General features: G+C 32.9%; 6 protein-coding genes and 2 non-coding genes across 14 annotated transcripts; 4 read left to right on the plus strand and 4 right to left on the minus strand.

Annotated features, from left to right (window-relative positions):
• The first annotated feature begins 14123 nt into the window (after positions 1–14123).
• LOC112789200 (uncharacterized) lies at positions 14124–17260 on the plus strand. 5 transcript variants are annotated; one of them, XM_025830991.3, is made up of 5 exons: positions 14124–14253; positions 14860–14951; positions 15385–15479; positions 15806–16080; positions 16303–17260. In XM_025830991.3, exons 2-5 carry the CDS (start codon positions 14922–14924, stop codon positions 17031–17033), a joined length of 1131 nt encoding a protein of 376 aa, XP_025686776.1. In that variant the 5' UTR covers positions 14124–14253; positions 14860–14921; the 3' UTR covers positions 17034–17260. The 5 variants fall into 5 exon arrangements, with proteins under 5 accessions (XP_025686776.1, XP_025686778.1, XP_025686779.1 ...); XM_025830993.3 differs by having other exon boundaries at positions 14191–14253; positions 15792–16080; XM_025830994.3 differs by having other exon boundaries at positions 14209–14253; positions 15736–16080.
• A 114-nt stretch (positions 17261–17374) lies between these two features.
• Positions 17375–19694, minus strand: LOC112789202 (uncharacterized). The gene is made up of 5 exons (XM_025830995.3): positions 19285–19694; positions 19040–19162; positions 18683–18782; positions 18154–18260; positions 17375–18002 (listed from the first exon to the last, which is right to left on the minus strand). Exons 1-5 carry the CDS (start codon positions 19606–19608, stop codon positions 17787–17789), a joined length of 870 nt encoding a protein of 289 aa, XP_025686780.1. The 5' UTR covers positions 19609–19694; the 3' UTR covers positions 17375–17786.
• Positions 19695–32890: 13196 nt separating this feature from the next.
• Positions 32891–46601, plus strand: LOC112789203 (serine carboxypeptidase-like 34). The gene is made up of 10 exons (XM_025830997.3): positions 32891–33423; positions 42684–42794; positions 43487–43582; positions 43677–43769; positions 43896–43984; positions 44825–45136; positions 45231–45370; positions 45451–45543; positions 45647–45752; positions 46168–46601. Exons 1-10 carry the CDS (start codon positions 33150–33152, stop codon positions 46330–46332), a joined length of 1479 nt encoding a protein of 492 aa, XP_025686782.1. The 5' UTR covers positions 32891–33149; the 3' UTR covers positions 46333–46601.
• A 448-nt stretch (positions 46602–47049) lies between these two features.
• TRNAG-GCC (transfer RNA glycine (anticodon GCC)) lies at positions 47050–47120 on the minus strand. Its single transcript has one exon. It is a non-coding gene; the product is annotated as a tRNA-Gly (tRNA).
• A 2590-nt stretch (positions 47121–49710) lies between these two features.
• Positions 49711–49783, minus strand: TRNAG-GCC (transfer RNA glycine (anticodon GCC)). Its single transcript has one exon. It is a non-coding gene; the product is annotated as a tRNA-Gly (tRNA).
• Positions 49784–50296: 513 nt separating this feature from the next.
• On the plus strand, positions 50297–52103 carry LOC112789204 (NADH dehydrogenase [ubiquinone] 1 beta subcomplex subunit 2). Of its 2 annotated transcripts, none has more exons than XM_025830998.3 (4): positions 50297–50581; positions 50669–50714; positions 50814–50870; positions 51823–52103. In XM_025830998.3, the coding sequence occupies exons 1-3, from the start codon at positions 50478–50480 to the stop codon at positions 50868–50870; spliced, it is 207 nt and encodes a 68-aa protein (XP_025686783.1). In that variant the 5' UTR covers positions 50297–50477; the 3' UTR covers positions 51823–52103. The 2 variants fall into 2 exon arrangements, with proteins under 2 accessions (XP_025686783.1, XP_025686784.1); XM_025830999.2 differs by having other exon boundaries at positions 50418–50581; positions 51826–52103.
• An 875-nt stretch (positions 52104–52978) lies between these two features.
• Positions 52979–53974, plus strand: LOC112789205 (thioredoxin-like protein YLS8). Of its 2 annotated transcripts, XM_025831001.2 has the most exons (3): positions 53082–53262; positions 53386–53415; positions 53483–53974. In XM_025831001.2, exon 3 carries the CDS (start codon positions 53483–53485, stop codon positions 53789–53791), a length of 309 nt encoding a protein of 102 aa, XP_025686786.1. In that variant the 5' UTR covers positions 53082–53262; positions 53386–53415; the 3' UTR covers positions 53792–53974. The 2 variants fall into 2 exon arrangements, with proteins under 2 accessions (XP_025686785.1, XP_025686786.1); XM_025831000.3 differs by lacking the exon at positions 53386–53415 and having other exon boundaries at positions 52979–53262.
• A 3397-nt stretch (positions 53975–57371) lies between these two features.
• LOC112789206 (uncharacterized) lies at positions 57372–60430 on the minus strand. Its single transcript, XM_025831002.3, has 10 exons — positions 60036–60430; positions 59895–59956; positions 59506–59649; positions 59144–59254; positions 58804–59008; positions 58657–58715; positions 58437–58489; positions 58136–58358; positions 57942–58050; positions 57372–57843 (listed from the first exon to the last, which is right to left on the minus strand). The coding sequence occupies exons 1-10, from the start codon at positions 60280–60282 to the stop codon at positions 57581–57583; spliced, it is 1476 nt and encodes a 491-aa protein (XP_025686787.1). The 5' UTR covers positions 60283–60430; the 3' UTR covers positions 57372–57580.
• Positions 60431–60948: the final 518 nt, after the last annotated feature.

Raw genomic sequence — 60948 nt, forward strand, 5'->3', positions numbered from 1 at the left:
ATATTATTGAACAACCTGTGACACAACTTGTTGAGCAAGATATTCAACCCCCTGCTTCCAAAATAGCAAGGACTGAAATAGATCAAGTTAATATTGATACATTGATGCGTGATCCCGGAAAGCGTCCGCAAATTTGGAATTATCCTATCAATCAATAAGATGAAATTCGTAGAGCATACATGAAGTTTGGACCATAAAGTTTTAGTATGTAGTTGAACATTGACTTTTATATAATATAATTACTTTTTTGATATATATGCTACAAATCATATTTTGTTAATTTTTTGTTATATTTTATATTTAATTGGCCCCCCTCTTATAAAATTTCTGGTTCCGCCACTGGGTGGAATTGAATTATACCTAGAAGAGTGATAGAATTTTTCTCTTATAATGTTGTCGAATTATCTTATTTTGTAGAGGAGGTTCACCTTTTAGGATTTAAAAGACGGTTAAGTGTGAAAAAATTTTTTGGTGGTTAAAATAGCGGTAATATTTAGACTAGATCGCATTTAGTGTAATACCTTAACTTTTGATACATCATGACCAATGTCAATTGTTTAAGTATTACTTGTCGTATAGACCTACTTGATTTTAGACTCAGATTTCATAAGCAAATGTTAATATAAGTCTTTTCCGGTTTAGCGTAATTAACTTAATCTATCGTGAAAAATCGTTTAGTTGCTCGCAAGGTTAATACTTAAAGCCATATCACAAATAAATACATAATAACAGCAAATATCATGTATACATATATACAAATATACACATGAGTTAAGTTTGAAGATACATGTCATCCTTCATAAATCGAGAAATACACCAAAATATACATACATATAGAAAAGAGGAAGTCAGTCCCAACTCTCACATGGATTTTCTAAACTGGAACCAAACTACTAAGAGGTCATACACCTCTAAAAGTACTACAAAAACGAGAGAAAAGTAATACTACTGATCATCAAAAGCAGTAAAAAGTTAGCTAGGTCAATCTCCGGAATGGTCTTCAGCTAGAGTGAACACGTACGGCATGCCGGGATCAAAACGTGGGCGATATACTGAAACCTAAAACTCAACGGACTCCTCTGCTGATCCCATCTGGGGAGAGAAAAAAAAAGGAGAAAAGAAGGGTGAGAACCTAGAGTTTTCCGCAAGGTAGAAGGGGAACTTAGGTATTTGTCTTTAAGTTGTCGTGAAACAGAAAAAGAACAAACACGGAACACAGAGCACAAATATACATACAACAAGTAAATAGCATAAACAATTAGGAAAAGGCAATAAATAATTCACAGGAAGTCCATATGCGCAAACAAGAAGATGCATGCCTATTCCTAGAGTAAGCCATGAGTTCATGCGTCGGTTGTCTGCCCGCAGAGTGAACCCCAAATATGGCCTCTTTACCATGTCAGTTAGGCACAATTATCATTATGGGCGAACCCATGTCAATTAAGATACATTGGCATCACGGTAAGAGACAGGCTATCAATTAGGCGAAGATTCCCGCATTAGCAATCTCAAGCTATCAGTTAGGCGGGCACTTTCGCATTAGTAATTTAGCACAAGGCCCATTCAGTAAACATTTCTGAACTTTTGTTTCATTCATTGTTTTACATTTTCTTTTCTTTTCTTTATACCTCCACATCACCACTTACTCATACGTACCTCTACATCACCGTTTTATCATACATACCTTCGCATCACCATTTAATTACACGACCCTCCGCATCACCTTTTAACATTAACTATTTTGATATAAAACCTAACCTTTCCTTTTCCTTTAACTAAGGATATGTATGCTGCCAAAACTGGACATGCCCCTTTGGATTGAAATTAAAGTTTTATCGTATTCGGATTTTAATTGGATTTGGTGGCAAACTTAATGAAAATCTATTGTTGTCCTAAGAAGATTTAGAAAAATACAACAGGCAGCTATGTTTTTGAAAAAAAGAGAAAAGGACAAATTAGTCCGTGAGCTTTTAATCCGCGGACATTTTCGTCCCTAACCATTGAAAAATACTTTTAAATTCCTGACGTTCCTAAAAATTAGACCTATCAGTCCCTCCGTCCATGAGCCACCGTCAGACTGGACGGAAAAGGCTGACCTAGCTCCCCCTATGCTTACCTGGCTCAACGGCATTCCCACGTGGCACGTTAGTGGGATGGAGGTTTTGAAAACGGGACACATAAGTCCCTCTCACTCAAAACGACGTCGTTCTGAGTGCTGCCCTAATACTAAAATTCGTTTGGTTCGTTCCTTCATGGTGGTGGCTGGTGGTGAGGAGAAGACTTGTTAAGATTTCAGTAATGGCTACGAATGGGGCATCATCGACCTCAAGAAGAAGCGTTAGTGGAGTAAGAGAAGAAAATTCTGTTTCAAGCTCAATTCCATGTGGTGTTCATGCTAACCATCCAACGACGCCGTCGCCCCGAGGTGCTTTTGTGGAGTTTATGCAATAATGTATATGTCGAGGACCAGCAGCAATCCTAACAGAATATTCTTGGGTTGTCCATTCTATAAGGTAAGTTCAAAAATTCTGGCTTTGGTTTGATCTGAGATGGATGCGGGCAGTAGATGATTTTGGTGATTTTGACAGGGAAAGGAACCTCATTGCAAATTTTTTGTTTGGGTCGATGAGCATCTTGCCAGAATAGGAAGCAATTGTTGCATCTGTGACAGTAGACATTTGGTTGAGAAACATGTTGAAGTTGTAGAAGAGGAAGAGAAAAAGGAAGATGAATTGGATCATAGAATGGCTATTTTGGAGGAGATTATTACTTTGGAGAAAAAGAAAAACCCATTAGCCTTGTGTTTTTCTGTAATTATATTTGCTATTGTTGTTGCCTTTTATGTAGCTATTGCTTGAGAGATGAACTATAACAATTATGATAGAGAATGGTATGTTGTAGGTTTATCTTGTGTATTGAAAGATGCCATGTTGGCAAGTTATGGGTACTGTAATCTAAATGGAACTCGAGTTACAATATCAGTATGTTGAACTTATGTTTTGAATATCTAAATAAACACAGAAACATTGAGGAATTAGAGACAGTAGTTGCATACATAATTTAGAAAGAGGATGTTATATTGTTAAACAAGTTTTTCATAGCCATTGTTTACTAAATCTTTCCAAAATGAACAAGACTCATAAACTGAATAGTTTGATGAAACTTAACATGTCAAAAGTAAGCCTCAAACACAAAATACAAGGCATAAGCCAATCTGTGCATAAATAGGTATAAAGTTAAACTGCAAAATCAACATAACTAAAAGCTACACAGTTTTTCACTTCTTTGGCACAATGGTAAATGGATTAGGGATGAATTTGAACAATCTGGTTGTGGCCGTGTTTGCTGCCGCTAATGTCTCCTGGATAGCTGCTACACTTGTTCCTGGTAGGACTTGAGGTGGTTGTGGGCCAGCGGAGTTTGAGGGGGTTGTGGATTGGGGGCATAGTGGAGCTGGTGGCCTGAATATCTTCTGCTTAGGCCTCATCTTTGGTAGAGTTGCTTGAGTTTTTTGGGCCGTTGTAGATGGAACTTGAGTGCATCATCAAAACGCTTGCGTGCATCATCACCTGTCTAGTCTACACGCCATTTATTGCTAGGCCTTATTAGACACTCCATCCTCTTCTGCTGAACTGGTGCGAGCTTTCCAGTATAATCACTAAGTAACTCTTTATGCTTAACTATTCTCTGCATCAGATAGCACCTAATTTCTTCACACATTGTGAGGATAGGTTTGCTTCTATAGTTGCCTATCTTTGAGTTGAACACCTCACACATATTATTTGTGAGGTTGTCCACTTTTGGCCCGTGGGAGAAATACGCCTTCACCCAAGTAGCTGGCTCAAACTTAGAAAGATATTCCCATGCCCCCTGATTAATGCCTTTGAGCTTCTCCATCTGTTCTTTGAATTCGGGTATGGTGGTGCACCTAGCACAATCCCAAACTACCTCCCAAATATACAAATCCTTAAATCGGTTTATGAAGTTTTTTCAAATGTGCATCACACAGTTTCGGTGATGTGCATTTGACATCACTTCTTTCAAAGCAGGCAGCAATCCCTAACACAGTACACAAAGGTTTCACCATTAAATATAACTAGTAAATTCTGAACAACTGCATTATTAAACTAGGCATAACAATGAATAAATATCTAACTGCAATAGAATTCAGATTGAAATAATTGAACCATTATCAAGTTTATAAAGAGTTGTGAATGTTACCTTCTGTTGGTCGGACATGAAATTCCAACCATGAGTTTGTACATCCCCCAGATCCTCCTGAAGTAGAGTAAGAAACCATTTTCAATACTCCTTGGTTTCAGACCTTACAACTCCAAAAGCAACAACATAAAATTGATTATTCGCATCTTGTGCCACTGCAGTTAGGAGTTGTCCACCATAGTATGTTTTCAGGAAGCAACCATCAGGGTTGATTAGAGGCCTACATCCACTCTTGAACCCCTGATTGCATGCCTCTAACCATATATATAGCTTATCAAACACAGGAGGGGCTTGAGGAATTGGAGTTACACACAGCTCTGCCTTGGACTTAGGGTTGCTTCTTAGAATCTCAAACAAGTAATCTCTCACATTATTGTACTGCTCCCTCTCATTGCCCATTATCTTCTCCCTTGCCTCCTTAACTGCTCTATAGACCATTTTTGGATGTGCAGTGAGTGAGAACTTCTCTCTCAGAAAGTCAACGGCTTCATTTGTTCTCATGTGAGGGTGTGAACTCATTCTCTTCTCCACCTTCTTACTAATCCAATGTTGATCCGCAGCGTTACTTCCTAGGTCCCTTGCACATATGTGATCGTTTTTGTAAGAATTTACCTGATAGCATTGCTGTGATTTGTTGTATGACAACTGAACTAACCACGGGCATTCATCATCTATGCATCCCACCCTAACTCTCTCCCTATCATTCTTAATCCACCTAAGCTCTCTACCCTTAGCAATGAAAGAGTCTTGCACAACTTCTTTAAATCTCTCTATGGTTGCAAATCTTGTCTCTAAGTCAAACTTGCCCTCTCCAAATGCATAATCATCATCAAATTCAGGAAATGTGTGCTTGCTGGACTCATCATCTGATGAGTTAGGAGTGTGTAAATCCTCAAAATGGTAATCATATATGGGGTCATCATCATCATTATCTTGGACTGCACTGACATAGAACCTCACAGTTGGATCTCTGTTGGGTTGTTGCTCATTGGGCCCAGAATTGGCTTGCTACTGTATATTGGGTTCACTCCTAGGCTGCTGCCTTCTATTCACCTCAGATGTTCCTATTCCACTACTTTGTCCCTTCTTTAACCAACTTCTCCTATTCCTATTCACACCTGTCTTCTTTGCAGCTCGCTTTTTGGCACATGGCTTCTTTGCAGATGGCTTTCTTGAAGACACAATTTTTTTCTTTCCCTTAATAACTTTCTTCCTCTTGCGTGCTCTATCCTCAGCACTATTATCACCATCATCACTGCCAGTTTCATATCCGGGTGGTGGAGGTTTGTAGGGCTCATCCTCCATACTCTCATACCTATCATCTGAAGATGAATTCCGAATCTCTTCTAACACAGGACTTTTGCCTTTGTTTCCAACATCCTCCACAATCTCATGCTCATCAACAGGGTGGTCAAAGTACAGGTAAAACTCATTCGTCTTTGTATTCTTCATTTTGTTCTCTCGTATGGCATTGATCTCTGTATCTCCTGTCAAACTGTGCAGTCCCGACTCAATGTCATCACTCATTGGATCATACCAATAAACTACCTGTACGACTGGTACCCCAAGCCTTTAAAAAGTGTGATAAGGTCCCCAAAATTCAAAAAATTCAGGTCCATTTTGGAAAATTTCTCTACCTTTCCATTTCGATAAACAAGGGAACCATTACTGTTTCTGACAAAACTACTTCCATGGTGGAAAACTGGCACCACAAACACATCAACCATCTGGAGAAAAAAAAAATAGAAATCAACGATTAACTAACTATACACTCATACATCAATCTCGTACAAAAAATAGAAACAGAAATCAACCAAGAACTTTCCTTTGCCCTAACATTGAATCAAATTCACTCTTACAACGCATATACAATTTTTTTCATTACTATCACCATGCACGTACAATAGTTCATACTTTCATAACTATTGAACTACACAATTGACTCACTAAGCAATGCAACTGATTCTTACCTTCAGTGACGAAGATGGCAAATCAAACTGGATTCACACCGAATGCACATTGGAACCTTCTCAGTCTGGACGGTGATTTTTTTGGAGGGAGAAACAGAGTATTCCTGCGTTTGATCTTTGGTCTTCCTTAGGATTTTATGTAATTCTGTAAAAGCTCTGTGGGTGTAATAAAGATTGTACACAAGGAAAGGGATGAGAGTGTATATAAGGGGCAGCACTCAGAACGACGTCATTTTGAGTGAGAGGGACTTATGTGTCCCGTTTTCAAAACCTCCATCCCACTAACGTGCCACGTGATAACGCCGTTGAGCCAGGTAAGCATAGGGGGAGCCAGGTCAGCCTTTTCCGTCCGGTCTGACGGTGGCTCATGACGGAGGGACTGATCGGTCTAATTTTTAGGAACGTTAGGGATTTAAAAATATTTTTCAATGGTCATTGACGAAAATGTCAGCGGATTAAAAGGTCAGGGACTAATTTGTCATTTTCTCTTGAAAAAATCCATGATAAATCCAATTCTATCCGACACTTCCAAATTTTGGTGAGAATACACTTAACACCCTCAAGTTTTAGGAAAAATAAACTCTAGATCCATAGCACCTCATTTAGTTAATTAAATTTCAGTTGGAAGTGATGTCCTATTTCTTTAAATTAGTTCTGAATTTCCTGTGAACAGCCCAGATTCCAAGAGACATAACTAACTTTACAAAATAGAAATGGATATGAAATTTGTACTCACTTAAAATAGACTGATAGATATTTAAAATCCTTTTGAAAGCAACTCAAAATTCCAAATAAATCAAAAGTTATAGCAGCAGGAAGTTGGTACTGCAGCACCAGAAAAATAAAAAAATTCTACAGCAACCACTGAACTTCGAAAATTCGTATCTTCCAAGCCACTTGGCCAAATTCACTGAAATTTTTATAAAGTAATCTTGACCTCTTGAAGTTTGATAGAAAAATGGGTTGGTTTGAAAATCATATCTAGATTGCTCCCAGTTTTTATTTTAAGTTGCTGTCCAAACAGTTTAGAAATTTATGCAGCAAGGCTTCTCAATTTTCACTAACCAAATTTAATCCTCTAGGTTTTCAACTTATACCAATCAACCATTCCCATTACTCATGACCATATCTACACAAAATATGTCACAACCCTGCCCCAAAACCTCAGCTCCATGTATATATCAGAGATTCACATAGTTTGTATCACATAATTACATTTTTACAACATTAAAAATCTACACTTCATCTAACAACAATAAATCAACCAATCAACAAAATTTCAGTAGCATCAATCTTACTAACTCATCATCTTTAATCAAAACTTGCGTCTAACAATTACCCATTACCTACAATTCTAACTCTTACCTCTTTTGAAGTTGGAAATTCTATTTCTGCTCCTTTCCTGAATCAAAACCCTAGCCACACGGAATTGGAGCTTCGGCCTTTCCTCCAATGACAAACGGCCGACCTTAGTTTGAGCAAGAGAAGAATTCTTGCTTACGTTTACTACTGTTTTAGCAAGAAACGAAATTAGAATGGCAGAGGTGAAACAAAGGGAATAACAGAATTTCTTTCTTTAAATTTGTAGAAGAGGAAAAAGTAAAGTTGCTGGTTCTTATCCAACAAGGATCCATCAAAGATTCAGAATGATGAGAGGTGGGGCGCCTTTCTTCTTGCTGTGGATGGCTTCTTCCTTCCTCTTCAGCTTCGTTTTGCTTCTCTTCTCTATTCTTCTCCTTCGTTTTGTGCGTGTTTTTTATTTGAAGAGAATGAGGGGCATTAGATTTATTAGGTGGAAGAAAGGAAGTGGGGTGAGGTGGTGTAGAGGCTTCGAGTCTTATCTCTGTTTCAGCACAGCATCAACGTACGTCTTGAAGAGGTGTAATCAGAGTTCCAAGCGGTGCTGAGAAGGAAGGCAATTAGGGTTGGGCTTAATTGAGGGAGGCTTGGTTTGGTTGAACCGGGAGAAGGAAAAGAAAACTGTGACTTTAAAAGGGAGAAAGGAAAAATTTAGGACAATTTCTCTACTAATTCATTACTTATGAGTTAGTAAGAGGGAGTTAATTTTAAAAGAAGTCACTTTTTATCAGAAGCTTGTGATTTGGTTTTTGATGCAGCAAGTAAGGGGAAACAATTTTTAATTGTTGGCACAAAAAATAAAGCTGCGGATTTAATATATATATATAACGCCGTAAAAAATTAGAAATCACGAACCTCATAGGGTAGAGTGGTTACATTTAGAGCGGCTAAAACTCTAGACATTAGAAGAACAAGAATTTAGGTTAAGAGTGAATTTAAAAAAATAATTTTATTAATTATTAACAATTAAAAAATTAACGACATAGATGAACTTAACGTTGATGATTAAATTAAATTAAATATTAAAAATAATTTCAAAAAATTTAAAATGCGTCAAGAAAAATAAATATATTTTATCTTTAACAAAATTAAGTACTTCCCACAAAAGAAAAAAAAAATACCCGAGTTTAAAATTGATATAATCCAGTAGTCTAGTTGGAGAAGAAATTAAAGAATATGTAAGTGTGAATATGACGACGCTTCAATTTTTGAGGGAAATTTTAGGTCGAATTATCATGCCATTGGAAAAGATAATATTAGCCAAGACATAACCAACTGAACGTGATGGCTAATTGTGTTGTTCGAGTTATGTGTTGCTTCAAATAGTTTGTAAGTGTTCTTCATATATATTTAAAAATGATGTAAATTTGATGGAGAAAACATAAGAAGAGCTAGGTTCATTCCTAGCTCCTAGATGGCTAGATGTCATAAAGTATTTCTATTTTTTGGATAAGGTTTCGTAAGAGATAATCAAATTAGTTTTTAAAAGGTAGTTTGTTATTTAAATTTATTTTTAAAAAAATTTATTAATTAAATTAGTGTTTTAGTAATTATAAATTTATCATTCAGTCATTTAAATTAGAAGAATTTTTCACGTACAAACGTTTTTTCGTACAAGTCACACAAATAATTTATTTTTTTTTCTTTATCCATACCTCCTCTTTTTCTTTTCCTTCTTCTTCTTCTTCGTCTTCGTTTTTTAAGTATTTCATCTTTATCGTCGTGTTTCTTCTCGTCGTCTTCTTCTTCGTTTTTGAAATATTTCATCTTTATCGTCATATTTTTTCTCATTCTTCTTTTGATTTTGCAACATTATGTATTTTTTTCTTTTTTGTTTGATTTTTTCTTCCAAAAAAGAATTATGAGAATATGAAATAAGAAAATAAAGAAGAAGAAGAAGAAGCAGAAGATGAGAAGGAGAAAGATGAAGAGTTCTGAATTATGCATAAGGTGTACTTCAACAAATTTTAGGTGTATTTTTTAAATCCTTTGGGTGTATTTTTGTAATTCTTTGGGTGTATTTCTGTAATCCTTTAGGTGTATTTCTATAATCGTTTGGGTGAATTCCTGTAACCGTTTGGGTGTATTTCTGTAACCGTTTGAGTGTATTTCTGTAATCGGTTGGGTATATTTCTGTAATCGTTTGAGTGTATTTCTGAAGTTCTATTATCTTCAAAACGATTTCAAAGATTGATTTTAGAAACCATGAAAATAAAAAAAAACGAAGCAAAAATACCAATGATAAATGCAGATAAAACAACAGAATGAAAATGTAAAGAGAGAACGCACGAAGGAGATCGAACAAATTTGACAAGAAACTCGTTTTCATGGAAGAAGAAGAAAAAAAAAGAAGAGTAGGAGAAGAAGAAGGAGAATAAGAAGGAAGAAGAGGAGGAGAAGGAGAATGAGGAATGCGAAGCACGCCATGGAAATCGTATATGTACCAGCGTGCTTTTTGTTAAGTTTCTCCTAACTTGTATGTGTAGCACTCCTCTTTAAATTAATAGACAAAAAGTCTTAAAAATAGTAAATGCAATAATGAAAAAAAAATCACTTCCTTTGCTGATAAAGCGATTCTGCTGGTCTTGTAAACTGATAAAGTTACACAACTGTTCACAGATATATGTACACATATATTATTATAGATTCTTTGTTCCTTCCTCATTCTTCCTCAAGTTTGTTCACATAAAAGTTAGAAAAAGGTTGAGACGAGTGAGAAAAAGAAAGGCTTAGAGTAGTATTCAATAAGTCTTAGACTTAATATTAGTAGCAGTAGCAATCACATTTTGTGTCTCCTAGGTCCTAGCATTTGAAATTGTGATTCATGAAAAGATTCAAGTTTAACTTTGATTATCAACTTTTTTCGTAACAAATTATTAGTGAAAGTTTGGTTTTTATGCGATTTTTCGTAATATAATTATGATCCAAAAATGTTTAGGTTTTATCGAATTTAGAATCAGATTAAAATCTATAAAATAAGTCTGATATATATTTAGAATTGAATTTAGAGTAAGACAACCCTAATTTCACCCCATCATATACACTCTTAATAGAAATTGTTGGTCATTGCATTCATTGCTTTGATTTAGGGCATTTTATTTGAATAAAATGATTGAGAGAATTGTTTACTCAAATACAATAATTGCAATTCCTTTACTTACGTGACCTGATTCATTATTATATAAATCGTGGGAGGATGGCACAGTTTATGACCGAGAAAGAATGAGCATAAACTGCGGTAGGTAACCATAGATTATGCATGAAAAACGTGGGTGAAAACCGTGCTAGGTTACCACAGTTTATGAGTAAACTGTGTGATCATAAAACCCCTAAGTTACCACGGTTTATGTTTGGAATAATATAAATACATAATCCACGTTAAATCATGACGGATTTCATATGTAGTGGGCCAAAATTTTTGAATATGAGAGTCTGAGAGAGAATCCGGGAAAGGCTTTGGGGTTTTGAAGGCTCTGGGGTTTTGAAGCCTTTGGGTGGTGAAGTCATGGAAGACGAAGTTTGCATGTACAATTAAATGGCGTTGCGCACGTAGCTGGAAACATCGACCAAAAGGTTAGTTATACTACCTTATTATTATTATTATTATTATTATTATTATTATTATTAAAGAAAATAGGAAACCAACATGAGAAATAAAAAATGTCGTGTTTCAGTTATGGATAAAGAATATATATGCTCAAGTTGTGAGTGTATACTATTTTTTTTAAGTTATGTTTACTCTCATTAATATTGCAAGTATGCTGAGGATTATATGATATATGTCAATCACTCTGTTTTATATTTTGATGTGTGGCAAATTAGGTTTGTCATTAATGAATCGAAAATTTTTTAGATTTCTTGAGTGTCGAAATAATTTCTTATCCACATGTTGCAGTCTACTAGGGTTATTACCTGTGTCAGGAGACAATAGAATATGCCTTTACACGAACGGATTATGCCGTATCTGGAGACCGCGGGCTTGTATCACTTGGTTAGGCTGAACAGTCAGTGGTTCTGGGTTGATGAGCCTCTACTTAGCGCATTCGTTGAGGTGGCATCCTGAGACTCATACCTTTCACATGTCGCTTGGTGAGTGCACTATCACTTTGCAAGATGTGGCATATCAGCTGGGTTTGTCCATCGATGGGGAGGCCGTTAGTGGGTGCCTGACTGACTTTGAGAATCTGATGGACAACGGAAGACCAGCATGGGAGTGATTTCGGGAGTTATTTGGCGAGTTACCACCACCGAATAAAGTCAAGCAGATGACGGTTCACTTCACATGGTTCCATGAGAGGTTTTGGGTTCTCCCAGCATATGCGTGTGAAGAGACCGTGCATATATACACGCGTGCTTATATTATGATGTTGTTGTCGTCTCAGCTGTTTGCGAACAAGAACGCAAACTGGGTTCACCTTCGTTGGTTACCATATTTGGCATCGATGGACGACTTGGGAAGATATAGCTGGGCCTCGGCTGCACTGGCCTAGTTGTATAGATGTCTTTGTCGTGGGACAAACAGAAACGTTGTTAACTTGGCCGGGCCACTACAACTTCTACAGTCTTGAATTTTTTGGAGGTTTCCCAGCCTCAGACCCAGTGGTTTTGATGTGTTCGGATTTCCGCTGGCATCCAGGTATGGTTTATTGTTTGTGTGGATAACATGTTCAATTTCATGTGTATCGTTCCTAATGAAATGCTCACAATAAAACTTGTAGGTGGGCAACATATCTGCTGACAACCGATGCAGGGGATCAAAGAATGATGTCTGCATGCCTTTGTTTGGATAGATTGCGTGATCGCGATGTAAGATAAAACAGAAAATAACTCTGTAGTCAACACCTCGACGGATGCTATAGTCCTTCACACTCAAAACAGATTCATCTTTATTCTGGAATGATTTTCCAATTTGAAACTCTGTAGAAGAATCCTCAATAGTAGCACCTCCGTCTGCCTGTTGACCCAAAACCTCCAAGTTTAGAGTGGAGAAGTGCGAAGGGTACTGCTGTGTGCCAGAACTTGTAGGGCCATGCTGTGTATGTGGATTGGCACCTGTGTCATCATCGCTGTCTCCAATGATATCTACAGGCTCCTGGTCAGAGTCATTGTCCCGCATTGCATTCTCAACTCGATCAGGTTTCCCGAACCCTTGAACATTGTGAATTATGTCACGACCAATATCCACCTCAAATGTCTGCTGCCACACCCCATGATTATCGAACGGTACAGAAGCAACTACCTCCATTCGATCTAAATCAGCCGTAAAGGAAGGGGATGCAACCTGTGAAACATTTGGTGCGGCCGCAGGCATCAAACTTGACGCACTACCCACGACAATCGAGCTATGAACCGAAGCTGATGCCCCAGAACTATCGAAACCAACCTCCAACTTCGCATACAGCTCGTGTATTCTGACCTCTGGAAAACTCCTAACACAATGAAACAGAACCAAAATATCTTTATCGGCCGCTATCACAAACGTATAATACTTAACACCAGTCAACACTACTGCGATGGGAATCTTATAGAATAGCTTCTTCACCCACTTGTTCCCAAATACCCCAAACTTCTGCAAGATACTGTTATTTACAACTGACAAAGTGCTTGATGAACTGATAAATACACTCAACGGCTCTCTATCAGTGAACTTCACACCATATTTTTTACTTCTTTGAATTTTTTCAGAGCAGTGTACTAAGACAAGAAAACTCTCTTCCTCACTTGTCATTGTGATAATGCTCCTCTTCAACAGCTTGAATCTCACTCATATATATAGAATTTTTCTCTACATAAGCCGTGGCAGATAACAAGGGTTTTTGCATTTATACATTCCTTCATAAACCGTGACAAGTAACAGAGTTTTATGATCAAATTACTCTCTTCATGATCCGTAGTTACTTACCGCGGTTTATGCACATTGCGTCTCATACATAAACCGTATTTACTTGCCACGGTTTATGACTAAAGGGTAAAACGTGGTAATTTACCACAGTTTACATAATAATAAATCAAGACACACAAATAAAGAAATTACTATTGTTATATTTAAGTAAACATTTCTCTCTTTTATTTTATTCAAGTAAAATGCCCTTTGATTTATATCCCCTATACTTTTATCAAATGAAATTTACTGCAATGTCTTGTTAAAATAATAAAAAAAGGTTAGACACTTGTATTAATATACATGGTTTGATATCTTTATATATAATTTTTTTTACTCTAACAAACTATTACTATCCATTTTAACGAACCAAAAAATTAAAAGTGACAGTCATTTTGAAACACAAGCAATAGCATGTAACAGTGAAACCTTATTTTACATTTCTTCTTTGTTGAGATATCAAACCCGAAAAGTTGACTAAATTTGATATTTCATTCACTACATCTTTCAAGCTTTTTCTTTTTCATTTTGTTTCTAAGAAAATAAAATAACAAAATCTCTTTCGTCTCTGATTATGATTAATGAATGGTGAGTATAAGCATTTTGAGCTCCTCTACAAATTTTTTGGTGAGTCTAAGCCTATAACTGAAGTAGGCCCAAATATTTTGTGTAACGAGCCCAACAATACGGAATTAGCCCAAAGTAAAAAGCCCAAATTAGAAAAAAATTAAATGTCGTTTTCAGGAGTGCCGAGCTTTTGCCGTATGCGGTGGCCATGGGAATGAAGTGATTGTTGTTCCCTGAGCTCTTAACATTCCAAAGGTTCACCTTTTACCCTATCTGAATTCCAATATTGAGTTCTATGTCTTTTTTGTTTTGAGGTTTTTCTTTTATACTTGGCAAGCTGAAAGAGTTGCTTTGAAATAATGAACTTTCACTGCCATTCAGAGCAGTGAGGTATGTTTACTGAGTTTCTAGGTATTCAATAGAGTGAATTTTTGAATGCCCCACGTTCATATATGAGGAACTAACATAAACATAACAGAAGAGGAGGGAAGTAAGGAATTGGGGATGAGTGTATGTAGAATTGAGAATAAGGGGTTAAGGATTCAGTGATTCACCACTTTCTCAATTAGGATAAATAAAATCAATACAAGCATTTTCGATAAGCTCATCAATCATAGTCGTTTTAAAAGAGCAAGTGCTTTGAAAGATCAAGGGAAGAGTGGTTATGATGGATGTAATGATGATAGGTTGCCTAGAACATGTTTGTAGAAATGCCTAGATGAAAGTTAATGACTTTCAGCACTTTCTCTTTCTTTGATTGAGCACTTATATAACTTATCATGCAGTAATGTGTATTTGTGTTTGCAACTTTCTTTGGATGTCAAATATTTTCTAACTTTTTTGCTTCTATGTGATTTCCAGCATCTAAAGATCTATCTGCACAACATGTATGTTCAGTTGTGAATAGAAGCTTCTCTTTTACGATGGCTTTCTTGTTTCACAAATTTCAAGAGGTATCTCTTTGTTTTGTCTTATGTTGGAAATGGTCACATTTTACTGTAAATAGCCAAAAATATGTAGACATTACTATTTAATTGCTAATAAAAATTAACAATGAGGAGAAAATGTTAGAGATCAGACCACCTCCAATTTTTTATATTTTTCATTTTATTTTCTCCATATTTTGTGTTGTTTCATGACCATTTAGTCTGTAAAGTTTTTAATTTCAAGGGTCTATAACAGACAATTGCATGTGGATTTTGAACATATCAATGCTCTGAAAGTGATGATGACTCATACCTTGGAAGTTTTCGCAGTAGTTTGTAGCTCCTAGAGAGATTACTGTTTTATAAGTTATCTCTTGTATTGTGTTATACTAAATTATAATTTGCCTGTTGTCCATCATGTGAAACTCGCAACAACGATCTTGTTCTGGATTTGTTTCAGGCTGTAAAAACACTTGCAAAAAGCCCTACTTTTGCTAGGGATCCAAGGAAGTTACAGTTTGATGCTGACATTAACCGCTTGTTCCTTTACACAAGGTCTGTATTTCTGTTGTCTCTGTGTAGTCATGAATAATCTGTATGCATTCATCATGAGTCAAACTCAGAATTTCATTCTCTCTTAATCATCTTACTTAAAGGCAGTGACACAGAATTGTTGACATTTAGTTTGGCTAGCAGCTTGATTGGACTATAGAACTTTTAAAATAGTTTTCATGCAGCATTAGAACAGATTTGATTCGTCGTAATACTTTAAAGCACTATAACATAATTATGAACATTTCTTCTCATGTAGACAATCAATGGGATTGTCCTGTTTTAACATCTTGACGTATTTTCCTCATGCAAAAGACTTAAATATCCAGCTACAATCTCTTGGGGAAGAATGCTGAAGAAGCAGATGCAGAGGAGATTATTGAAATGGCCGACAAAGCCTCTGTTGAGGTTCAACAGATGCAGGTGCAAGAAAATGTCCACTTTCAAATAAAGTCATTTAGCACATCCATGGATAAAATTCTTCTTCGGAATGAAAAGGGGGTGAATGATCCTCTGGAGTTATCTCGACAAGAAAATGCCTTGCCTCACTGTGACAGGCATAGCGTTAGTTTGGGTAGCAAAGACCCACCTACTGACAATCTTGGTGAGATTTTTGCTTTGTTTTCCATATTCCCCTTTTTTTTGGTGCACACTCTATTTAGCGTTATTTTACTCATTGCTACTCATATCATACTGTGCCTATTCCTTTTGATCCCTGGCTGTATAGAAAAATAGCTAAATGTATTAACAAATTCTACCAATATTATTCACAATTTTCTAGCTTTAACCTGCTTATTCACTGCTTATTGATGTCCATTTTGCGCAGCTGTCCCTAGACAAAGATCATTAAGCCTAGCTGAAGTTTCAAAGAGACTAAAGGATCAAGTTGGCTACCAACTTAATGTTAAACCTTCTCAAATATCTCACAAGGATGCTGGTCAAGGTCTATTTTTAGATGGTGCAGTGGATGTTGGTGCTGTGGTAGCCTTTTATCCTGGTGTAGTCTACTCTCCAGCTTATCATCAATATATTCCCGGATACCTTGATGAGCAGAACCCTTATTTGGTCACAAGACATGACGGGAATGTCATTGATGCCCAACCTTGGGGCTCTGGGGGCGACGAACAAGAATTGTGGAGTGGTAGAAAAATGGTAGTTAACAAGCCTGATATGGAAGGATCCCAAGTAGATAACACTGATAATTTTCTTGAGCGTAGAAACCCATTAGCCTTAGCTCATTTCGCTAATCACCCTGCAAAAGGAATGCTTCCAAATGTCATGATTTGCCCTTACAACTTTCCATTAACTGAAAGCAGCATGAGAGTTTACATCCCTAATGTATTATTTGGAAATACTGAAGTAAATACGAAGGCATTTGGCAACTTTTGGTTCAAATCTGGAGTTCCAAGAAATGGTGAATCACATGTCCCTACTCTGAAAACTGTTGTTTTGGTAGCAACTAGGGCTCTTCAAGATGAGGAGCTATTCCTTAACTACAGGCTAAGCAACTCTAAGCAGCTGCCAGAGTGGTATAATCCAGTGGATGAAGAATACTAGAATAGGACATTAGAAGATGGATCCAGTCAATGGCTATCAAGACCAAATAGTTTCCATGGTTATTCAGAATATCTGTATTTTATTTATTTATTATTTTTCGGCTTTATGAAGGCATATTTTGTTTCTATGTTGTCTCAAAAACACACACTAGTAAAATTCATGATTTTGATACTATCTATATATTAAGAACTAGTATTTTAACCTGTGTAATTCACGGGGCAACCAAATATTTTGTACCGCTAGTGTGACTAATTCTTAATCGATTTTGTAATTTTGTAAGATATGCATATAAATGAACTTTAATATTTAGACTTAAAACTTAAAAGATCGTATTACACAAATGAAATAGAAACTGGACAATTTTTATTACGCAGAGATGGCAAAAGCATTAAACCACTTCGACTATAATCAATGGTTATCACGATTCATGAGCTAACGGCTCTTCCTTCCACAACTAGTTATTTTGTTATATAGGCTCTTATGCAAGTATATTGTCAGCAATCAGCATGCTTTCATATGGTCCTATGAAATGTCCGCATAAAGGACCAAACAAGTAACTTAATACACTCTCCGCCCCCACTTGAAACTGGTTCACTCACACCAATCCATTTGCCGTTATGACAAGCCAATCTTGTTGCTCGCGAGCATCAAAATGACATTCAGATTCGCAAGACCAACAAAAACCAACTATTCAACTAATGGGAAAATATGGTCTACTTAACTAGTAGCAAGAAACAGCTAATGAGATCGAATTCAAGAGGCCTGTGATATGGCGGCAGCTCGAGCAGCACGCCTTTGGAGTGCCTTCAACCTATTTTCTTCCATTCGTGCTCTCTGCTCTTCTGTTATCTCATCTTTGCCAGACATGCTGGCTTCCTTATCTTGGATTACATTTGATGCCTCTTCAGTTGCAATGCTTTTGGACACTGCGTTGGCATCAGGCTCGTTCTGCATTGATTGAGATGGTTCCTGCATTAAAAGAGTGTTCCTCAGTTAAGATTTTGGCAACAATTCTTCTTTAGAAATACACAATTTACTCTATAGCTATTTGATTTTCAGAAAGAGAGTACATCACAAAAGGACGATAAACAAACTTCTATTTTGAAGAACTCAAACTTACTTCAGTGGCTGTATTGAAAAACTCCTCAATCATATCCTCTTGCATGTCATTAACATTTTGGGGTTCTGAAAACAGATCTCGTTCTTCATGATTTGCTTCCCCATTTACTGAAGATACATGAAGCCCCAAAATAAGAAATTAGTTAAGAAAAACAATATTGTCCATGTAAAAAATAACAAAAACTAAATAATTATTCCAGTCACAACATTACAGCAACGTTCTAGTGGATTATACAGAATCAGGCCACTACCCTATTTAGAGTATGAATCAAATGGAAGTTTTCTACAATTGTGATCCCACATAGGATTGATCAATTAACTCTGCATATCAAATTGCGAATTGGAGGAGCCTAACATTTAAGATACTAAACATGCTTGAAATCCAAACTTTCATAGGTAGTCCCCAATAATCATTTCCTGGATGTCATTAGCTAGTTGACTTGTTTGATAGTTGTTCCTAATTGCAAATAGTATCCATGTTCTATGAAACATTCTTATCTAATACTGCAAAGAGCAACATAGGTAGATACCTTGTTCTTCAGCCGGAATCTCTTGCCCGACAGGTGTTTCGTTTAATTTGGTTGGATCTCCACCATTTGCAACTCTTTCTCTCAAATCTCTAAGGCACATCTAGTTCAAGTGCAAATAACAATAACAATATCACAAATGTGAGTAATAAGAATCTATTTTATGTAGGGTGGAAAATTGGAAGTATGCATCATTCAAAACAACATCATCTACATTCAAACATACATTATCCACAAACATTGAAAAACAACACAGAACAACATATCAATCTATATCTAATTTACTCCCTCCATTACACAATATTTGTTACTTTGAAAATTTATATATTCATAACTCAGTGTATCCAGATCCAAAGTTACCTTGACGCGCTTAGTAGCAGCAACTTTCTCAACTTTGAGAACGAATTGATCAAAAGAGTAATAAGGTATCAGGCGAGAGTGCCATTCTGTGTACATCCGAAGTAAATTCCCCAAATCCTGAACCTAAAACACACACACACACACACACACACACACACACACACACAAAGTGAGATCGAAAAAGCTTAAATTGATGCGGAAAATGAAAGTAGTAGTAATTGATGCCAAGGCAATGGGATTATTACCTCGTGGCCGCGACCGCGGTATTTGAACTCGCGAGGGAAGTAGCGAAGGACGTAACCGAGGCCGTCGTCGGAGAGGAGGAGATCCGGCGTGAGCTTAGGCCTCGATCTGGGGACCTTCTTAGGCTTCTCCGCGGATTTGGAACTGCCGGCGGAAAATCTGGCTCCGCCGCCGGAATAAGGCTTGGAGGAAGAAGGAGGAGGAGGACGAGGAGGGGGAGGATTGCGATCGGCGGAGGAATGGGGGTTTTGGTCGGGAGCAGAAGAAGGGCAGTCGCGAGACCAGTGGCCTGGTCTGCCGCACTTGTAACAACCTGTTGCCGACATCTTTCTCTCTCTCTCTTTCTCTCTGAATTTGGTGATCTTCTTCAGAGTTCAGACTCAGATTCAGTCACACTAACAAGAACTGGTTAAGTTTATTTTGGGGTTTTTCTTATCTTCCTTTTCGCGGGAAATGGCGGGAAAACAAGGAGGGAATTTCCTTTTCTCTTTTTTATTTTTTTAGAATTTTATTTCATGTATAAAGAATTTTACATGTTAGACTATGCATTTAAATAATTTTTAAGAAAGTACATTTGTAAATTAATTATTTTGAATTTAAAATTTAAAATTTAATTTCTAAAAAAATCCAAATAATTGCAAACATTTGTCATTTTATTTGTCATATCATAAATTAAATAATTAGTTATTCAAATATAGGGGTGACAATATTACCAAAATTCGTAGATATCCACCCAATTTTTATCCACTTGGGATGGATAATTACCCGTCTCACACCGAGGCGGGTTCTTGAGCGGAACGGAGTATGACAGTTTAAGTTAAACCCGCTCCGGTATATATATATATATAATAATTAGTAAATCGTTTAATAATTTTGTATCGTATTTAAATTTTTACTTTAATTTATGTTATGTATGTAATGATGGTTATATAAATTTTAAAATTTAATTTTATTTGTTAAACTTTAATAATTTTAAGGGCGAGTAAAGGTAGGTTAGTGTTTAACTTTTTATGAGTAGATAGAAGCGGAACAAATTCGATGCGAGTTATTGTAAAATGGAGCAGGATCGAGTATGACAAAAATCCGCCCTATTCGCACCCATTGCCACCCCTATCAAATAACGTAATTTGTCTAAACATATATGATGATTTTTTAGTAATTAATAATAAAATATAAAACTATTTATCTTCTTTTTAAGATATAAAACTAATATTTTTTTGGGATCTATAAACGTTATTTAACTATTTGTATGAATAAAAGTGTTTCCTTTGTTAAACAAAATAAAAATAATAGAATGTAATGTCATGCAATATGCTTCGTCACTTTACCCAAACTTTGATTTGACAAGAAAAAATGTAGTTTCAAAATTTTATTTTTGTCACTAAAAGTATATAAGTTGAATTGCATGGGATTGAATCCTTTTTTTTTATATTGTTTTAGCGTCAGTGACACAAATAATTTGTCAAAAGCGTACTGTAAAAAAAAATATTCATAAAAATATAATCTACGAGAGACATTCAGCGTCTGTGTTTGGCTAAAATTTTTATATATGAATAATTTTAATGTGAAATACAAAAGTATTTGATCATTTTGGTGTTTTACACAGTTGTGGTAGTAGTACAAAACGTCACTGACGTTTTGTAATAAAAAAAATTTTTGATCATAAAAGAACAAAACGTCGCTGACGTTTTGTTAAAAAAATATTATTTTAATTAAAAAAATACAAAACGTCACTGACGTTTTGTAATAAAAAAAATTTTTTGATCATGAAAGAACAAAACGTCGCTGACGTTTTGTTAAAAAAAATATTATTTTGATTAAAAAAATACAAAACGTCACTGACGTTTTGTAAATGGCCATAGTTGTGTTTAACACACAGTTTGGTTCATAATGAAGAATTTCACCTCTAGTAATACAATATTAAAAAGAAAAAGTTCTCTGTGTTTTGCATACAGCAATATTAAAATAAAAAATCGAGATTGAACCCCTGTAGTCCGGAATTTTTGTTTTGTTTGAATGGGTTTTGATAATCCAAACACAAACTCCTTGCCGGAGAAAATGGGACAATGATTGTATAGAAAAGGGTAAACTACCAAAATCATTCTTAATTTTAAAGTAGGTCAACAAAAATAACGCTAAATTTTATATTTAATAAATGGTTTATATATATATAATCCAAAATTTTATAGATACATTTAGATAATTATTTAAAAAGTATATAAAAAATTAGATTAAAATTTTATCTCTAAAATTTTATTTTTTAAACGAATTCATTAACAAAAAAAATTGCAAAAAAAGAATTATTATGAAAGAAACTAAACATAATCTAGAAGGCTTAAGTTACTATATAGTTTGGTCTGCTGTTTTATTTTGTGTTGACTAATTTGTCTTAATTGATCCCTTCACATTGCCGTTCCAAGTTGGGGTATGTAGTAATTGTAATTAATACTAGTCTACTACTACTACTAATTCAAAGATGCTTCAATTGATGTGGCCGGCAAATGGAAGCTTATGGTACCAACAATCTCTAAGTCTTATCTTATATGTACTCTCTTAACTCTTTCTGGAATCAGGTTTTCAGCATGCATCTATCACTAGCCGCTACACAACCCTACAAATTTTATTGTTAGTGCTTGTCCAAAACCAAACTAGCTCTCCACATTCCTTTTTACTGCTTGAGGAAGAGAGAGAGAGAGAAAAAACTTGAGATTCTGAAAAATAAGGTAAAAGTAAAAATAATTCTTATTTCATATGTTGTGTTTATATTTCAGCTTTAAAATGATACACAAATTTTAATTTTATATATTAATTATGTTGATGTATGTACATAAAAAAATGCTATCGGCCTATCAAAAATTAACTATAAAATTAATATATATTTATATATATATAATATGATTTATTTAACTCATTTTAATATTTATATTTTAATATATAATTTACACAAATAATTAATTTTAAAAATACTAAAATTTATTATTTTTAATTAATAATTAGTCAATAATAATATTTAAAAAAATATTGTTAAATTATTAAAATAAAAAATTTAATTAATAATTAAAAATATTAACTCAAAACAACATATTCTTTTGGATGGACCTTGAGCTTTTCTCTATATTTTATGTGCTATAGGGTCTTATTTGGGGTGGATATACCCACTAATTACCAAACGCTTCCTTTGATCTCAATTTTTCTTTTTTTGGGGGGTCATACTTTGATCTCACTTTGAGTGTGATATCTGGCTGACTTCCAAATCAATAAGATCGTAGAGACAACCTGGCGCAGATAGAACATGTGTGCTAAAAAAAATTATATTTTTTTTCCAAAGAAATAACATTTGTATACTTTTTTATAATATAAAAAATTATTTTTCTTTCATTTTTTATTTTCTGTTGTTTCTATTGATATTTTTGCTATTTCTATTTCAGAAATTGCCCACAAATATTTTGTAAAAGACAATTTAGTTTTATCTTTTATTATTTTTACTGATTCAATACAACAGAAAAAAAATAATAAAGTCTCTGACTCAAAAAATATTAATATTTAAATTAAATTTAAAAAATAGAGATTATACCTAAATTATTTTCATGATTTTATTATTGGAGATCTTTCAATGAAAAAAATTACAAGATCAACACTGAAGAATATGAATTCAAGCAATATGGCCCCAATCTCAATTATTGAACCTAATAACATTGAAGAAGTTTTTGATGATCAATTTTAAGTGAAAGCAATGAAAGAAGAGCTACAAGTCATTTGAAAAAAATCAAGCGTGGACTCTAGTTGCAAGGCCAATTGAGAAGAAAATAACCGGAATTAGATGAATTTTCATAAATAAATTGGGAAAAAATGGAACGATAACTAGAAATAAAGCTCGGCTTATGGATTAGGATTTGACCAAGAAGAAGAAATCGATTTTGATGAATTATTTGCTACAGTGGCTAAACTGCAAGTTATTAGATTGCTACTTGCTTATGCTGCACATTGTGGATTCAAATTATTTCAAATGGATGTAAAATATGCATTTTTAAATAGAATTATAGATAGAGATGCCTATGTTGCACAACTTCCTGACTTTGAAAATAAAAAATTTTCTAATAATGTTTTTAAACTAATTAAGATTCTTTGTGTATTGAGACAAGTTCTTAGAGTTTGGTATAAAAGATTTAGATTTTTTTTTTGCTTAATAATTTTTAAAATGGTACAACAGATACTACTTTATTTATAAAGAATTCCAAAGACAATTTTATTTTAGTACAAGTATATGTTAATGATATTGTCTTTGGATCTATCGATAAATCTCTTTATGTAGAATTTGGTAGCTTAGTGATAAGTGAATTTGATATGAATCTCATGGGTGAACTCACATTCTTTCTTGGTTTACAAATAAAATAAATGAATGATGTAATTTTTGTACATAAAAAAAATATGCCAAAGAATTGGTAATCAAGTTTGGAATGGAGCTTGCTAAGCCGATGAGCACCCTTGCATCTTTCAACAAAGATCGACAAAAACAAAAATGCAAAGGATGTTGATAAAATAAGATACCAAAGAATGATAGGCTCACTAATGTACTTAATAGCCTCAAGATCTGACATAATCTTTAGTGTAGGGCTGTGTCTAATATTTCAATCCTAAATTTAAGAGTCTCATTTAAGTGCAGGGCTGCATTTAGATAGCTCAAGTGCCATTTCTGTTCCCAGTCACGACCTCCTTTAGATACCCCAGGCACAAGCATTAGTAATAGGCAATCAGCTCTCCCTGTATCAAGTCCGCAACACATTCCATCATTGCATGAACCTAGACAAATAGAGACCTTTACTACACCTCAGGTTGATTCTATTAAGCAATCTAGCAGAGTTAAGAAAGCACCAGTGTATTTGCAAGATTTTTGTTGTGCATATATCCTATTTCTAATTCAATATCTTATGTATCTTTGTCCACTAACCAGCTAAATTTTTCTCTGACTGTTTCTACAAATAACGAACTAACCACCTTTGAGAAAGCTATTGCACAAGATTATTGGAAAGAGGTTATAAACAGTGAACTTTTGGCACTTGAACAAACTAAAACTTGATCTTTCACTCCTCTACCACCTGAAAAGAAAGCCATTGGTTGTCGTTGGGTTCTCAAGACAAAATTTAATCCTGATAGGTCAGTTGAAAGATACAAAGCAAGATTGGTTGAGAAGGGTTATACACAGCGATATGACCTGGATTATCTAGATACATTTAGTCTTGTTGTTAAGATAACCACCGTGAGGTTAATTCTAGCTTTGACAGTGATTAAAGGTTGATATTGTCATCAACTTGATGTCAATACCACTCTCTTCTATGGAGATCTCAAGGAAACAATTTTCATGAAACCACCACCCGGTCTTTCTCTCTGTTATCCTGACTTAGTTTGCAGACTCGATAACTCTCTTTATGGACTCAAATAAGCGAGCAGGTAATGGAACATCAAGCTTATTCGGTCCTTCTCGGTCATGGTTACAAGCAATCAAAGAATGATTACTCCCTTTTCACCAAGTTCAACTCAGAATCATCTTTTACAGTGATCTTGGCCTATATGGATGATTTAGTGTTGGCAAGAAATTATCTCAACGAGATCCAATTTATTAAACTAGTTCTGGACCAGTAGTTCAAAATTAAGGACTTGGGCAATTTGAAATACTTTCTTGGTTTTGAAGTTGCAAGGACAGCGAAGGGTATTGCCCTTTATCAGCGCTAATATGCCTTAGATTTACTTGAGGAATGTGGCCTCTTGGGTGCCAAACCAGCAACCACTCCAAGGGAGTACAATCTCAAACTCCCTAAGGAATCAGAAACTACACTTGTTGATGTTACGAGATATAGAAGATTAATTGGTTGGTTGGTATATCTAACCAACACCCGACTTGATATCAGTTTTGTTGTAAGAAAACTGAGCAAATTCTTATGCAAGTCCTCTGATGTTCATCTTCAAGCAGCTTATCGGATTCTTAATTGATGATCGAACTTTTGTGTGGTATAAAATTTCAAAATAAATTCTCGTTGCAAGTATAGGTGCTAAACCAACAATAATCCTTTCATACAAAAATTTGTTTGTCACAAGTAACAAACCCCTAAAATTATAAACCGAAGTATTCAAACCTCGGGTCGTTCTCCCTAGGAATTGTAATAAGGTGTTCTTGTTATTGGTTAGAGGTATGTTTTGGGGTTTTCAGAATAAGAGACTAGAATTGTAAATTGCAAAGGAGATAAACTAATAACTATGAAGGCTCTTGGCAAGGTGTGAGAACTAGAGGTCCTATCCTAGTTATCATTATCAAATTATCCATTGCTCCCACTTGGTTAACCTCTAATCACAGAGGAAAGTCAAGTGGATGAATTAACTTGAGTCCACAAGTCCTAGCCAATTCCCAAGGAAAGACTAGGTTTAGTGGCATTCAAGTCAATTAGCAACTTCTAATTATCAGTTAACAAAGGAATTAGACAACTCAAAAGTCACTAATTACTCAACCAAAGTCAAGAGGAACAAAATCTATACCAAAATCCAACCAAGCTTTTTATCAAATACTTGGAAGGCAATAAAAGTAAACAACATGAATTGCAAGAATTAAAGAGAGATCTAACTACAATGGCAAGAGATCAATAATAGAGAAGCAAAACAATTATGAAACAATAAAGAACTTACCAATTACATTGAAGACGAAATATAGATCTACAAAAGAAAGTTCATAAACTACAACTAACGATCCAAGGGAATTACAAGAGAAGAAGAATTCTACAACTACAAGAGAACAATTAAGGAAGAAAAAGGAAAATTAAGAGAGAAGAAGAAGTAGATATAGATCTAAACCTAATCCTAATTCTAGAGAGAAGAGAGAGCTTATCTCTCTAGAAACTAACTCTAAACTAAAACTAAACTAATTGGTAACTAACTTCCCTATTCCCCTTCAATCCTTGAGTTAAATAGCATCAGAAATGAGTTGGATTGGGCCCAAAATGCTTTAGAAATCGCTGGCCACGAGTTGCCTTTAAGTGAGTCACGTGCAGCATCAATGCGTACGCATCCCTAAACGCATTGCAACTATGACAAATCTTATATCATTTTGAAGCCCCGGATGTTAGCTTTCCAACGCAACTAAAACCGCCTCATTTAGACCTATGTAACTCAAGTTATGATCGATTAAATGTGAAGAGGTCGAGCTTGACAGCTTTGCGATTCCTTCATTTCTTCATGAGTTCTCCATTTCTACATGCTTTTTCTTCATTCCCTCAATTATAATCTTTACCTCCTAAACCTGAAATCACTTAACAAACATATCAAGGCATCTAATGGACTCAAGGTGAATTAAATTTAGCTATTTTAAGACCCAAAAAACATGTTTTCATTCTTAAGCACAATTAAAGGATAATTTACAAAATCATCTATTTTAGTGAATAAATGGGAGACAAGTTGACAAAACCCTCTAAATTCAACACAAGATAAACCCTACAAATGAGGTTTATCAGTACATCAAATCTGCTCCGGCTTCGGGTTGTTCTTCTCCGTAGATTCTGATATCAGGATTTCTAGATTTGCCGATTCAGATTGGGCTCAATGTCCAGATACCAGACGCTCCATCACTGGTTTTTTTTCTTCTTGGGTTCCTCCTTTATTTCTTGGAAGAGTAAAAAGTAATCCACTGTGTTCCACTCCTCTTCCGAGGCAGAATATAGGTCTCTCGCCATAACCACTTGTGAAGCTCAATGGCTCAGCTACTTGTTGCGCGATCTTCACCTTGACCAGCAGCAGCCCATCTCCATTTATTGTGACAGTCAATCGGCTAGACACATCGCAGCCAATTTAGTGTTCCATGAACGTACCAAACACATTGAGATTGATTGTCACATTATTCGGGATAAGCTATTTAGTGGCCTTCTTCATCTTCTGCCAATCAGCTCTAGCAATCACACTGCCGACTTGTTCACCAAACCTTTATCCCTTACTCCTTTTAATTCTTGTGTATCCAACCTTGGCATGCTTGATTTCCATCAACTAAGCACTGCCAACTTGAGGGGGGCATGTTACATTATAGGATTAACTGATATTTTACTTTTCCTTCATTTGTAAATTAGTTAGTTACTAGATATTTAATTAGCAATCAGGTATTAATCTAGCTGGCAATTAGTTAGCTACATTATTTAGATGTAATCTTCCATATATATAGTGTTGGGCACTAATTAATTTGGTTAGCTTGCCTTTACCCCTCACAAACCCTCACTTGTAACTGCAAGCACCATTCCCCCCCTCTCTCTCTCATAGCACACATTTATCTATATGGCTTAAAAGTCATACTACCAATTGTTTCGTTGTATTTGCTATTGTTACCTCTTTAAGCAATATTCTAAGGTCTTAATATGTTCTGAGATAACTAAAATGATGAAGAGGCCATACGTCTTGTTATGTGATCATATGCTGCTTTTAATTCATATTTTTTTAATGTTACTATTTTTCTAATTTTTTTGTGGTCTCTAACCTATGCTTGCAGGTAGGGGTGGCAAACAGGTCGAGATTCGCTATGCCGACTCACATAACTCACAAAAAAAAAGTGAGTCGAGCTAGAAATTTAAGATCGCTATAATATGAAAGCTCGCTTAATACGCACCGCTTAATCAATGGGTTTTGGCAGAACGGGACGAGTTTGTCCGGCGGGACTTTTGGCTTTAAGATGATAATTGAATTTGGAACATTACTTTTGTGTTCGTATTTGAAATGTTTGTTCATTTTACTTTAAATTATAATTTTGACTATATTTGATTGATTAGAGATTTGGATAATATTTAATTATATATTTTGGACAATGTTTTGCGTTGGACAATATTGATTTCGTTATTTTATTTAAAAAATTTTGGTTAATGATTATGTTTTAGATATTTAAGATTATAAATACTTTAGTGCTTGTAAATTTAAAATTATAATTTTTTATGTCTTTAAAAATTATAAATTTATTGAGATGTTGGTGAAATTATAAGTTTACATGGCAGGATTTTGATGAGGTGAGGTGGGAGTGGGAGTACAGAACATGCTAGCTCACTTTTTTTTTTAATCAATGATAAGAGACTCGAATCCGCAACCTCTTAATTGAGTATGAGGAGACTATGTCATTTGAGTTATAACGCATTGGTACAGACTAATTCACTTACCACCCCTATTTGTAGGTATTTAATTTGCTCTCTTTGATGATAAAAAGAGGAGTAATTGGAATAAAGAGAAAATAAGGATAGAAAGACTTATGGTTTATGCTATAAACCTTTATGTTAAAAATGTTTTGCGAATTTTTTATTTGGCTTTATTTTGGATGATTTGGGTTTATTGTCATAATTATTGTATAGCTACATCTATTATGAGGGAGCTTAAATCTTTGGACTCACAGAAATTTTTTTTGTAAATAAAAGGGAGGTTATCCTATTTTCATTAATTTTCTTTAAATGCTCTTTATTTTAAAATATTTGTGATCAATAGATACATAATTATTATAATCGAACTAGTGATCGAACTAGTTAGGTTACTATTTTGTTGGTTCAATTGATTAATTCGATCCTACATAAAAAAAATTGTCAAAAATTTAAAATACATATCTTTATTAATATTTCAAGAATAATCAACTCTCAAAAAAAAAATTTTTTATGAGTAAAGGGCATAAAGCCCAAAAACAGAGAACTACATAGAAATCATTCTGAGAAATTTAACCCCAAAGGCATCCGTCATAAGCGCCGTAGAAAGGAACGCCGGAGGAGAAGAGAAACAGGTGAGCCCAATCTGACAGAGATGAACCTTCTTAACCAACAAATCCGGATAGAAATTCCTTTCTCTGTAGACATGGGAGACACGAACATCCCATGAATGAGCAAGAAGCAGCTTGATGGCACGCAGTAGAGGGTTTCTGCATCTCTTGAGGAAGTAAAGTTCTGGATAAAATTGGAAGTGCAGAGGGAGTCCGTCTCAACCAGGAGCTTCTCAATGCCTAGGTCACGAGCCAACTTAATCCCTGCGTACAAGCCCCATATCTCAGCCAAAGTGATCAAACAATTCTCCAAATTCATCATGAATCCTGCAATCGTTCTGCCCTGACAGTTCCTAATCAGACCACCACAACTTGCCATGCTTGCCAGTGGGGGATAACTGAACCATCAACGTTCAACTTAAACCAGTCTTTAGTTGGGAGTTTTCATCTAATCATATATTTTCTACTGGAACTCAGTATTGAAACCCCATCTTCAAAAATGGCGAGACAATCTTCATAGTTCTTAGCCAGGTAAATAGCTTGATTAAGTAATATATCAGAGTTAGAGGGGGAGTCTTGAAATATGAGTTCATTTTTACTTTTTCATGCTAGGTTGCAGGTGGTGATGAAAATAATGGGCCAACTGGTTCCATTTCTGTTATGAGGGCTTCACAAATTCTCTTTCAGCCAGAGTTGGGTATCTGTCTAAAAGAAATATTGCTACCAAACTCTTCCAAATTCTGCTGATGAAAGGGCAATCACGCATAACATGGAACAAGGTTTCGTGGTTATTTGAACATCTTAGACCTGTTACTTCAGTAAGTCTTTTTCTAGCTCTAATCTCATTAGTTAGGTGGGCATTTTGAGATAGAAGCCAAGTGAAGGCTCTCAGACGTTGAAAATAATTGAGTTTCCATATTTTATCAAAAAAAAAAAGAACACACTGCTTAGGTTGGATTTGTATATTACTAAATATGTAGATTTAATAGAAAAAATTCATGTACTTGAGGGGATCCAACAAATCATATCATCTAAATCCCATTAGAGTGCTTTAATTGATGTTATCATAACGATAGTTTTACTAGGTAGAATTTGGTTTAGAATGATAAGCTTCCAGGTATCGTCACCTACCCTCCAAATTAGGTGAGGTGTGAATTCATTCCATATTTTAACGATACCTTGACACATATTAAAGCTACTATTTTTTAGCTTTACAGTAGTCATCAATGTTTCCCTGTAGCCATACTTACTACGAAGTATTTTCACTTAGAGATTTTTTTGTTGATCAACTCTCAAATTCTAAAAGTAACTAATATAAAGATAGACATAAAATTAGTCAGTACTACTATAATAATATCTTAATTTAACAAAATAAGAATACCAATTCATGAACTATATCAAAAAGTAATTTCAAAGTTTGAGTATCAGTATATAAATAAATAATTATATATATACATATAAGTTTTTTTTCAAAATAAATAATTTTTATTTTATTTTTATATTAAATTAGTTACTATTTTTTATTTTAGTAATTCATCAATTAATTTGTACTTATTACATTATTCAAGTATGTGTTAAAAAAATTAATATTAATAGATCATATAATTATAAATAGCAAAAGTATTTTATGATTAATAAAAGTATTTTTATTTACTTTTTAATTTATAGATATTTAATAAAATTTAATGTTTATGTTAATAATTATATATAATTAAAAAATAATTAATTTAAAATATTGAATATAAAAAATATTGAATTAAATATTTCTGTATATATATATATATATATATATATATATATATATATGTGTGTGTGTGTATTAATTAGGATATTATATAAAATTAAAATATATACTTTAAAAAGCATAAAAGATAGAAAACAAATTGGTGTAGTGGTTGTTAACCTGGTCTTTCTATTGACCGATTTATTTTTTTAAAAGGTTAAAACACTACATTAGATAGAATTAGTGTACAGTTCAATGTTATAAAAATCGAATTGGATCAGTCGATTGGACCGGTTCAACCTTAAAAGATTTGCAATTGGTGATCCTTTGATTTATTATATGCTTCATGTTTTTATTGTTCTATTCTTATAAAGAAAAAATTTGCAATTAGTGATTGTATGATTCATGTTTTGATTGCTTTGTTAATTTTGTTTTCATTGTTTGGTTGCACTGTCCCTGTTCTTGATCTTCGCCAACTTGCTACTCCTTCTCCGTGTTAGATTCTTTTTGTTTCAAGCTTTGTTATGTTTTTGTTTTAGGCTCTGTTGTGTTGTGTGTTTGTTTCGGGCTCTGTTGTGTGTTTATTGAACAACATTATCATTTTTTGTCTTACTTTTTGACTTAGCTACGTTAAAATAATATTCTCTATCTTTAACTTGTGCATTGTAATTCAATCTAATTATTTTTAATAGAAGTATAATTATGTTAATTGTCAACAAATTTGCAGTAAGTTATTGCATATTTTGATGATTAATTACATTTAGTTGGTAATATTTTACGTAGAGTTTTAAATTTGAAAGATATTTAGGATATTTATTTATAATTTATTTATTATTTTATTATGAAACATTTTTTTCGGTTGAATCACAGTTAAATTGGTTGAATCAATAAATCAATAAATCAGTAACTAAAATGGTTTGATGATTGGTCCGATTTTTATAATTTTAGTACAGTTTATTAGTTTTTTTTTCAAACCAGTCGGTTCAGTTGAATTTTTATAACTATGAAGAGAAAAATTGTTGAGTTTAAAATTTTTTTTATTATTTATTGTGATGACAAATATTTGGTTGATTGATTAAAAATTGATTCCAATTTATAGTGTGATATTTATGTTACAAAGTTTTAGAATTGACATTAACATATATAGTAATTTGATTTGATTTAGAAAGAATCAACCATTAAAAACAAGATATCAAAGAAATTAATGCTGATAATTACGAGAAAAATGGACATAATATTAATGTCATGGTTGTTTTCTTTTTTATTTGGTAGTATTAATCTCTTTGATGTATTACTTTTAATATGGTTGATTCTTTCCAAATCAAATCAAATCACCATACGTATTAATGCTAATCTTAAAATTTAATAACACAAATAATTACACTATAAATTAGAATAAATTCTTAATCAATCAACTAAATATTTATCATAACAATAAATAATAAAATCTTTTTTTAAACTCAACAATTATTAATACAATAATAAAAAAACAATTATTAATACAAAAAAATATATATATAAAAGAAATGTACAGAAAAATAGTATATAATATTTTATCTTGTTACAATGATACCTACTATTGTTAAGTCAACAAAAAAAAAATGGTAACCACTATTTTTTACGTCAATCTATTTGTTTTAATTTTTTAATGCTTCACAAAAGAAATGCGTAATTGTGTGTGTATATATATATGAAACTTTTTTTTCCTTCTTTTATTAACCAAACCTTTCTTTTATTTATTCACCTAATTGCAACAAATAAAAAGATAAAAAAAAAAACTCATACAAGTATACAACACTTGAAGAACAAAACTGTTACAAAACTTCCCTACATAATTAAGTGTTGTATGTATGTCCCGAATATTTGCCTTCACTATAGTCGAATGCCAGTTTCTAAATTAAAGAAAAAAAAATCTAAACAATATTTGTTACGATTCTTTAATTAATTATTATAATCTAAATTTAATTAAGTGGATGACGAAACGCAAGATGAATTGATCCGAATGCATTGGAGGAGAATATTCAAAGATTTAAAGGAAAAGCAATTGACGAGTCCGCAAATTATGGCCGTAGGATCATATCCTATCCAATCAATGAATAAACATTAAACAGGTTTGAAAAAGTCCATCTTGTTCGTATTGATTGTATTGAAAGCAATGAGCCAATCACAAAATACATACACAAATTAATTAATAAATTTCCCTCTTTCATATATATATATATGTGGTACAGTTCATGCCATCCACACTACTTACTACTTATAACAAAGTAGTTTTCACAAGATAAATACTAAACTACACATACATGAGTTTCATTAATATATAATATAATTATTAATTACCTCTTTATCCTTATTTATACCAAAGCACAAGCCACATTCGTGAGATATCAGATATGGCTTTGTGTTCAGATATTAGATTCAATAATAATATTGTTTTGGTTTTGTTGTTGCTATTTGGCAATGAAGCTTTGGGTGTGTTTTCTTCGGTGGTGGCAGAACAAGAGGCTGATAGAGTTTACAGGCTACCGGGGCAGCCTGTGGTGAAATTCAAGCAATACGCTGGTTACATCACAGTCAATGAGACTCATGGAAGAGCACTCTTCTACTGGTTCTTCGAGGCTACCGACAAACCTGAACACAAACCACTCCTTCTATGGCTCAATGGAGGTATCTATCTATTTCCTCTGCTCTGTTTTTTTCTTTCTGTTTAGTATATAGTTTCAAGAGGAATGTTAGAGATCAGTAATTTTAGTATTTTGTAATTATTAATTAGTTATTAATAGTATTTTTAATAGTATGAGATTATATTTAATAATAAAAAATTATTCACTCTTTTTTGTGATTAAGTATTAGCTAAAAAACACAAAAATTATTGACTTCTTAGATTTTTTCTAATTTTAATTCATTGAACCGCTATTTAAACAACCCTAATTTTAAAAATTACATTACAAATTCAGATACAACACATTAAGAGGCACATAATTTAGCGGTCGAACTAAAACCTCAATTGCCTGGTATTTCATTTCACAAAAGTCAGAAATGCTGATTCTAGATTCTAATACCTTTGGCAAAATCTTCATTATCACGTACACTCAAATTTTATACTTTTTATTAACTTTTAACACATTCGCATCTACTCATGATATTAATATAATTTCTATCTGTATTATTACATAAAATTCATTAGCTTATTAATAAGAACTGACGCACCTATTTAGTCAATCTTTTTATAGATTAAATATGTATCTTAAGTTTTAATATTTAAAACAGTAGAAATATTTTTTTTTTGTAAATTATATATAATAAAAGATATTTAAAAAAAAGGTTTATTGTCCAAAGTCTTCTATATTTCTTTTATATATATCTAATAAATTTATTTATATATGGATAAAAATTATGGATACATTAATGCATGTTATTTAAGAATGTTTTAAGGTAGCGTTTGAACGAGAGACTCGTAATAATGAAAGACAAAGACTCAACGATAGAGATTGAAAAGTTTTAGTATTATGTTTGGTGTAAAATGAAAGATAAAGATTGAAATAAAAATGAAGTTATGATTTAATTTGTACAAAAAATAAAATTGAAATTAATTAATTGAAATAGAAATATTTTAAGTATAGAATGTTATTAAAGTTTCATTCTCTATTCTAACAATTTTAATCTCTTATGTCCTCATTTTTTAAAAATAATAAAATACTAAAATTTTGGAGATATAGAGATTAAAATTGTAGTATTAATCTCTAAATCAGATATTAGTTTTCTAATTTTTGTTCTAATACTTCAAAATAAACGGTATCTAAGAGTATTGGTTATATATTGACCAAGAGGCTTTTAATTTGTCCAAAATAAAATAAGCATACAAGACAAATTTTCGATTGGGTAGCAGCCTTTGGAGTTTATTAACAGTTTTAATTGTATGGAATGATTGTATGCTTAAAAAAAAAAGAATAAAATGAGTATGACAATGAATGTTATTATGTTAGCAGATAGTTAGTTGTATAGAAAATTAGAAATATAGAATATTAATAAATAATATTGTATATTTGAGTATTTTTATGAATAAAGTCTAATCAAATTAAATGATAAGAGTATAAAATTTAAAATAATGTTATTTATAATTAATTTTTTTTATGTTAAATAAATTTGGTTGAATTTGATTAACTAAAATACTTAAATATATAGCATTATTTAATATTACATTTAATTTGATAAAGTTTGTTTGAAGAGATACAAACACAATGAGTGTTTTTAAAAACATCCAAGGAATAGCTTTTGAAAATTGACTTATACTTATAAAAATTAAAAAATTTAATATAATTTTATACATTAATTAAAATTAAAATTTAAAAATTATTATAGTTAGTAGTCTTAGTACGTATGTATATTCATATCAATCAGGAACAATGACTGACAGTACTATATATGTGTAATATATTAAGTTAGTTGGAAACAATAATTGCATTAAAAAAACTAGATCCGTTCAAAACGATCATGGATGAAGACACATACATGAAATTAACAAGCTGCCAAGTACACGCCACTATGTTAATAATGCCCAGATTTATGTCACAAGCACTTCATCACAATATCATGATTATCCTTGATAGTAATGGACTAATAATGGTGTGTTTCATAAAATTAATATACTTTCAAAAGTTTTTTATTCTTTTTAGTTTCTTAAAAATGATTTTTTGAAAGTTGTATGTAGAAGTCATATATATTTGATAAAATAAAATAAAAATTAAAAATATTTTTTAATAAACATAAACAATAATAATAGTGTTTAATAAAATTATATTAGACATTTTAATTTTAAAAATATTTTCAGTTTTTTACAAATGATTTCAATTTAAAAGCACTCCCTAATAATTTTTAAAGTCAAAAGTGTATAAGCTCAGGATGAATATTTTGTTTTGCCAAAGGTAATTGATTCTTTTAAAAAGTTTAAGCACATCACTAATAAGATCCATCCCAAGTCATATTGAAAATTTTAATTTCTTATTGATTTGTGAAATAATATGTGATATTTGACATTTTTATATTTTCTATTTTCTGAATTTTTTTTATAAAAAGCAGAACTAAAAATAATTAAAACAGAAGATAAAGGTATGTTAATTATTTTTTCCATAATCTAAAAAATAAAAATATTAGAAAAAATATTTCATATTATGAACATATATATCTGTTCCTATACAAGGTATGATTCTGTATCTAGTATATCAATGATGAGTCCAATTTTAAATTTACACGTATATTAAGAAAATAATTAAATGTACGTCATTACTAAATTAAAAAATAGTTTAAAAATTGCCATAAATATTAAGTCATTGATAGTGGTAATATTAAAAAAAAATAATTAGTTATACTGGATAAGAGTTGGTGAAAAAGTTTAGACTGGATTCTTTTAAAGGACAATTATTTAATTTATAGCAAAAATAAAAAAAATCAAAATGAACACACCCAAAAGGCACTATTATATTATAAGTTAGTTTTCAAATCATATCCATTGGTTTTGAATTTACAATATTATTGTGCTACCAAAAGCAGGGACTTGTCAAAGAGTATAAGGGCTACAAGAAAAAACAAGATTAGAAACATAAGTAAGCAAAATCAAACTTTGCCACATCCTAATAAAAATCAGAGTCATGTTATCATTATTAATGAATTTGAGTATAAGTTGAAAAAAGAAATAGAAAAAAAATGTTTGAGTCATTTATTCTACAATGAATTAATACAACTCAATTCAAGTTAGTAATTAAAATAATTTTTTAAAATGAGGAAATTGATTAGACAAAAAAAATATAAAAATTAAATAATTACTTTTAGATTCATAACTTTTATTATTTTAATATTAGAACAATTAAATTTTTACTTTTTATTTTACTAACTTATTCACATGAAATTTGGTAAAAAAAAATACATGAATTTAATAATAATTTATTAAACAAAAAGAAAAATATATAACACATAGGAGATCGAATAAAATTTTAGTTTTCACTCTCATACATATTTAAAAGCTACATAAAATACAGATTGAAACGAAATAAAGATAAAAAGGAAAAAAAGAAAAAAAAGACACCTACCATAATATTTTACACACACTCTTGTATATATATATATATCTGTATTTTTTCTCTCTCTCTCTCTATGTGAATATGAACCTAAAATTTTATGTAGATTCTCCAAAATATAATACAATTTACTACTTTTATCCTAATAATTGAAGATCAGATATGTAACAAAAATTTGCAACGAACTTAACATATTCAAAGTTAGACAGAAACAACATTATAGTTACTTTTTTGTAGGTTAAATTACACGGTTAGTCTTATACTTTTAGTGAAATTATAAATTAGTCTCTATATTTTAAAAGTTTGTAATTAAGTCCTTAAAGATAATTAAAATTTATAATTTAGTCCCGTTGTTCAAAAAGTATTTGATTTAACAGAATATTTTTAATATATTCTAAGAATATTCTATTAAATCAACACTTTTTGATTAACAGAGGCTAAATTGTAAATTTTAATTCTCTTTAGGAACTCAATTACAAACTTTTAAAGTATAAAAACCAATTTACAATTTCACTAAAAGTAATCAACTGTGTAATTTAACTTTTTTTAATACTAAGAATTATACTTAATTTAGTTTTAGGGTTTACATAATAACTTTTCAGCCAACGACCATTTAGTTTGGCCATGAAAATGCAAACACAAAGAAAGTTACAAAGAGAAAAGGAAAGGGAAAAGATTATTGAAGATGGCCTATATATATATTATAGTCAAGTAATTAATAAAACGTAATAAAAGTATTGAGTGTGTAATAATAATAATTGAAGATGGTGAAGTGGGCATGCGGGTACTGGAAAATTTGACTAATAAGTTGAAGTCAGTGGCTTCAAGTTGCAGCAGTAGGAATAGCCATAATGATTTTTCATAAGAGTAATAAATATTGCTTTGCATCCAAGAGATCAAGCCCCACCTTTGATAGCAACGTTAAGTTAGCACCATTATATATACCTTCACACCTTTTTGAAACCAACCCAATTTTTCTTGTTTCTTTGGCTATTCTTTATATATAAATACTAAATTATAAGGGAATCAATTTTAGTTGTTCGGATAGTTAATTTATTTATTTTCTTAAATAAGTGTTGAAAATTTTAACGTGTATAATAATTTTTCTGTCGAATTACTAAGAAGATATTTAAAAAAAAAATACTATATTATCTTCTGTTATATTTTAAATAGACTAAATAACAAATTGATATTTCAGAAATTTGAGTTAGCAGCTAAGCCCATTAGTTTTGTATAAGGGTACAAGCTTATTAGTAACTTTTTCCGCTACATTTCATGAAAGTTTAGCATAAAAAAGAATTGTTAATTAACTATTTGTTTTTGGCACTTTTAGCATTTTTAGTTATCACCCTAATATTTTTAGTTATTGCTAATAATCTAATAATATATTTTTAGTTTATAATTTTAGATAATGATGATGACTAACCTAAAAATAATAAATTTTGTTGGTCCTCTAACATTATTTGTAATAAAAAAATACAAATTCAACCTCCAGAACGAATCCAAAAAGTTTTATATGAAGGGGCCGAAGTTTAGATAATTTTTTTATTTTATAAAAATAATTAACATATAGTTATTAGACTTAGTTTTTCAAAAGATTTATCAATATATATATATATAATTATGAATTTTTTATAATTATATTTTTAATATGATAGTTATATAAAAGAAATATAACAACATCATTAGTATATTATAAAATTATAAAATATCAATAATTTATAGTGTATTTAGTTAAAAATTATCACATATTTTACTAATTAAAATTAATTCTTTCAAAAAATTTAAAATAAATTATAAATTATTAATTATTTGAAAGATACAATACCCTTATAAAATTCAGGATATAAGATATTTTTATAAAAAATTTTCTTTCAACAGCATAAATTTTTAGAAGAAAAATAAATATTTTTTACAAGATAAAAATATCTAAAGTACATAATGTGATTACCAAAATATAACCACGTAAGCTATTATTAATATAATAATATAAATACTAAATATGTTAATATAAAAAAACAAATGATTTTTTTAGAAATAAATATAGAGATTATTATATAAAAATTAATTTGAAAAATACAAAGATTTGAGACTATGATATTAAATTAATTAAGTGAAAAATATTAGTGAATTAATAATTAAGATATAAATCTATTACATAATAAAAAATAATACATATAAATTACTAAATTACATAATATTTTTTACTTTTTTAAACACATATCTCTTATATAAGTATAATTTCTTAAAATTTTGGGGGAGCCGAGGCCACTACTCGCCCTCCTCTAGATCTGTCCCTGTCAACGTTATCATCAATATATTTTTGTCTTTAGTGGTTTGATAAATACATATGTTTGAACTTTGAACTCTAAATAATGCAACCGGATTTAATAACAATATTTAAGCTGAGGATAATCTTAATTTATTGAAAGGTTATTAATTAACTATCTACGTATGTCATCACTGAAAGAGAAATTTTTTTAATAGAAATTTATTTTTAGATTTTTAATAATATAAAAAATATATAAAAAATTATTTACATGTATTACGAATATTTTTGTTAAAAATTAAAATTCTTAAAATATAAACAGACGTTGATCGATAGTAATTAAATATAGAAAAATATAAACACTAATTTTTAACTAGTTAATATTAGTAATTTTTGTAATTCTAAATTTTTTTTAATTTTTTGGAGAATTTAGATTGAGAGTTTATAATTTAGATTTAGTGTTTAAAATTAAAAATAAATGAAATAATTTTAAAAAATGAGCTAATATTAACTTAAAAATTTCCTAACATTATTCTAGTTAAATAATGAACAAAGTGTAATGTAGGTGTAACTTCCATATCTTTATTGAAAGTTGTCAAACAAATCCCCATAGACAATGATTGATTTCATCAAAGCTAGAAAATTCACGGCAAAATGGAACTAATTAAGGCTCATACGCTCCTTGCTAAATATGGAGTGCTGCACACCTTGTAAATTCGTTAAATCTAAACTCTTTATTTATTATATTTTATTTGAATGGTCTGAATTTAAAAAGGTAACCTATTAATCAGGTTAATTATTTTTTTTACAAATTTTAAATTTTTTTGGCAAGTCTCAGATATTGGGATAAAATTCAAAATAAAAAATTAGTATATAAATATTAAAAATAATATGTCTGTACAAAAAAAAAGTTATTGAATTTTAGAATTAAAATAAATAATACATAAAAAAAAGTTAAAAATTCATGTACCAAATCCAAAAAAAAGATATATTAGAATCTTAAAAAAATTAATATTAAATATATATTATGTATATAATATTAAAATGTAAATAAATTTTATTTTGTGTGAAATAAAATATAATATTAAATATAAACGCAATGATAAAAAAAATTTGTGTTATATATATATATATAATATTAAAATTTAAATAAATTTTATTTTATGTGAAATAAAATTTTAATATTAAATATAAATACAATGATAAAAAATTTTGTATTATATATATATATAAAAAATTTTATTTCGTGTGAAACAAAATTAAAACATTAAACATGAACAGAATGATAAAAGATTTAATACTATATAAATTTAATTAAAAAATATTTATACAACATAAAAAGCAAACAAATATATAATAATTTTATTTTGTGCGAAACAAAAATTTATGTAAAAAAAATATTTATATAATTTTTTATTAATAATTTTTTTATTGAAATATGTTATTTTACTATATTTATAATATATTATTTGGGATAATTATATTATTTTAGTTAATATATATTATTTAAAAAAATATTTAAAATTTATTATTTTGTATTAAGAATATTATTAAAAATATATTATTATTTTTTCTTAAAGTAACATTTTTTTTCTTTCGTTCAAATACTCTTACAACAAAATTTTTTGTGTAATTGCTTCTACTCAATAAATATTATATTCATTTATTTTTATATTACATGTAAAATAAATAATTAATGTTTAAAAAAGTTAATAAAGGAAAGAAATATTTTTTTTACCAATTCTTAGGTGAATATAAAGAGATTATGTCATTTGAACTATAATTTGTTGGCAAAGAAAGAAATACTCTTAATTATATATTAAATAGAATAATTATTTATTAGGCTCATTTTTATACAAATAAAAATTTTTCTTAGTTTTATATCTGTAATATTTTATACCAATTAGCTTCAGAATTTAATTATTTTTTGAATAAATTAATAAAAAAATAATACAAATAATTGTTTAAATATAATTGTATTTTAATTTTTTATTCTATTACGTACACGTTGAGGTTAATTTGAAATAAAAGATAATGGACTTGTTGTAACTGCCATGTATTTTGTGCTTTGACTGTGTCGTCATCTGAGAATCATGCGCCTTCATGGAAACCGGAGTTCTTCTACAGAATCCGTTTTGTGTTTGGAGTTAGCTAACCTATGGCAGCAATTTTTCGGACTTTGATGGTCATTTATGGTAGAAGTGGAATAGGGTGAGTTCAAGAACGTCAAAATCTATAACTAGCTAAAACGATAGTGGAAGCACTTGCCAGAAAAACAAAACAGTGAAAATATTTGAAGACATCACATCGACAATAACAGAGTAACAGAGGAATTAGTTTTTTTTGTTAGTGCTGGTTTAAATAAATTAAATTTACCTGATAACTTTTGATAGTAGGTTAACTTTTAAGGAGTGCTGCACTCCCTACTTTATCCGGAGTGCACTAGCTTTCGCCCTAATTAATACATCAAATCAATTTTGGAATCTTAAAAATTGAATTAATAATAATAATAATCCGAGTTGGAAATTGGAATATATACGTTACTGATTAATAGAAAACTTCATGTACAAGAGAGAATAGTCATGATAATCATGTATATTATGAAATGTGACTAAGATGGTTTCTATGCATGTGTGTAGCTTTTATTCTAAAAATATCGCTCTTTATGAATGTTACTTTCAAAGTTAGTTATGCATTCACATCAATGTATTGAATATAGTTTTATTGCATTTATCATTTGAGCCAAAGATGAAAAAATGAGAGAAGGGGAAAGGATAATCTAATATATTTTCTCATCCATTGATTTCAGTAAGGACCAATCTAATAATCCAATATAATAGTCTATAGTTGAGACTTGAGACCAAGTAGAAGATTTTTGTTTAATGAAAACCATGAAATAAACTTCAATTATATAATTAAACCAATCAATTTTTTTTCTTGTCAAGGGTTTGACCAACCGAATTAATAATGATTCTACCAAATAAATTTTCTCGAAGGAAATTATTATTGTTTGCACACACGTAATTAATCAGAAGTTAAATCACATGATGTTCATCAATAATAATATACTTGCCCCACAAAATGAATTTCATCTCCTATTATATTTAACAGTGAAAATTAAAGTCACTTTAGAAATAATTCTAAAGTTGGTAGTCATAATTATTAACTGCCCAACCCTATCATTTTATTTTCTTCAATTTGTGCCTCTAGATTTTTTACTTTCTTCAACAAACATGTGCACGTGAATATATATACTCCTTCAATTTCATACTAACAAAGAAACTCTAAAGTCTAAACATATTTATCATATACGGTATTGATTAATTAATAAAACTTTTTTTTAAATTAATAAAACTTTTCTTTGAAAAATTAAAAAGTCCATCTTTCTAAAAAAAAAATATTGATTACATAGTATATATATAGTGTATTTTTTTTAATTAAAAGTAAATAAGAAGTACTTTGTAATTTGCTACATGCTGAATTGATGACCCATTATATTAAGTTATTAACTATTGTGATGGTAATTGTACATTGGTGAAATGAATGTTACTGAAAAAGTTGTATCTATCATATCATTGTTTCAGGACCAGGCTGTTCCTCAATTGGTTATGGAGAAGCAGAGGAACTAGGACCCTTCTTTCCCCAAAATACCAGCCAACCAAAGCTAAAGTTGAACCCTTACTCTTGGAACAAAGGTTCGTGGATATAATTATGAATTTATATTTAATTTCCGAAATAACAAAATTTATAGAATACACTTCCGAATTGATCTTAAAATTAATTCATATCAAATATCTTAGTTTGCAATAAATTTTTATTCTCTAAAAATTTTCAAGAATTACTTTTGTTAGATAGATTAGTCTCTCAATTGTTTTAGAAAATAATAAATTTGTCTTATAATAATATATTTTTTGAATATCTAATTATCTTGTAATAAAATTTATTAAAAATTTATTTATCTAATATGAATATTAAAAATTTAATTGAAAACAACAAAAAGGTTAATTAATCGTCTAGAATAATTTTCAACTATTTCTAAAGAATAAAAATTAATTGCATACGAAAGTATCTGATCTAAAATTTTTAAAAACTATTTAGTTTAGGTGTTTACTCAAAATTTCTATTTCATTTTTATTGTTGTGTTGCATATTCATACATGACTAGAGCCAAATATTTTTCTTCTATTGTAAAATTAAGACTTCAAGGAACTGTTTTCTTAATTGATAACCTCATAATAATTTTATGTTTATAAAAATGGCGTCATATACATACAATAATTTAAGGAACTATGACTTATGAGGCATATTAAAAATAGTAATAAAAACCTAATTAATTAAATAATGAAACAATAATCCATATTAATTTTTGAGGATTTTGACTTATACAGCCGCAAATCTTTTGTTTTTGGAATCCCCTGTGGGAGTGGGATTCTCCTACACCAACACCAGCAGTGATATTAAGGCTCTTGGTGACAAAATTACTGGTAATTCTGCCATCAAATAAAATAATCTTAGGATTTATATTTTAATTATACTTAGTCTATCTAACTGTTTTTGGATTTGGTGTTACATGGGCAGCTATTGATTCTCACATTTTTATCACCAAATGGTTTAAGCGATTTCCACAATTTAGATCACACGAATTCTACATTTCAGGCGAAAGCTATGCAGGTATATATTATTATTAACATAAACTTCTACAACACTATACATAATCCATTTCTTTTTGGAATATTTTAGATTTGGCTTCTTCAATTTTCAAATAATTTTTTTGGTTTATGTTGTGCCACATTTTAGGGCACTATGTTCCTCAACTTTCAGAGCTCATATTTGATAACAATCGTGATCCTTCCAAGGAAGACTACATTAAATTCAAAGGATTCATGGTGAATACAATCTTCCTCTTTTCTCAAACTATGCATTAATAATTTCTTGTTATATTTATATTTAAGACGTGAAATTATGTGCCAGAGTGGTCAACTCATTCTATTAAACTACTCTTTCACCTCAACCTATGACAACAATAAAGACTAAAATTGTAATTGAATTTATGTATTTTGTTGAGTTGGATTTGTGAGCCATGACACTTCTTTATTGTTGTCATGGGCTGAGATAGAAGAGTAGTTTAATAGTTTTATCTTCATAATACAATTCAATTCAATCAATCAACAATTAATAAAATTATAATTAAATTTGTGTATTCTACTGGGTTGAATTTGTGGGTTACGAGACTTCTTTATTGTTATCATAGGTTGAGGTGGAAGAGTAGTTTAATACATTCGTCCGCTTAAGCAAGTGTCAGTTCGAATTTTGCCTTGTGCATGCAGCAATCCATTAAACAGCGATAAACTCTTAAATGAAACTCAGATCCATTAAGATCACACTTTTTTATATTTTAACAATACTTTTAACTTTTTATTTTTGAATAAAAAAAAGTGTTTCTAAAATATTAAAAAGTATTATTTTAATTTTAATAATATTTTTTAATTGTTGTCGAAGTTGATTAGTTGAAGTCACCATAACACGCACCCATTAATCTATCTTAATTTATAGAAAATGTAACCAACTATCCTAATCTTCTAACTAATTTCAATCATTATAATTATATTCTTGAAGAATTTTATCATCGAGAACAGACAGCATAAGATATGAACTGACATAATACAATCATAGAATTAAATAACAATGTTATAATGTGACACACTTGTATATATGTATGTGTGCAGATTGGGAATGCACTATTGGATGATGAAACAGATCAAAAAGGAATGGTAGATTATGCATGGGACCATGCTGTGCTATCAGATGGTGTATACCATAATATCACATCAAATTGTGACTTCAGATATGCAAATCTAACAGATGAAGGTCTATCAAAGCCATGCAATGATGCACTCAAGAAGTATTTTGATGTGTATAAAATCATCGACATGTATAGCTTATACACTCCAATGTGTTTCACTAACACCAACAGTTCCACCAGAAGGGATACCCCTAAAGTTATCAAGGGCGTTGCTCCTCACACTTTCTCTAAATTTGTGAGATTTCATTTCATTTCTTTTTGTCAACAATTTAATTTAATTATGTTATTTTTGGTACTCACCCAACCTAGTTTATTGTTGTTTTGAACAGGAAATGTGGCATCAAATACCAGCCAGTGGATATGATCCTTGTGCATCAGATTACACCGCAGCATATCTAAATAGGCCGGAAGTGCAAGAGGCACTACATGCCAATGTCTCCAAAATTCCTTACAAATGGACTCACTGCAGGTATCAGCTACATAAATCAAACGACGTCGAATTGTTCTATTTTGAATGATGTATGTTCTCATTGTTTTTTTTTCCCTTAGTGATCAAATCAACACTTGGAATGGCTCACCTCAGTCCATGCTTCCTATTCTCAAGAAGCTCGTTGATGGTGGAATTCGCATATGGGTTTTCAGGTAAAAAGATATTGCATCATGCATACTATTGTACTAGTCTCTCTTTAATTTCAACTGTGACATTACAATAATTATTTTCCCATTTTGTAATTCACTTATATAGTGGAGATACCGATGGAAGAATCCCTGTAACTTCCACAAGATTAACATTGAGAAAATTGGGGCTTAGCATTGTTCAACATTGGACTCCTTGGTATACCAGCAGACAGGTATGTTAGATTATGCACAACTTATGATCAATGATTAAATTATATAGATTTATTTATTGAATTTTCAATTAGCTCTCTATACTTTTTTCTTTTTCGATGAAATCCTTATATTATATCAGATTTTGTAATTAAGTCCCTACTTTGACAAAAACGCTAGAATTATTCCGTCAAACAAAACGAATATGCCTAACACTTGACCGAATATTCTGCATAGTTTAACAGAATATTCCATTACTTTCAAGGTTTTTGTCACAGTAGGAACTTGTTACAAAATCTTATATGATGTAAGGACCTAATTTGAAAAGAAAAAAAGTATAGGAACCTAATTAAAAATTCGATGAAACTATGGAGACTAATAGAGTAATTAACCTAATTATATATTATGGGATATGGTTTGAATATTGTATTTTTACAGGTGGGAGGATGGACAATTAAATATGATGGGCTGACTTTTGTGACAGTACGAGGTGCTGGTCATCAGGTTCCAACTTTTCGTCCTAAGCAAGCTCTTCAGCTAATTAGACATTTCTTGGAGAACAAGAAATTACCGGAACACCCAATTAAACAAGGCCCCTTTTGATTTAACATTTTGATGTTTGCTCCAAATCAACATTATTGGATATGTATTTTCTGTTCTTTATAGGGGTTTAGAATTAGTTTGTTTCCACCTTTTGTTGGAGTGTACTTATGTCCTGAGCCTTTCTATATTGTGATTATTGGCCTGTGTTTGAAATATTCATGTAATATAGATCAATTCAATAGTCTTCTTCTGTACTCCTTTTTACAAGTGTTGAGTCTTTTCTCAAATTATATACATAAAAAATACAAAATATGCAAAGTTCTATATCATTGTTTCTTTTCAGTTCATATGTGATCAAGGGATTGTAATATGTACCAGCTACTACTGTTAACAACACTGGAATTTGTTTACCTCACAAGTCCCTTCTATTTACAAATAAATAGATATGAGTCATGTTAAATTTCAGAAAACCTCAATTAGAGATGAGTTTAATTTGTCCATACTTAAAAGAGCACCAAATGAGTTAGCTATGATAATCCAAAACAACTTGGTCTGAGAGAGAATTGGTTCAAAACAAACGAAGATGTAGTAAAGTAATGTCAGTTGAATATAACTGAATATGAATAATAACAAAAATGATGTACAAACAAGGCATTTTCGCATGTAAGAAAAATGTTTGAGTTTGTATAGTAGAGGAGCTCGGTCGAACTTCTAGTCATCAAATAGATGAGATGTGAGGGACCCTCCATCACAAGTTCATATCATCATGGCTCCAAATGCACCAGCCGGGAATCGAACCCGGGTCTGTACCGTGGCAGGGTACTATTCTACCACTAGACCACTGGTGCTTGATATTTAGCATAAACATTAATGACGAAATTAAATAAGTTTCTATAACATTTCTCAAATGAATATTTATGACTTTTGACATATTCAACCTGGCCTAGACCCAAAGCAGAAGCCCGAGGCCCCAGCCTAACCCGGATTTCAAACCTACGTTTCCCTCTCCCCTTGCGCGTGGGAGACTGAATCGTGCCTTCCTTGCAGCTGCTCCCCTTGACAAATCGGCTAGATGATTGGAAACGTCTTTGGTATACCAGCAGACAGGTATGTTAGATTATGCACAACTTATGATCAATAATTAAATTATATAGGTAACCAACTTGGGTTGGTCGAGTGGTCAGCTCACTCGTCCGTTTAAACAAGTGTCGAGGGTTCGAATCCTGCCTTGTGCATGCAGCAACCTATGGTATAAGGACCTTATTGAACAAAAATATATAGAAACCTAATTAAAAATTCTATGAAATTATAGAGATTAATAAAGTAATTAAACCAATTATATATTATGGGATATGGTTTGAATATTGTATTTTTTTTCTAAAGGTAATACTTTTATTGCAATTAAATGATTCAATTACAATACCCACACAAACAAGGATAAGCATATACAGTAATAAAAATTTGGGGAACTCCCAGAAACAATGATACCAAGCTAAAGCAGTAGGGATTAAAACAAAAAGGACAAGCTATTATCTCCTCTCTAGTTTCAGTTGCTATGCCTCCCAAGTCGCCCAAATTCTTCCGCAAATGTCAGAGCTTGGGACAGAATTTTTCTAACCTCAATTTTGCAATTTTCAAAAATGAGAGCATTCCTGGACAACCAGATATGCCATAGAAGGTAACCCACTTGACTGATTTTTTCTTTTGAGTTTCTTCTTCTTCTCACCGTTTCCATCAACTGACACCACCACTCCCATGGTTTCATAGTCGAATCTCTGGGAATCACACTTGTTACTGGTGATGGATTCCAGACTTGCACAACTCCCGGACAGAAAATCAGAGCATGGAGGTGCGTTTCTGGCAGTGAAGAACATCGCGAACATAAATTGGGGATCTGAGGTATCCTCTTATGAAGATTTGTCTTCACTGCTAGCCCTTCGTGAGCAAATTTCCAAAGAAATGCCTTGATTTTTGGTTGGCATCGAACCTCCCAGATGCTCCTCCATAGTTGTCTACTTTAAAATCTAACATGAAGATCTTCCATAAGCTTATGAAAAAACTTGTAAGCTACTTCATATCCCGTTCTAACATTGTACGGACCTGAATCATGCTTTATCCACCTGACTAACATTGTATTGACCTGAATCATGCTTTATCCACCTGACTAAATCTTCACCTTCTTCAATGGCTATTTGGCAGATTGAATGAGCTGTGTATTCCAACCCCCTATCTTATTAAATAGTTGTCTTAGCCAGATCAGATTTCCATCACTGCAGTCTTCTTTCTGTACTTGAAAGGGAGGTAAGTTACCAAACCATGGTTCTTCTTTGAATTTTACTATACCCTGTATCGTGACTTTCCATTTGGTACTCTGTTCGAGTACTTTTCTGCCTTCCAATAAGCTCTACCAAGTCCAAGATGGTCTCAGGCCTGGTCTTCTTTGAATATTGTATTTTTACAGGTGGGAGGATGGACGATTAAATATGATGGGCTCACATTTGTGATAGTAAGAAGTGCTGGTCATCAGGTTCTAACTTCTCGTCCTAAGCAAGCTCTTCAGCTAATTAAACATTTCTTGGTGAACAAGAACTTACCGGAACACCCAATTAAACAAGGTCCCTTTTGATTTAACATTTTGATGTTTGCTCCACATCAACATTATTGGATATGTATTTTCTGTTCTTTATAGGGGTTTAGAATTAGTTTGTTCCACCTTTTGTTGTTGTGTACTTATGTCTATATTGTGATTATTGTCGTGTTTGAAATATTAATGTAATTGGAATTGAGATCCACTTAGTTCAAATCAATAGTATTCTTCTGTATTCCTTTTTAGTTCATATGTGATAAAGGGAATTGTAATATATACCAGCTACTACTGTTAACAACACTGGAATTTATTTACCTCACAAGTCCCTTCTATTTACAAATAAATAGATATGAGTCATGTTAAATTTCAGAAAACCTCAATTAGAGATGAGTTTAATTTGTCCATACTTAAAAGAGCACCAAATGAGTTAGCTATGATAATCCAAAACAACCTGGTCAAAGAGAGTTGGTTCAAAACCAATGAAGATGTAGTAAAGTAATGTCAGTTGAATATACTTGACTTGAATATGAATAATAACAAAAATGATGTACAAAACCCATTTTCACAAGAAAAACGTTAGTTTGTTAAATGTCTCACTCTCACAAAATCCACACTTTTTATTATTTTCTTCTCCAGATTTCTTAGAGAACTAATATTTGTGTTACTAATAATTAGGTAATAAAATAGAAGATGAGCGAAGATTTGTTCTTAACCTTTTCCATTTTTTAAAATACTATGCATTCAACAAAAATTAACTCAAATAGTATAGGAGCTCGGTCGAACTTCTAATCATCAAATTGATGAGATGTGAAGGACCCTCCATCACAAGTTCTTTTCGTCATGGCTCCGAATGCACCAGCCGGGAATCGAGAACCCGGGTCTGTACCGTGGCAGGGTACTATTCTACCACTAGACCACTGGTGCTTGATGTTTAGCAATTAATATTGATGACTTTTGACATTATTTTATTTTTTGATCAGGACCCGGGCCATCAACCTGCCCCAGACCCAAAACAGAAGCCCGATGCCCCAGCCTAACCCGGATTTCAAACCTACGTTGCGGCGGCGCTCTGAACAATGACAGCGTCACCGAAAGTCCCCCTCGCCAGTCTGCTATCGTCCTCCTTTATTCACCAGAATAGCATCCGATCGTCCTCGTCTTCCTCGCCGGCAGCAACTAGTCGATCATGATTGTTCGTAGGAAGCGGCACAACTGATTTCATCCATAGCACAACCAGCAGTGGGCGATGGAGAAGATAGAAGCGTTTCCTGCTCGGCATCGAAGGTCGCTCTCACCCTCTTGTCACCCGATCATCGTGTTCATCATTGCCGGCGTAATCTCCACCTCCTCCCATCGTTCCCGTCTTTGAAGCTCTTCCCTCGCCGTCCTGAGGTACGGTTTTTATTTTTGAACAAAATCCTGAGGTACGGTTTGAATGGGCCATTTTTAAATAGAGGCCCAAATTATATGGGCTTTAGTATGGGCCGGGTTGGATAGGATAGGGGGGTGTTTGTGGTAGCGGGTCGGATCTGATTTGATTACTGGTCGTGTGTGACTGTGAGATTCCACTCTGTACTGAATCATTCCGATTTTCCCAATTCGCAGATCGAAGTCGAAAATGGGGGGAGGCCACGGCGAGGGCACAACCTACAAAGGCATAACCATACACCAACCTAAGCGGTGGCACACCGTCGCCGGCAAGGGTCTCTGTGCTGTTATGTGGTTAGTTTCGTTCGTTCTTTTTCTCCGTTTCGATCTGCACTCGCTACTGATCCATATTCACCATGTCTCGGCTTTTGTGTTCTTCAGGTTTTGGGTGTTTTACAGAGCAAAGCAAGATGGTCCTGTAGTGTTGGTAAAATCTTCAATTCTAACCTCTCTCAAGCTTTCTTTATTTCCATTTCTATCAAATTAATCAATCCAATTATTGATTTTTGTGTGCGTTTTTTTCTAGGGTTGGAGGCATCCTTGGGAGGGCCACGATGATCATGGCCATGGTGGTGGACACTAGGTATGATCTTCTTCAATTTCCTCATCATCTTAGTGTTGGAGACTTGAGTTTATGGAATGTGTTATTATCTTCATATTGTATTTAAGTTTTATGCACACCCGACTTGTTATGTAGAAAAAATGACTCTTGTCCACATTCAACGTGTCAATGCTCATCCAAAAACACAGATATGTTTCAATGATGGTCTATAAGTGCATCAAAGTTAAACTTATTGGTTATTGCAATAAAATCTACACCCAATGTGTCCATTCTGTTGCTGGCATGTGCTATGTGGTTGCAATATTTTTGTAGTTGATGGTTATTTTGTTGTCTGAGATCATTGTTGTTACTTATTAATCAACTTATCAATAGTTAATGCATCATTATAGACATCTATGTGTTACAAACATTAGAAATCAAAGTCCAAAAACAGAAGAAAGGGAACCATATTATCAAATCTGATGATACATTGATTTTTTTTTACCACCATTATGTTTTTGGAAAAATATTGGGAAGCAACTTTTCATGCCAACATTTTTCTTTCCCTTTACATTTATCTTCTACACCCTTTTAATCTTTGCTCGTTTGCTACTTAGTTGGCTGAAAAAGTTGGTTTCCTAGCAAAACTAGACATTTTTATGATTGTTATTTTTCGTGGTGACACCATGAGATATAACTGATGCTCGTTCAACTGTTGGAGTGCAAGGATTATGCGGTTTTCCTTCAAAAGTTTCTTTCTATTTTTTATGATATACCTGGTCAGATTGGTTGTTGGTTGTTCCTAGTTTGTATATAAGAGATATATGGTATATACAATATACAACTTAGTGTTTGGCAAACATTTTGACAAGTGATTGAGATTTAAAATTTCATCTAAATCTAGAAAGTCCATAGATACACAAACAGGGAGAAAAAAAATTTCAGAGGATAATTCGCATAGTGATGTCTAACATGTATGCATTTGATTTTGCAGCAGACTTCAGCTCAGAAAAGGGGAACAACAAATCTTGAAGAGTCTGTGTTTGCCGTTAGTTTCAAATGTTTACCTTATCGCATCAAATAAATTTAGCAGTAAAAGAAGAGATTTATTTTGCATAATTTCATGAACAATAATATTGTACTTTCAGAACCATACCCTGTCAACTTTGGTGATAGTTATGATTGTTTGGATAAATGTTTCATGTCTTTTGGCTTTGGGAGTAATTTATGTTATAGAATCGATATTTGTGTATCTAATTGAGAACTTTGGTGTAACGGTGTTGTTGACAATCCTTTTCTTAATCCTTACCTATAATTTGTTCCACCAATAACGATATTAAATTACTCTCAAAGTAAAGTAAAACATTATGATATATGGTTTATGATTTTATCTGAAGTATGGACTATCTCACAAAACAATGTATACAATAGAATTGTGTTAGGTATGCTCTCTCTCCATATATATATATATATATATATATATATATATATATATATATATTCTTCTTCTTCCTAGTCTTTTAAAGTTGGTGCAACTAAAAAAGAGTATACATAACATCATTGTGATTGGATATTTTGTAATGTATGTTGATTGTTGAACCCGAAAAATACATGGATTTTATTGAATGAAAAGGAAAATCCTTTTCATTTGTCACCACTTTGAACTATCAAACCCATTGCCGTTCTCAAAAATTTATTTGTGGGACTCGGTTAATGCATGAAATAAATCTTTCATTTTATATTTGAATTGAATTCTGACAATTAACTTATCAGATTATTTCTATTCTTATGAAAGTATAGAATTTATAAATACTTGTATAATTTTAAAACAAATCTTATGCATATTCTAAAATTTATTTTATAATGATTTTTTAGGATAGAATTTTCTAAATTAAACATAGTTGTGAAATTCGGAACTAATAACTAATTTCTAAAACGTTTTTTTTTGGTGACTAATTTCTAAAACGTTTAATTCAGTTTTGTGGGCGTTCTGATAATTTTATAATTGAAATGAATTTTATTTCTTTAAAGAATCCTTTTAAAAAAAAGGATAATTTTGGAAGGAAAAAAAGAAGTGTGTTTTTGGAGAAGGTCAACACGGCTGCGTTTTGAGGACGCTGAGAATATGCAAGGCTGAGAGAGCTGTTTATAACGAACTTCTGTGAAGCGCGCTTCTAGACACTTCTGTTTTCTGTTGGCCTCTTCTTATATACGCGAGTCCCCTTTATATCTATCTATATAGAGATTTAGAGAAGAAGAAGAAGAAGAAGTAGGAGGATTGCGATTTGGGAGGGAAGTGAAGAGAGAAGAAAGGATGTCGTACTTGCTGCCGCACTTGCACTCCGGTTGGGCGGTGGATCAGGCCATTCTCTCCGAGGAAGAACGCGTTGTGGTCATCCGCTTCGGCCATGACTGGGACGACACCTGCATGCAGGTTCGTAACCCTAAACCCTACTCTCTCATTTTCATTCATGCTTGAGGGATTCATTCATTTATCTCTATAATTATAATATCCTATTTGCAATTTTATCTCTTGCCTTCTTGTATTGTTTTGAAGGTTGCTGATGGGAAGCTTTTAAATTAAGAGGTAGATCACACTGCTTACCCTTTCATTTCATCTATTACTATGCGATTAACGCCTTTTGAAAATTCAGATGGATGAAGTGCTGGCGGCGGTTGCGGAGACCATAAAGAGTTTTGCGGTGATATACCTGGTGGACATCACGGAGGTGCCGGATTTCAACACCATGTACGAGCTCTATGATCCATGCACAGTCATGTTCTTCTTCAGGAACAAGCACATCATGATCGATCTTGGCACCGGTAACAACAACAAGATCAATTGGGCACTCAAGGATAAGCAGGAGTTCATTGACATCGTTGAGACTGTGTACAGGGGTGCCAGGAAGGGACGTGGTCTTGTTATTTCTCCTAAGGATTACTCCACCAAGTACCGCTACTGATTGCTACTTGTTCTTCTCTTTGATTTCATGCGCTTGAAAATCTTTATTCTGTTATTGTAAACCCTTAACTCATTAGCCTTGTATATTGATTAGCTGAATACAACAACAAACAACAACAACAAAGCCTTGTCCCACTAAGTGGGGTCGACTACATGAATCAAGCGACGCCATTGTGCTCTGTCATGTATCATGTCTACAGAGAGACCGTTTACATGTAGATCTCGTTTGACCATCTCATGGATGGTCTTCTTAGGTCTTCCTCTGCCTTTCGTCCTTTGTCCATCTTCCATCTCATCCACCCTCCTGACTGGATGTTCTATCGGTCTTCTTCTCACATGTCCAAACCACCTGAGACGCGATTCAACCATCTTTTCCACAATGGGTGCTACTCCAACTTTCTCCCTTATATCTTCATTCCTTATTTTATCCAATCGCGTATGACCACTCATCCATCTCAACATCTTCATCTCTGCCACACTCAGCTTATGTTCGTGCTCCCCTTTAGCCGTCCAACACTCCGTACCATACAGCATAGCCGGTCTTATAGCGGTGCGATAGAATTTACCTTTAAGTTTTAAAGGCACTTTTTTGTCGCATATAAAACCAGATGCACTCCGCCATTTTGACCAACCTGCTTGGATCCTATGATTTACATCATGTTCAATCTCTCCATTATCCTGTATGATGCACCCAAGATACTTAAAACTTGTAACTTTTCGTAGGATGTTCTCTCCAATTTTCACCTCTAGATTTGAGTTTTCCCTTCTCAAACTGAACTTACATTCCATATATTCCGTCTTGCTACGGCTTATGTGCAGACCATACACTTCTAGCGCTTTTCTCCATAACTCCAACTTCTTATTTAAGTCTTCCCTTGACTCTCCCATAAGAACGATATCATCGGCAAAAAGCATGCACCATGGCACAGGCTCTTGGATGTGCTCTGTGAGTACTTCCAAGACTAATGTGAAAAGGTATGGACTTAAGGATGATCCCTGGTGTAATCCTATACCAATAGGGAATTCCTCTGTCACACCACCTTGAGTCTTCACACTAGTTGTGGCCCCATCATACATGTCTTTAATTGCCCGAATATATGCGATCCTTACTCTCCTCTTTTCTAAAATCTTCCATAAGACCTCCCTTGGTACCCTATCATACGCTTTTTCCAAATCAATAAACACCATGTGTAGATCCCTTTTATTACTACGATACCTCTCCATCATCCTTCTTAATAGGTATATCGCTTCAGTGGTAGATCTGCCTGGCATAAATCCAAATTGGTTCTCTGTTACTTGTGTCTCTTTTCTCAACCTCCGTTCTATCACCCTTTCCCATAACTTCATAGTATGACTCATAAGCTTAATCCCCCTATAATTTCCGCAACTTTGTATATCCCCCTTATTCTTGTAGATAGGTACCAAGGTGCTCTTTCTCTACTCATCAGGTATCTTCTTTGACCTTAAAATCTCATTAAAAAGCTTGGTTAACCAGTTGATGCCTTTTCCTCCAAGACCCTTCCAAACCTCAATCGGGATATTATCAGGTCCTACTGCCCTGCCATTTTTCATCTGCTTTAGAGCCTCTTTTACCTCGAAGTCTCGAATCCTTCGATAGTAGTCAAAGTTTTGATCTTCTTCCCTTGTGCACAATCGACCAAGGCTCGGAAGAGTCTTCTGTCCCTCATTAAATAACTCGTAGAAGTAGCTCTTCCACCTTTCATTAATCTTCTCCTCTTGAGCCAACACCTCTCCATCCTTATCCTTTATGCACTTAACCTGATCCAAATCTCTCATTCTTCTTTCCCGGCTCTTTGCAATTCTATATATACCTTTTTCTCCTTCTTTCGTGCCCAAAGACTGGTAGAGACCCTCATATGCTCTTGTTCTTGCTTCACTTACAGCCACTTTTGTCTCTTTCTTAGCCGCCTTATATTTTTCCCAGTTATCTGCATTGCGGCATAAAGACCACTCTTTAAAGCATTCCCTTTTTATCTTTATCTTTTCTTGTATACTCGCATTCCACCACCAGGACTCCTTGTCTCTTGGTCCTATTCCTTTAGATTCACCAAAACTTTCTTTTGCTGTTTTTCTAATAACTTCTGCCATCTCCCTCCACATCTCTTCCGCGCTTCCATTCCCATCCCACTTTGCCTCTTCTCCTACCCGTCTTAGGAAGCTTCTTTGTTCCTCACCTTTCATCCGCCACCACCTCGTCCTTGGGTTCTTCGTATGATGTCTTTTCCTCAACTTTTGCTCAACGCGAAAATCCATGACGAGCACCCTATGTTGTGTTGTCAAACTCTCTCCCGGGATAATTTTACAGTTAATGCAAAATTTCCGGTCGACTCTCCTCAACAAGAAGAAGTCGATTTGAGAGCTTGTCATGCCACTCTTATAGGTTATAAGATGTTCGTCTCTCTTTTTAAAACATGTATTTGCGATGAGAAGATCAAAAGTTGAGGAAAAGTCCAAAATAGTTTTACCCTCGGCATTGATCACCCCGAAACCATGGCCTCCGTGAATACTCCCATATCCAGTCACTTCTCTCCCAACATGGCCATTTAAATCTCCTCCTAAGAAAATCTTATCTCCCATAGGTATGCCTTGAACCAAACTCTCTAGATCCTCCCAAAACCTTATCTTGTGTTGTTCGTCCAAACCCACTTGCGGTGCATAGGCGCTAATCACATGGAAAGCACCTCCCTCCACCACAAGTTTGATAGAGATGATCCGATCTCCCACCCTCTTGACATCAACTACGTCCTTCTTCCACTGCTTATCCACAATTATTCCAACTCCATTCCTATTCTTCACCTTTCCTGTATACCAAAGTTTGAAACCAGAAGAATCCAACTCCCTAGCCTTTGCACCAACCCATTTCGTTTCTTGTAGGCACATAATGTTAATCTTCCTCCTTGTCATGGTGTCCACCACCTCCATGGACTTTCCTGTTAGAGTGCCTATGTTCCATGTCCCAAATCTCAACCTTTTATCGCTTCGACCTTTACCTTTTCCTTTGTGAACTAGCTTATTTACCCTCGTCCGTTCACGAAAACGCGAGAACCCTTGCTCATTTAACACTACATCCGGGCACCGATGCAGCGGCTCTTGCTTTGACACCGTACTCGAGCCATACGGCGCGTTGCTTCCGGGCAACGACCTAGTTTTAGCGCAATAATGTCTTTGATTCATGTCATGGGGGTTCGGCTATATTTTTACGTTGGTTGCCGAAGACCTAACACAACCCTCCTCCTTTATCCGGGCTTGGGACCGGCTATGTACCGCACGTGTAACATAGGCGGAGTTGATTAGCTGAATAGAAACTAGAAATTGATCCTGTGGCCTTGGCCATTGTCTGAGCCCTATTTAATGGTTGAATGTTAGTGAGACATGTACTTTATTCACGGATTCTGATGATAAACATATCAAGTGAGTTCTTATTAACTCTTTCTTCACTGTTGTTAATAATAATATTCCAAGCTTTGGCTCATGCACCCTTTATTGCTAAATAAGTAAATATACAATTTTACATCATAAACAATATAATTCTATTAATATTAAATTATTCATAGATGTGCTTTATTTGAAAATAAATTCAGCAGAATACTATTTTTTCACCATTTGGTAATTTAGGGTGTTAGAATGTAGTTGTACATAGCTTAGTGGAGAGAGATTAATTGTTATTTCCCCTTATTATGATGAGAAAGTTATACAACATGAAACTCTTACAATAAAATATAAACCAAAAAAGCTCTAAAACTACTCTTACGTTGGCTTTATTTATATTTTATTGGAAAGGAACTGGAGCACCCTGATTCTTGTTCACTATTGCCATTGCCTTGTAGCGGGTACCCATGCCAATTGGAATACAATCATCTGAACCTTCCCAAAAGGGTGCTTCACCATCACCTACAAGGCGCCAATAACCTGTCCTCAAAGATTCAGCCTGCTCCTCTGTGCAGTTCTGAAGCAGTGCTTCAACACGGAAATTTATTCCAAGGTTTCCAAGAAACTGAGATTGAGTAATTGGCCCATGTACAGACACCTCTCCTGCATTGATATATTATTAAATTAGTTGGAAACTGATATTTAGTTTTTGAGCAAATGTATGCACTCCTCCTAGAATCGTGAGGAAATGCAAAAAACACCTGAAGCTTCCTCTGCAGAATGTCTGATTGATGCAAAATCAACGTAGGCACTAAGATCAGCAGATCCAGGATTATCTAGTATGTCGACAAACTGGTGTTTCCGTATCGCCTGCATAAATTCATAAATCCATTGAACAATGTATTCACCAAACACATCAATTAAAGAGAATTTCTAAGTAGGGAGAGATATTAACCTGGAGACTGTCTGAGATGACTCCGTCCAAGCCATAGTCAATGATCAAAGCGCCACCGCCATCGGAACTTATCCTATTGACAATGGTCTCAGTTAACTCCATAGCTTTGGGGCAAACTTCAATTTGATTAAGTTTTGATATCTCCTCAGTTGTTGCCCACTTGCACCGCTTCAATAGATACAGAGTAGCAGGTGTAGGCTGTGGAGATAGAACAAAACGAAACCTGTCCATAAAATGTAAAAAGGTATCAATTTTGTCTAAACCAAGCATAGACAAAATTGTATTAAACTGAAACACTCACGATGAATCTTCAGCGACATCGACCATTTTCTCACACCAGCCACGAGATGCTCTCTGTTCATAGAAAAGAAAATCACACTATATAGAAATATGATGCCAATAAAATGGAAAGCAGAAAGGTTGAAATAATGTCAAAATGACAAATAGCCAAAACACAGTGGAAGATAAATGGAAGAAGTCCTTGGTTTGAATTCATCTAAGCAACACGAGCATAATATTACCTGAAATTGATGGATAGGTAGGGCATCAAAGAACTCGTGTGCAATGATAATTGTTGGCACTGCCAATCAAAGGAAGAGCTTGGTCATGACATTCTTTGAATATAGTATAACAATACAATATCTATGTTATTGCACAACATAACATACATCCTGAAGGAACCTCTTCCAGCAAGGTATGCCATGAAACAGGAGTACCAGCCAATGAGCTGATGGTTCTTTTAACAGTATCTTGGGCTTCATTCTCTTCATCAACACATTTCAACTTTTGGTGCTGAAGCTTCTGTAGTGCTGGACTACATTCCACCAGGTGTACATTCAATGACTTTGTGAAATTCTTAAATTTTGAAGCACCCTATAGGATGTTGAAACTTTGCTAATCATAATGATATCTTGTCTTTAAATGCACAATTAACAGTATAACCAAAAGATCCAGAAACTTGAATAGAGGTTCCAATATAAAGCATATCAACATTGTGTGGTTTCATACCCGAAGAAGATCAGCCATAAGAGTTCCTCGACCTGGACCAAGTTCAATCAGATTTACTCTTTCGGGTTGCCCCATTTGCTCCCATAGACACATCACCCAGACACCAACCATCTGATTTTTACATAAACAAGATCAAAATAATCAAATTCGAGACTTCACCTAAACCCTGCAGGTTAGATAAACATTAATCATAAAACTCAACTCATAAGCTCATAAAAGTTTAGTCTCAAGATGGTAAAGTTAGCTTCTGGACCTAAATTTGCACCCTTGAACAGGACATTAGAATCCATCTACCAAGCTATGAAAATGGAAAACACAATAGAACTAGAGTTCATGGCTCATAAAAGAAAAATTGAACTTACCTCACCAAACATCTGGCTTACTTCAGGAGAGGTTATAAAATCACCTTCTGCTCCAAAAACATCTCGATTGATGTAGTAGCCAGCTTTAGGATTCGTCAGAACTTCTGACATGTACTCACCTACTGAGATTGGGCCTCCACGAAACTGGGAATTCAACAATAATAAGCACCAAGCCACAAGCATTTATTAAAGCTGAATATTTCAATACTACCATAAGGGTTTAAAAGGGGGAAAATAGTTTTTTTTTTTTTTAAATATGATATAAAATTGAATTCAAAACTATTAGTTATAGATTGTCAAGTTCAATGATAGGATATAAAGTTTACAACTTTTAACATACTACAATGATAGAATCCAATTCAAGCAAGGAAGGGAAGAAAAAGGTGAACCTTGATGATCCCTTTGAGGTGCTTGACGAGGTCAGGATCCGAATTGGGCGTGTGGGAATGGTCTGAGAGAAGCAATAAGAGTGAGTGGTAGAAAAAGAAGGAGCAGAAGAAGAAAGGAATGGGGTTTGAGGAGAATAATACCAGGTGGGTTGTAAAGGGAAGAGCGGTCGATGGAGATTGAAGAGGGTGCAGAATGAGAATCAGAAGAAGCGCTCTTTGTTGGGTCGTCCACGTTTTCGACGAAATGAGTGTGAGGAGAAGAAAAAGAAGAAGAAGAGGATGTGGCGGAGAAGAAGGAGAAGGGAGAAGAAAGCATGGAGCGTTTTGGCGATGGCAAGTAAGCATTGTTGGCTATGTAACTGCGATGGCGTAGAAGTTTTCTCAGCATTTTCGGTGCTCGTTTCTCTCTTCCCTTCGTCACAGTAACTTTGCTCAATGTTCAGGCCTCTTTGGCCTTCGCCTTTTTTGCACAGAATTGAAGCTTTCTCGATAATCTAATAACACCAAGGTTGCCAAAACCAAACCGGTTAATAAATCGATTGAGTAACTGGTCATGGTTTAATGGTTTAATCATAGGGAGAGACGCGTAAAACGTCTTTCCGTAAAAACGCTTACGTCTCCCATTATTATTGGACGTATTAATGAATCCATTATTTTTTAACTTTTTAACAAAGAATAATATTAGGAGACCAGTAATATTTGTGATTGGTAGTCATCAATGATGATTTAATGGTGTGAGATTGGTGTGAAATTTTATCCAATAGCTCACCTTTCTTTGCTGGTTACATACTGACCAAAATACAATAAAATTGTTGGCTCCCTAGATTTTTCCTTTTAACAAATTAGAATAAAACTGATTTTTTATAATAATAAAAATAAATCTAATTTTTTTTAGACATTTAATTGTATTTTTAAATTTTTAGAGATTTAAATGTCTACAAAACAAAAAGTTAGGGATATATTTATTTTTTTATCAAAAAATTTAAAAATATTCGGTTTAAATTATGTAATTCGATTGAATCGTCTAATAATTATAATACAGACAATTGAGTTT

This window comes from Arachis hypogaea, chromosome 3, assembly GCF_003086295.3.
Source record: "Arachis hypogaea cultivar Tifrunner chromosome 3, arahy.Tifrunner.gnm2.J5K5, whole genome shotgun sequence".
Taxonomy (NCBI): domain Eukaryota; kingdom Viridiplantae; phylum Streptophyta; class Magnoliopsida; order Fabales; family Fabaceae; genus Arachis; species Arachis hypogaea.

Bases quoted from the DNA above. Each gene is read 5' to 3' on its own strand.
- LOC112789204 (XM_025830998.3), top strand. From the start codon at position 50,478: ATGGGGGGAGGCCACGGCGAGGGCACAACCTACAAAGGCATAACCATA. The intron at 50,582-50,668 runs GTTAGTTTCGTT...TGTGTTCTTCAG, and splicing joins GGTCTCTGTGCTGTTATGTG to GTTTTGGGTGTTTTACAGAG. The intron at 50,715-50,813 runs GTAAAATCTTCA...GTTTTTTTCTAG, and splicing joins AAGATGGTCCTGTAGTGTTG to GGTTGGAGGCATCCTTGGGA.
- LOC112789202 (XM_025830995.3), bottom strand. From the start codon at position 19,608: ATGTCGGCAACAGGTTGTTACAAGTGCGGCAGACCAGGCCACTGGTCT. The intron at 19,163-19,284 runs GTAATAATCCCA...TGTGTGTTTTAG, and splicing joins ACCGCGGTCGCGGCCACGAG to GTTCAGGATTTGGGGAATTT. The intron at 18,003-18,153 runs GTAAGTTTGAGT...CTTTTAATGCAG, and splicing joins TTTTCAATACAGCCACTGAA to GAACCATCTCAATCAATGCA.
- LOC112789206 (XM_025831002.3), bottom strand. From the start codon at position 60,282: ATGCTGAGAAAACTTCTACGCCATCGCAGTTACATAGCCAACAATGCT. The intron at 59,009-59,143 runs GTATGAAACCAC...AACATCCTATAG, and splicing joins TTATGGCTGATCTTCTTCGG to GGTGCTTCAAAATTTAAGAA. The intron at 57,844-57,941 runs GTGTTTTTTGCA...ATATCAATGCAG, and splicing joins TTCTGCAGAGGAAGCTTCAG to GAGAGGTGTCTGTACATGGG.
- LOC112789200 (XM_025830991.3), top strand. From the start codon at position 14,922: ATGGCTTTCTTGTTTCACAAATTTCAAGAG. The intron at 14,952-15,384 runs GTATCTCTTTGT...GATTTGTTTCAG, and splicing joins TGTTTCACAAATTTCAAGAG to GCTGTAAAAACACTTGCAAA. The intron at 16,081-16,302 runs GTGAGATTTTTG...CATTTTGCGCAG, and splicing joins CCCACCTACTGACAATCTTG to CTGTCCCTAGACAAAGATCA.
- LOC112789205 (XM_025831000.3), top strand. From the start codon at position 53,143: ATGTCGTACTTGCTGCCGCACTTGCACTCCGGTTGGGCGGTGGATCAG. The intron at 53,263-53,482 runs GTTCGTAACCCT...TTGAAAATTCAG, and splicing joins GGGACGACACCTGCATGCAG to ATGGATGAAGTGCTGGCGGC.
- LOC112789203 (XM_025830997.3), top strand. From the start codon at position 33,150: ATGGCTTTGTGTTCAGATATTAGATTCAATAATAATATTGTTTTGGTT. The intron at 43,770-43,895 runs GTATATATTATT...GCCACATTTTAG, and splicing joins TTCAGGCGAAAGCTATGCAG to GGCACTATGTTCCTCAACTT. The intron at 45,137-45,230 runs GTGAGATTTCAT...TGTTTTGAACAG, and splicing joins CTCACACTTTCTCTAAATTT to GAAATGTGGCATCAAATACC.